The sequence below is a fragment of the Pleurodeles waltl genome, chromosome 2_2 (genome assembly GCF_031143425.1).
Source record: "Pleurodeles waltl isolate 20211129_DDA chromosome 2_2, aPleWal1.hap1.20221129, whole genome shotgun sequence".
Taxonomy (NCBI): domain Eukaryota; kingdom Metazoa; phylum Chordata; class Amphibia; order Caudata; family Salamandridae; genus Pleurodeles; species Pleurodeles waltl.
The window spans coordinates 948,714,658-948,786,746 of NC_090439.1; positions in this window are offsets into that span (position 1 = coordinate 948,714,658).

The window sequence follows — 72,089 nt, forward strand, 5'->3', positions numbered from 1 at the left end:
CGTGAGACATTTTCAAATCGTTTTCAACAAGGGGAGCATTCTGTACTTAGCATCAAATGTGCAACTGATGTTGTGTAATATGTTTCCGTACCTCCTGGGTAGTTGTTCCAATGTAAAATAATTTACATGGGCATTCAGTACAATACACAACATTTTTAGAACCACAATTACAATGGTTTTTGATAGTCCAGTTAACATCATTCATCTTGTGTATTTTCACTATTTCAGTTGTGCCACATGAATTGCAATTACCACATGGGTAATGCCTAATAACAGGTTCCAAACCCCATAATTGGTGCAGTGAAACTGGTTCAGGATCATTGTAGGCTTGGACCAGCGGATCCCTTAAATTCTTGCCTCTTTTAAAAGCAAATAAGGGTCTCTCCTGATAAATATGACCTGTACTCAAAAAGTGCAAATGTTTGAGGATAATTTGTTTGATCATATTAGACCCTGCAGCAAAGGTTGTTATACATGTGAGTTTAGACTGAACCTGTTTCTCCTTCACTTGTAATAGGGCCTCACAGTCATAATACCATACTCTTTTCAATAATCTTTTGACCAATCGGTTGGGATACCCTCTATTAACCAATTTAGAACACAATACTTTTGTGTCATTGAAATACTCATCTTTTTTGGTACAGGTGTGTCTAATACGTAAAAACTGCCCAAATGGGAGATTATCTCTCAAATTACAAGGGTGATGGCTAGTGTATTTGAGAAGAGTATGTTGTCTGGTAGCAAAGTATGTTATGCTTGTTTTAAAGAAACCAGACCATAGTTTTGCAATTTAATGTTTTTTTAGCCACTATCAAATTATTGTTTTCTGTTTTTATGTATGTGCTAAAGATAACTGTTTTACATGTTTCGCTGTTATCATTATGTATGTTGTGAGTGTTTGTTTTTGTAGGATTAATCTCTCTTGACCTAATATATTTTACTGCCACTTTGACTAGCTTAAGAATAGATCTATTTCTCTGGATACAGCCTTCTTTTCCTTCTTTGTGCTACATGCTAACCATTTAACTTTAGCCAGTAAGCTGGTGTGTAATCAATGGGAGGTACTCACACTGGTGTGAGAGAACAGGGGTTACTTATAAACAATAATAATATTTCTTTGTGGCTCAGTCTCTTTTCAGAGAGGTGTTTTATTTAACTGACCACCTTATTTGCCTCGCCTGGCGGTTGAGAAGGATGCAGTAGATAAGCGGGTCACTCCAAACTGCGCTTGATTGAGGACGACTTTCTGATGTCACTAATCAGGCTTGGTATAATGTATCAAATAGGATGAACTATACACACATCCTACCCTTACTTGATATCCTCTTGCTCCCACTGCAAATACCATTCTGAATCAGCCTACAGCATTTAGTTGTGAATGCTCCACAAATGCCCAGTTCAGCACAATGCTGTGCGATCAGCTTGTAACTACCATAAATTAAATCGAGGCTCTGTTTGAGAAATGGCTCATAGTGGGTAATACTCTGATTTTGTGGATAAGCGCTAAATGCAGAGAAGCCAATGGCAAATACCTTTCCACCACATTATACCTATGGCTTGACTCAGGGTTGATTAACAATGACAAACTCTTTGATTACTGAAAAAGATGCAAATTACCATTTGGAGGATTATATGCCAGTGAAGACTCTGTCCTCAGCATCGACCAGAAGTACCTTTGCTATAAAAATAGTTTTCCTGTCAACAAGAGGATTATCCAGAGAGAATCCAGAAAAAACGGAGTTATCACTTCCAGTAAAAATTGGAAACATTTTCTTATGACCTAATTTTAAATCAGGCTACAGTGTTATTTCAATGTTACTTTTCTGCATCGGAGTTTGTACAACACTGAAAGATGTAACTTTTTTGTGCATTTTGCTGCTCTTACAACAGGTCAATTTGCAAGGCCATGAGTTGTGCGGTACCCCCTTCTCTCTAATTGTTTGTTGACCTCTCTGCGGGAAATCGCTTGGAAGCATCTTGCTGTTGCTCCAAATTATTTTCATTCACCTTGTGAAATGAAGCTGCTTATTTCCTGTGTTCTTCTACTTCTGGAAGAAGGCACTAATGATTTCTAAACACGTTCATGATTGATCACTTACCTAACTTTATTAGTTTCAGAAATCTTGTAAGTGCAGTAAATTAGAACCAGTTGGAAGCAAATAGCTAGAATTAGTTTTAGGCAAAAGTGAGACGTGTCTTTCCCTTATTTCATAAGATGAGAAAGAGGGGTTGAATGGTAGTGAAATAAATAGTTTGCCTCTTCTGATTCTGTTCCCACGTGTAACGAGTTTGCTATGTCAACGGAAGAGTATTGTACTATAAGGGATAAGGAAACAAACATTGTAAGGACAAGCATCTCTCCCTCAACAGACATCAATATGTCGAGTCCTTACTATGCCTTATTGGCGATGGACTCTGGTCATTATTGGCAGCATTAATGCCTATTTATTGGATGGAATCTATCTTGTTTTGTGTTTTGTGTTTTTTACCTCCCCGTGTTGTGCGTCAGAATAACCCAGAGCCTTCTGGAATTGTTCCATTATAATAAAATATTTGCTCATTCAAAGTATTTAAAATTCAAACAAAAAAATGTGAATTTAAGGATTTTTTTTTAAAAAATGTATTGATTAAGATCTCTACTAAGGTCAACAATTAATGTATAAAATTGTACAAAATGCGTCAGTATTAGTAACTACATCAGTGCAACCGCAAATAAATTAAAGAATTGTAGCAAACAAACTTTTGGAGGAAAATAATTAAATAATTAAAACATCCAAAGTAGATACATTAAATTAAAAATACAGAGGAAAAATGACATGATACGAGGTTAAAGAATTGAAGGACAGATACTTAGATCTTGGATCCCACCTTTACACAGATCACAGAGACTGATAGCATCTTTCGAAGAAGACCAGTGTCATTGATAAGCAGTCAAAGGCAGAATACGTAACCTGAGTGCTAAAATAACTCACCTGGGGCCATGATGAAAAGAAAACGAAAGGTACTTTTGTGGTGACATACACTCTATTTTATTTATTAAGGATAAATATGTCCTTATCTTAATAATTGCTATGCTTTATGAAACTGAATTTTTGGAATTTTTTAGAAGTGCTTAGGTTGCCCAGGAGTCTGAATGAGTAAATAATCCAATTTACTGTTTCGTTTTTCCAGGACAAACCTACGATTCGAAGTAAAAGTAAGATTCTGATCAAAATTAATAAAATACTACTGTTTGAACAGCTCTCTAACTGTATCTTCCGGTGGATGTAACAAACTGTAGGCCCACTGTATAATGCAACCAATAGCAAAAGCAACAGAACTAATTAATTGAAGCTCTAGATGCAATGCCTGAACTGGAATTGCCTGGCAAACTGTTACAATTTTTCAAAGGTCTTTCCCTTCATGTTGGTGAAGTAAGGATCATTTCTCCTTACTTCCCCTGTATGGATTTGAGGGATATACACTACATTAGGACAAATTCATATTTACATTTGTGATAAATTCCAAAGTTCCAAAATTTAGGGGAACCTGGTTTGATAGGGGAAAAAAGATGGCAGCAGGCTGAGGTTGCCTCGCTATGCACTTTGCCTTCTCTCCTCCACTTAATGCTTAGCAGTTTAAAACAAATGTGAAAACCGAATGAATAAATAAACAGAGTGTACACATGTTAGAAATTGGGTCTCTATTTGGTAGAGGTATGCACCGTGTTCAAGTAGGGGCCACAATCCTAATCAGGGTAAGTCAGATAAACAACCTAAATTAACCTCTGCTAACCCTCTGGTAGCTTGGCACAGAGCAGTCAGGCTTAACTTAGAGGTAATGGGTAAAGTATTTGTGCAACACTTAAATTACAGTAACACCATGAAAAACAACACAACAAAAAGACTCCACACCAGTTTAGAATAATAATGAATATATTTATGATTAAAACAAGACCAAAACAACAAAAATCCAATAAGTAGAGCTCAAGATATACGTTTTTAAAGAATAAACTCCAATATAGTGCTTAGAAGTCAATAACGTTAAAAGGTTACTTGAGCTCACGCTAGACCGCAGTAAATCCAAAGTTTGGGCTGGCCATGATGGAGGGCAAGCTGTCTACAGGACCCACACAGGGCCCCCTAAAAAGTACCTTGGTTGGAGGGTTGTGATGCGAAGGCCGTGCATTGGTTCTTATCTTCACAGTCTGGGGGATGCATCATTATTGAGCCACGCAGTCAACAATTCAAGATTCTTCAGGTACGGCATCAAACTCTTTTGATGAAGGTGATACCTTACCATCAAGCCACGTAGCCAGTGATGCAAAGGCAATGCGCCGGGGCTGGTGGTGAAGCGCCAATCCTGAGTGGTCAGTGATGCAAATTCCTCAAACTCAGTGGCAAGAGACGATGCATAAGGGTTGAGGATGGATGAGGCTGTTACAAAAGGCGCTATGGCATCGATGCATTGATTTTTGCAGGAAAACAGCTTCAGAGTCTCATTTCAAGTCCCAGGACTGGATTGGTAACTTTTGGCAGGACCAGACAAACAGTCCAGCAGCTTGATCAGGGATGTAGGAAGTATTTGATGGCCCTGAGACCTCAGAACAGAATGCAAGCCAGCAACACCTTGGAGTCAATTAAGTTCTTTAGAGGAGGTAGAGAGGAAAGTCCAGTCCTTCTCATTTCCCAGAAAGAAGCAGCAGGCAGGAGGACAACAATGCCAAGCAGTCTAGCAGAATGGCAGTACTTCCTGGCAGCACAGTAGCAGTCCTTCTACTTGGCAAAATGCCCTCAGATCCAGAAGTCCACTGATTTCATGGGGGTTTCAGTCCAGAACTTATACCCAGTTAAGCCTTTGAGTTGGGGGAGACTTTAAAGAGAGGCCTTTTAAGTGCACAAATGCCCTTCTTTCCTTGGCTCCAGACACTCAATAAGGGGTTATGCAGCTCTTTGTGTGGACGCACAGCCCTATTCAGATGTAAGTTACAGCTCCTCCCTTTCATCTAGCGCAGTAAGGCCCATCAACCTGATGATGGGCCATCAGGATGGAAATGTCACACTTCAGTTCCCTTAGTGTGTGACTGTCTTTAGTCACACACATGCATACAGACATGTATTTGAAGGGCACAGAATGGTTAAAGTAAAAAAATGCCAACTTTTTAAAAGCGGCATTTTCAGACTTACAATTTAAAATCTAACTTCACCATAAGCTGTGATTTTAAATCCGGAGTCCAGAGTCAAATTCCAAATTTCTATCTTTTCCCAGTTGGAAATGTACTCAAAAGATGTTTTCAAGATTATCCCAATGTTAGCGTATGAGAGAGAAAGGCTTTGCAGAAGTGAAAAATGTATTTATTAGTTGTTCAGTTCCAGGATATGTTTAACTTAAAAATGCATATTCAACTTTTTAAATACACTGCACACTGTGCTTGGGGCTAGCTAGGGCCTACATTAAGAGTGACTTACATGTAATAAAAAGGAAGGTTTGGGCCTGGCAAGTGGGTTTAAAACTGTATACACAGGCTCTGGAGTGGCAGGCCTGAGACAGGTTAAGGGGCTATTGTGGTGGGTGACACAATCAGTGTTGCAGACCCACTCATAGCATTCAATTTACAGGCCCTGGGCACATATAGTGCACTTTACTGGGAGCTTACAAGTAAATTAAATATGTCAATTATACTTAAGCCAATATTGCTCTGTTTATAGTACAGAGTACCTGCACTTTAACACTGGTTAACAGTGGCAAAGTGCACAGAATCCTAAAGCCTGCAAAACTGGAGGTCAGAAGGCAAAAAGTCAGTAGAAACAACACCAAGGATGGCAGGTCTACCAGCAGATATGTGTAGTACTAGCTGGCTTGCCAAATGCTGCCATCTAACAAAATGTATTTTGTCCAGAAACTTCTGTTGGCTAAAACACTGCTCACCTGGTCTGCATGAGCAGTTGGAATGGCTCTTGCTAGGGATGTTGCCACTTGTGGCAGTCGCCTATGGACCATCCTTGTTGGGTGTTGTAGCACAACTGGAGGGAGTGGTAACAGTGCCCCTGGAGTGCTGCAGCTCCATACTGGACATTCTGCTCTAACTATCAGGTTCTCAGTTGGCACTGTGGCTGCTTCGTAAGGCAATTCCGCTGCCAATGCAGTGGCTTCACCTTCAACTTTCTCTATCTCTGTAAAGGTCATGACCACCATCAGTGATGATAAAATTGGCAGACTTTCTTTGCTGCTCCTGCGCTCTCTGCCTGAGCTGTGGTCTCTCCCTGGGAAGACACTGTTATAGTTGCAAGGTACAGGTTCAGATAACAATGTTACCATAGTGAGAAGGAATGTATAGGATGATGCAGCTTCTGCCTCAGAGGTAAAATCTGCGTTGAATGACTCAGCCCATTGCCTGATAATGAAAGACAATTGCTCGGGCGATGGCTGGACAGTTATTACTGAGGCTCTAGTGACTAAGGGGGTCATTATGACCCTGGCGGTCTCCTGACCGCCAGGGCAAAGGTGGTGGTTTTCACTGGCAACAGGCTGGTGGTGAAGACTGCCACATTATGAGTGTGGCGGGTTGGTCTCTGCCTACCAGCCACATCTCCACTCATACCGCCATGGTGGTCAGAGCTGCTGGGCCGGAGATGTGCATCTCCGACCTGGCAGTCCACAGAAGACTGCCAGCGGTACTAGGAGCTGCCTTTCTACCAGGGTTTCCACGGCGATAGCACCGCCATGAAAACCCTGACGGAAAGGCTACTGGTGACAGAGAATTTCTTCCCTGTAACCAGTAGACGACTCCCCCCAGCAAGCACTAAATCCCCCACCCCATCCAGACACAGTGCCCCCACCCACCTCTAGACACTGTGCCCCCCTCCCCGCATACATGCACACGCACACAGACACCCACACGCACACACTCATTCACCTAAACTTACATACATGCATTCACTCACATGCATCCATACTCGAATTCACCTCAGCACTCATACATGCATTCAGCCATGCATACTCACACCCATCGAAACACACATACTCACATGCATACAAACATGCATTCACCACAAAACTCATACTGGCATACACACACATACACACTTACATGCATACACACACTCACTATTACATTCAGACACATAGAACGACACATACAAACATTCATGCACACACGCAGACAACACACACTCACACACACACACACACACAACACCCCTCCCCCTCCCCCCTATTGGACGATCAACTTACCTGGATCGGGGAGGTGGTTGTCTGGCAGGAAACGGGCGCTTCCACCTCCGGCAGCGCCCTGCCAAATGGACACCGCCCACTGTATTATGTGCAATAATATGGCCTGGCGGTGTCCTTCTGGCGGGGTGCTGCCAGAGGTGGAAGCACCCATACGCCTACACCTGCCAGCATGACTACTGCTGGATTTCTGCCAAAAGTGTGGCACAAATACAGCAGTACCTGTGATATGGTGGGCGGAAGACCGCCAGTACTGGCGGTCTTGAGGCAACCGGGGCTTTGGCAGTCTTCAAGGAAGACTGCCAAAGTCATAATGACCACCAACATTCTCACCATTTCTGCCTCGTCTTTCTGGTTTAGATGGCTCTGGGGTAGGGATGAAGATCACACCTTCAGCTAAGGGAGTTATAAGGCTTTGGCAATCCAGCAAGTGGGTGCTGCTTCAGCCTCACAGTGTCCAAATCCAATGGAGATTAGAGACTCAAATGAATCAGATGATACCTTGAAGACAGCCACACAGCAGCAAAGGGTGGTTAAAATCCGTAGGAAGCAGAAGTTGGCCTCTGTTAATAGAGCTACTCAAAAGGATGCTCACAAATCCTTTTGAGTAGCTCAATCCCTGAGTGCACTCGGGATCGAAGGGATAGTCTGCATCGAAGGAAAGATGTAGTTTCTATTCTGAGTGAGACTGCTTTGTAAAGGCTGGGCAGCAAGAGTCTGGGTTAATGGGGTGTAATCCAGTTTCTTTGTACTGCCTTAGGGCACCAGACAAAGATGCCTATTCTCACCATTATTGTTTGCCATAGCCTTGGAATGGATAGCAGCTTGGGTCCGCATGAATGCACAGATAAGGGGTCTTGGATGGAAGACATCATCTCCTTATATGCAGACAACGTCTTTTTATATCATGCAGACCTGCCAAACCTTTTGTCTCATATCAGGACTCTGAATCAATTGGCACAAGTCAGTGGTGTTCCCTATGGGTAGAAATGGCCCACACCAAAAGTGTGACTACTTGCTTTGATGGGCAACTGAGGGATTTCAGTACCTGGGTATTTTTGTAACTCCAGATCATGACCTGTTTATTGAAAATATTCTGCCATGGGCCCTTGAGGCCTACTGCCATGATGTAGAGCTGTGGAGGAAACTCTCCCTGTCGCTGATGAACTGAGTGGCCCTTTATAAAATGATTAATCTACCTGCATTTTCATATGTGTTGCAGAACACTCCCTTCCTGATCTCAGATCATTCTTTCAGGTGGTAGCCAGAAACCTAAGAGTGCTGCTGTAGGATGATAGGGTCATCAGAATCACCTTGCCACTACTGACTAGACACCAAAAAGACAGAGGCAATTTTTTTCTGAGTCTCCGCCTTTATTACTGGGCCACCCACCTACTGGGCCTTTTCAACCCAGCAGGGGTCATCTTTCCAGCAGACAGGATAGCCATGGCCCCTGAGCACTACCTGTGGAAAGTCTATGGTGGGAGGAGGATGCCTATGCTGCCCTACCCAACAGAAACCATGGTGACTTTGTGAAAGTGAGCTACACGGAAGTTGAGGTGGTGGGGGAGGTTAATGCTGGAAACCCTCCTGTGGGACTCAAAGCTCATGACTGGTCAGCGGACAGTTGAGGTCAACTGGAAGCAGGACTTACTGAGTATCTCTAAGCTAGGAGATATCTGGAAAGGTTCCATTCGCGGAATTGCAGAGAGAATACAAACTGATGGGCAGCTAGATCCTATGGTATTAACAGATGACTCACATCCTGGAGAAGGGTGGGGCCCTGTAAGCCATCATCTAGGAGGAATCCCCACTGGAGTACTGTGTCCCCTGATAAGTCACATGGTATCCCAAATTGATTTGACCCTACTAAGCAATAGTCTTCCATCACTGGATCCCCGCTGGGAAAAATAAAACAGGGACCTGGGAAGGCTTGAGGATGATGATTTGAGTCAGGCATTGAGGTACCCAAGAGAGGTAGCAACTAGAGCAGGGTTCTGACTGATCAAGCTAAAAATCAATCAATCAACAAATCAGGTATTTGTAAAGCGCACTACTCACCCGTGAGGGTCTCAAGGCACAAGATCATGGACAGGGCATACTAAATACAGAAATTACTGTTCCAATTGGGATGGGTGACCCGCGATCTCTGTTTGTGATACTTGTGGACAACGAGCACCCTGATCCACACAGTATAGGAATGTCCAGAGTTTCAGGCGTACCAAGAGCAGATCAGTAAGCCATTGTCAGAGACACTGTGCTACAGGGTGCAGCTCACTCCCCAGCTGATTTCCCTGGGCATTTCGGGGAATAGTCTTTGGATCAACACACTGAGATCTCATTAAACATTGGGGTACAAGGACGTTGCTGATTAGCTGTGAGTGGGAGGAAGGTATAGACTGGTGCATGAGAGCAGAACAGCTGCTTTCCTGGAAAAAATGGGGCCAGACTCATAAACCAGATATGGGCACCTATGTTTTGATGTACTGGGGGTGCTGGGGGTGAAATATGAATTGAGAATTATGTAATATGTTATATGAAATATGAAATGTGATACATGTCAGATGAAGAATGGAATGTCGGCTTGAATTGAAAAACAAAATGCTTTATTAAAAAGCAATCACAGACACGTTTGTCTACTGACCGCAGCAAGCCACGCTTCCTATGGTTGTCTTTCCTAAAAGGTCACAAATTGCAATCTACTTCATTCAAATTCATGAAGTAGGTTGATTTGCAATCTACTAGAAATCACTAAGTTAAAAATAAAATGTTCATACATAAGCATTTGGAAAAAATTGCTATTTGGCCCAAAGTTCTGTGGGCTTATTTTTTACACCAGTGTGCTTTTCGACAAGGACTGTTCAAAATATGCTGCATTGAAACCAATTTTTTTTTACATGATGCTTGAGTCTCTAAAATTTGTGTGTACCGAGTAGAAGTAAGGTCTTCAAAAGCGGCACTTGCTGAATGTAATTGACTCACCTGGAAGAGATTTTAAAGCTATGTGTCATGAGCATGAAATTCTGTTGACTTCATTTGACCAAGCACACTTTGCTGTAAGGATAGTTGTGCCTCTAACTGAATGAGCCACCATCTACCATGATTAGAAAATAAATTGAGAGAAATGTAAGCTTCTCCCAAGAGCTTACAAATTCTTCGGTGGAGAAATAGTACAGTATTTCTTTAAATGGGTTACAAAGGAGGTGTTCAAAATATGCTGCATTGAAAGCAATCTTGCTTGCAGCACTGATTTTTCTAATTTTTTACATGATGCTTGAGTCTCCAAAATTTGTGTGTACTGAGTAAATGTAAGATCTTCAAAAGCTACACTTGCTAAAAGTAAGTGACTCATCTGGAAGAGATTTAAAGCCATGCGTCATGAGCATGATATTCCGTTGACTACATTCGACCAAGCAAACTTTGTTGTAAGGATATATATGCTTCTAACTGAACATGCCTCCATCTTTCCCTACTGTAAAATAAATTGAGAGAAATGTAAGCTTTTTCCCAAAAGCTTACACCTTCAGTGGAGAAATAGTAGAGAATCTCTTTAAATGGGTTACAAAGGAGGTCGGATTTTTGGGTATATTCAAAACATAATAGACCTGATTTCCAAACTGTGCCAGAAATTATGCCAATAATTAGATAATTGAATAAAATACTGACCTTCTAAATCTATTACCACATGACTCCAGAATATTTCCCCACTGGATCTCTGAAAAAAGTATAGTTTATTAAATGTTACCATTTTTTTTATTCAATTGAAATTATTTTTGAGTTTGCATGCCTTGTGGTTAGTGCCGAAAATAAGGGTATGAGCCCTTTTGATTCTTCTAATTTGAATAGATATAACATTGGTGGAGAACTCTGAGGACCTTTTCTTGATATTTTTTCAAATCTGAGAGAAATATTATAACTGAATATACTCTCAATTTCTCCACTGTGCATAGATTACAGTTCTGCATTGTGGATAGATGCCTTGATTCCAAACCAGTGACCTTTTCTGTAGATGTCTCCAAAATGGTGTATCCTTATTTTCCCACACCCTTCCATTTGAAATGTTGCCTATTGCCAAAAGATATATTGTTAATTTAGTTGAAGATTACTTTTACCAAAAAAATCTGATTAAGTTAAAATACAGATAATCTAATCTAAGCCCCTGTTTGTAATGACACCCTTAGGAAGCAGTTCTCCAGAGAAATACTTGTTAAGTTTAAGCAACCAAGTTATTTGGTTCAATGAAAAAATATTGTGAAACACAAAATCAACTGAACAAAATATTATAAAAATAACATTGGATACAAACATATTGCCATCTGCCACCCCATATTTAACCAAGACGAATAAACATGTTGATTGCAAAAGTATTGCTGTCAAAAATCTCCAAATGTAACAATATCAAACACACACATATCAAAACATTGAATATAGTCTACATGTTATAAATATATACACAATAGCAAAACAAATTGAAACGCAAAATTAACCATAAGAGTATCATAAAAAATTGGAAAAAATAATATATGAAATCATAAGCTTCTTTTTTATATTTTAAAATATAAAAAACAATAAATAAAACCAATACACAATAATAATGATAATATGTTAAAACACCACACACACGCAGTGATTCAGCTATATAGCTGTGCCTATTCACCATACATGTACAATTAAAAACAAACACATTTAAAAACACTAACATTATTGCAAGAAAACAAATTTTACAACACACATATAATATATGTAGACAACAATAAATAATATGTGTCAATGAACACACTAGGAGACAATATAGATTTAATGTTAGATCTATTAGTTGTGAGAAACTACCCCGCACAGCTGGGATCACAGCAGCTGACCAAATGGGATCACAGGAGGAGTGACGGTTCAATGGTCCTTCACAGAATCCTGCCTTCACACCAGCATTTCACAAGGAATGTTGTGAGGTAAGCATAGTCCAGAACACTACATTAGTTCTTCTCTTCAAACAAAACCATACAACAGATGACAGCTATGTAACAAGGAAAAATGAAGAACATCATATAACACTACAGTATATCAATATAAAATAGATAAATCCCCCCTTATGTCTTTGCACAAATAAAAGCTTAACCCAAATGTTAGAAATGGGGTCTTTGGTTGACAGTCAGGTTACCCCCTGTTCAGCAAGGATCATCACTCTAGTCAGGGTAAAAGAGAATCACCCTCAGCTAACCCCTGCTTACCCCCTTGGTAGCTTGGCAGAGCAGTAGGCTTAACTTCAGAGTGCTAGGTGTAAAGTATTTGTACCAACGCAGACAGTAACTTAATGAAAGACACTACAAAATGACACAACAGCAGTTTAGAACAATGGGAAATATTTATCTAAACAAAACAAGACCAAAACGACAAAAATCCGATATACACAACTCAAGTTATGAATTTTTAAAGATTAAACTCAAAAATAGCGTTTAGAAACAAAAATGCTTCGATGAGATATTAACACGGCGTCGTGATGGAGTCGTTCCCAACAAGCCGACACCAGCGGCACCGGACACGGAGTCGTGTAGACCCCCAAGTACAGTACCTTTGGTGAAGAGTGAAAACAAGCCGATGCCCGAAGTTGGGGATCGCGGCGTCTGTGCGAAACGTTGAATCCGCGCACTTCGAGCGGCGTCGGTCACGATGTGGTGCGGCGACTTCCACGGAGTCGCGGACTTCAGCAGGGCTGCAGCGGCGTCGGGCCTACGAAGAGCGTCGCGTTCCAGCGAAGGTTACGGCGTCGGGTGCAGGCGGCGTCACCGGATTCAGCAGCGGCGTCGGTCCGGAGTCGTCCGAAGTCAATTTCCTTGGATTTACACCAGCTTTCCTTTCAAGGGCCCAGGGACTAGATAGGACACCACTTGTCAGAGCAGGAGTCTCTCCAGAGACTCCGGGTGCTGACAGAGAGAAGTCTTTGCTGTCCCTGAGACTTCAAACAACAGGAGGCAAGCTCTAACTCAAGCCCTTGGAGATTTCTTCACAAGATGGAAGGCACACAAAGTCCAGTCTTTGCCCTCTTACTCTGGCAGAAGCAGCACTGCAGGAAAGCTCCACAAAGCACAGTCACAGGCAGGGCAGCACTTCTTCCTCAGCTATCAGCTCTTCTCCAGGCAGAGGTTCCTCTTGGTTCCAGAAGTGTTTCTCAAGTCTGTAGATTTGGGTGCCCTTCTTATACCCATTTTAGTCTTTGAAGTCACCTTTCTTCAAAGGGAACTCACACCTACTTGTGAAATCCTGCCTTGCCCAGGCAAGGCCTCAGACACACACCAGGGGGTTGGAGTCTGCATTGTCAGAGGCAGGCACAGTCCTTTCAGATGAGAGTGACCACTCCACCCCTCCCTCCTAGCAGAGATGGCTAATCAGGAAATGCAGGTTACACCCCAGCTCCCTTTGTGTCACTGTCTAGTGTGAGGTGAAAAACAACCCAACTGTCAAACTGACCCAGACAGGGAATCCACAAACAAGGCAGAGTCACAGAATGGTTTAAGCAAGAAAATGCTCACTTTCTAAAAGTGGCATTTTCAAACGCACAATCTCAAAATCAACTTTACTAAAAGATGTATTTTTAAATTGTGAGTTCAGGTACCCCAAACTCCACATGTCCATCTACTCTCTAGGGGAATCTACGCTTTAATCATATTTAAAAGTAGCCCCCATATTATCCTATGAGAGAGACAGGCCTTGCAACAGTGAATAACGAACTTGGCAGTATTTCACTGTCAGGACATATAAACCACATTACTATATGTCCTACCTTATCCATACACTGCACCCTGCCCTTGGGGCTACCTAGGGCCTACCTTAGGGGTGCCTTACATGTAAGAAAAGGGAAGGTTTAGGCCTGGCAAGTGGGTACACTTGCCAAGTCGAATTTACAGTGTAAAAATACACACACAGACGCTGCAGTGGCAGGTCTGGGACATGATTACAGAGCTACTTATGTGGGTGGCACAACCAGTGCTGCAGGCCCACTAGTAGCATTTGATTTACAGGCCCTGGCACCCCCAGTGCACCTAACTAGGGACTTACTAGTAAATCAAATATGCCAATCATGGATAAACCAATCACATACAATTTTACACAGAGAGCATATGCACTTTAGCACTGGTTAGCAGTGGTAAAGTGCTCAGAGTTCAAAAGCCAACAGCGACAGGTCAGAAAAAATAGGAGGCAGGAGGCAAAAAGATTCGGGATGACCCTGCATAAGCAAAAGTCCAACACAACCCCCTACCAGCCTAAAGCCAGGGGAGAACAATCAATACCTTGATGTACTTCCCTGATTGGGGCGATAGAACAAGGACCCAGGCCCACAACAGCAGGGGCATGTTCCAGTTCTACGCCTTCCTGACTCCAGTTGGATCCCTCTGTCCATACTCTCAGGGCCCACTAAGCTAACCCATGGGTAACCCTTCTCCACATCTGCAGACACCATCTGTGCAGCACCTAACTTTACTTTGCTCACAGATGTATCCCAATGGCCAGATAGCACCACCAGGGCCAACACAGTGGTGTTGCCCACTCCACCCCCAGGGTGTGACTCTCGTCCCCCCCCCAGGGGCAACTCTGTCCACCAGGACAGCAAGCCACAGTGGCCCCAGACAACTGTCAGGGATGAGAGCCTGACCTCAGGCCTCTCCAAGCACTGTGACTGTGGAGAGTGGGGGGCAGTAGCCCCAGGTGCCTGGCACCCCTTGACCACTCTCTCTTCCACCAGGTCAGGGATGACAACCTGACCCTGGTCCTCCCCTCTGGGGCTCTGTACCCTCCCTGCAGAAGCGCCACCCCAAGAGTCAAAAACTGTCAGGGTGCTTGTAGAAGCAGTCCTGCACAATTCTTCCACTAGTGCAGGGATGTTAACCTGCAACTGGTCCTCCAACCTGGGGTCTGTACCTTCAGGTTGGACTAGGGCCAGGGGTGAGGCTTCCCTCCCCCTGCCCTCCCTTCTGGGGTCCTGCACCCCCAACTAGTAGTGGCCCCCTCAGAAGACAACATGGGATGGGCACTGTTAGCAGTAGCCCCTTCCTCCAGGTCAGGGGGGACACCCTGAACCTGGTCTTCCAGTCCAGGGTCTGTACCCTCAGACTGGACCACTGCCTGGCAACCCAGGACTTTCGGGGGGGCATACCTACCCCCCACCAGGTCAGAGTTTACCCTCTGAACCTGGTCATCCAACCCAGAGTCACCACCCTGCAGTTGAACCATTGCCTGGCACACCAGGAGTTCTAGGGGGGCACACTTACCCCCCTTAAGGGCCACACCATCCCCAAGGGCCACACAAGAGTCTGTCTGGCGCAGGTCTCCTGACCTCTGCCCATCTGACAGAGTCTGGATTCCCCCCAACCCAGAAATGGTCTCACAAAGGTCATTCATGGGGGGCTCTGCTCTCAGAGCTGACCCCTGACCCTCCAGGTTCTCCACTGGGGTCCGCAACCCCCTTTCAACCCTCTGTCTGGACTTCTGCACCCCCTCACTAGAAGTGGTACTGCCAGACACCTGAACTGGTGGTACGCTGGCTACAGCCACCCCCCCCAAGTTCTCCTGACACTGTGGGGTCTCCCTCAACAGATGGCCCCATGTTACAGGATAGGCTCCCCTCCTGGTGTTCCCTCATGGAACCCTCCAGGACCTGGGACCGGATCTCGGGCACCTTGGGCCTCAACCCATCCTCATTCCCTCTCCTCTGAGACTGGACATGGGGTCCCTCACCCATCCCACTACACTGGGACCTACCTGGGACACTACAATCCTTCCCTACCTCACCTGGTTGGGAACTACCTAGACCACTCCTCTCAGGAGCACCCCCAAATGCCTCTTCAGACTCTCTGGTACTCACCCAGAAGTCTGCCTCCATTGTAAGCTCCCTGGGGTCAGAGAACTCACACTCCACCTGGTGTTGGCGTAGCTCTGGAAAATAAGGACTAGAGATATGCTCTCCAGCAATTACATCACTCAGCCCCTTACATGAATTAACAAAAGTACCCTTCACCCAACCATCCAGTGACTCTGCTTTGAAAAAGCACCCCACATCACCCTCCTGAGACTGGTGAGACAGTACCTGACTGTCCCTGACACTCAACCCACACTCTTCTGGGATGTCTTCACACTCCATAACCAGGACTTCTACCTGGGGGGAACCCCTCTCCCTGTCACTCTCACCTAGAGTCAGTAGAGTGTCCCTCCCACCAGTAGGAAGATGACTCCCCATGCCAGTTTCCCAATCCACCTCAGGGACCCTGTGCATCACTTGAACTACCTCATACCCCTGAACCTCCTGGCGTGTGTTAACTCCCTCCTTCAATTAGGGCACCACATCTCTGGGCATGTGCACTTCTTCAGCAGCACTGGATATACAATTGTTGCATGCCACCATTCCAGCTGGACTCAGCCCTTATGACTTCCAGCTCCTTCATTTTGAGCTCATAAGCCCAAATCCTCTTTTTGATCTCTAAGTCCCTCCTCCTTTCTTCCAACTCCTTCTCCCTTTGCATCCTCAACTCCTTGAACTTCAACCGGCGAGCCCTCTCTGCCTGTCTGTCCTGTAACTCTTCAGGAGTCAGACACTTGGGTGGCACCCTGCTACCCCTCCTGGGGACCCTCCCCCCAGGCGTAACAGGTACCTCCACTACACCACTGTGTATCCTCTGCACTTCCCCACCCACATTCTCCTCCTCTGTGTGTCCTCCAGCCTCCTTGATTGTCACCCAGGCCCTCTGTGCCTTTTGCAACTCCCCCTCCCTGGTGGAGCTCTCAGTGGGACAGTCAAGATCTTTAAGGAACTGTTTCAATTGAGCAACTGAGTACTCCTTCAACTGAGTACTATTTCAAACACAGCTCCAGCTGTTGCATCTCCAGATTGAGACATGATGGTCACAAGTGCAAAGTTCCAAAGGCAGAAAATAAGTTCCCAATAAAGTAAAAAGAATCCGTCAAGGGATCAGCAAAATCATGGAAGTAGAACAAAAAGGTGTCCTTAAGAGAAAAAGCAACAGATCACCAAACAAGTAGTATGTGGTCACGTAGTGGTCTGAACTCAAACAGTAGTGTACACTTAAACATTGTCTGTCAAGTACAAATACAAGTCCAAATCCCAACCGCTGATCACCAATGTTAGAAATGGGGTCTTTGGTTGACAGTCAGGTTACCCCCTGTTCAAGCAAGGACCCTCACTCTAGTCAGGGTAAAAGAGAATCACCCTCAGCTAACCCCTGCTTACCCCCTTGGTAGCTTGGCAGAGCAGTAGGCTTAACTTCAGAGTGCTAGTTGTAAAGTATTTGTACCAACGCACACAGTAACTTAATGAAAGACACTACAAAATTACACAAAACCAGTTTAGAAAAATAGGAAATATTTATCTAAACAAAACAAGACCAAAATGACAAAAATCCGACATACACAAGTCAAGTTATTAATTTTTAAAGATTAAACTAAAAAATAGCGTTTAGAAACAAAAATGCTTCGATGAGATGTTAACACAGCGTCGTGACGGAGTCGTTCCCAACAAGCCGACACCAGCGGCGCCGGACACGGAGTCGTGTAGACCCCCAAGTACAGTACCTTTTGTGAAGAGTGAAAACAAGCCGATGTGCGAAGTTGGGGATCGCGGTGTCTGTGCGAAACGTTGAATCCGCGCACTTCGAGCGGCGTCGGTCACGACGTGGTGCGGCGACTTCCACGGAGTCGCGGACTTCAGCAGGGCTGCAGCGGTGTCAGGCCTGCGAAGAGCGTCGCGTTCCAGCGAAGGTTACGGCGTCGGGTGCAGGCGGCGTCACCGGATTCAGCAGCGCCGTCGGTCCGCAGTCGTCCGAAGTCAATTTCCTTGGATTTCCACCAGCTTTCCTTTCAAGGGCCCAGGGACTGGATAGGGCACCACTTATCAGAGCAGGAGTCTCTCCAGAGACTCCAGGTGCTGGCAGAGAGAAGTCTTTGCTGTCCCTGAGACTTCAAACAACAGGAGGCAAGCTCTAACTCAAGCCCTTGGAGATTTCTTCACAAGATGGAAGGCACACAAAGTCCAGTCTTTGCCCTCTTACTCTGGCAGAAGCAGCACTGCAGGAAAGCTCCACAAAGCACAGTCACAGGCAGGGCAGCACTTCTTCCTCAGCTATCAGCTCTTCTCCAGGCAGAGAATCCTCTTGGTTCCAGAAGTGTTTCTCAAGTCTGTAGATTTGGGTGCCCTTCTTATACCCATTTTAGTCTTTGAAGTCACCTTTCTTCAAAGGGGACTCACACCTACTTGTGAAATCCTGCCTTGCCCAGGCAAGGCCTCAGACACACACCAGGGGGTTGGAGTCTGCATTGTCAGAGGCAGGCACAGTCCTTTCAGATGAGAGTGACCACTCCACCCCTCCCTCCTAGCAGAGATGGCTAACTAGGAAATGCAGGTTACACCCCAGCTCCCTTTGTGTCACTGTCTAGTGTGAGGTGAAAAACAACCCAACTGTCAAACTGACCCAGACAGGGAATCCACAAACAAGGCAGAGTCACAGAATGGTTTAAGCAAGAAAATGCTCACTTTCTAAAAGTGGCATTTTCAAACGTACAATCTCAAAATCAACTTTACTAAAAGATGTATTTTTAAATTGTGAGTTCAGGTACCCCAAACTCCACATGTCCATCTACTCTCTGGGGGAATCTACGCTTTAATCATATTTAAAGGTAGCCCCCATATTATCCTATGAGAGAGACAGGCCTTCCAACAGTGAAAAACGAACTTGGCAGTATTTCACTGTCAGGACATATAAACCACATTACTATATGTCCTACCTTATCCATACACAGCACCCTGCCCTTGGGGCTACCGAGGGCCTACCTTAGGGGTGCCTTACATGTAAGAAAAGGGAAGATTTAGGCCTGGCAAGTGGGTACTGACTTTTAGCCATGGTCCTGCAGAGAGTTCAATAGTGACCAATGGTGGCATGATTGTTTTCAATACTTTATCACCGGTAAAACACACAACACACTCTTTGACTAAAATGTAAATTTCTTCATAGAACTGTAGCCACCGGATTGTGGACTGCACCTTACACTTCTAAACCCTGAATGCCCTGCATTCTCTTGTTTCAGAATTAAAGGTCTAATACAGATTGGGGGAACAAGTTTGTGTAATCGCACTTTGTTCAAGTATCTTCTCTTTAGGCCAACCTACCATGCTAAACTTGGACACTTCGCTCAACATTGGATCATCACATGCAGCAGATTTCTATTCAAGTTCATAAGAGGGGCCCACCATACCAAATTCAACAGAGGCTGCCAAACACCTTTTACCCTCTATGTCATATGTGCTTGTTTCAATGGGAAAGTGAAAAATGTAATCTGCTCGTCCATTCCTCCCTCCTGGGGTGTTTTCAATATCAAATTGGAACTGTAGCAAACAAGCTGAAAATCTAGCAATTCTAGATGTGTTGTTTCTGACATTGTTTCCACTAAGAATGAATAGTGGCTTGTGTCTGATGTACACAAGTAGGTGCAAATTGTTTCTACAGCCCACCAGTATGTCAGCAGTTCTTTTTTGGTCACAGAATAGTGGTGTTCAGGATCACGAAGAACCCTGAAGGCAAAGCCAATGGTATTTTCTACTGAACCTGTTCTTTGAGTTAGAACAGCCCCAAGGCCAACATTACTAGCATCGACTGTCAACACACACTTAAGTGTAGGATCAAATGGTATGAGCATTTTAACTTTCATTAATTGAGACTTGATCCATTCAAAAGCAGACACACACTCTTCACTCCAACAAAACTCTGTGTCTTTCCTTTGGGGATTTGAAATGGGGCTGGCTATGGAATTAAAATCCTTGATAAATTGTGCATAATACTCAAACAACCCTAAAAAATGGGAAATATTCTTTACTACGCCATAGGAACCCTGCTGTTCCTTAACAACGCAGTCTTGACAGCGAGTGCGTCTTTACCACCCATTCCTGAACCATGCAGTTCTTTACAATGACTTGTTTTAGGGAATGCGTTGTTGCGCTGGTATTTTATTTTAAGTCCAACACCTTTCCCACTGTTGCGCAGACTGGAGTTGGAATAGTACATTATACTATTCCGTAGTCCAGCGCTCCTTAAAGCAAGTCATTGTAAAGATCTGCATGGTTCAGGAAGGTGTGGTAAAGACGCATTCATTATTTATTTAAACTAAGTTGTAAAAGCATGCATTAAAAAGGCCTTCGTGGTTCAGTCCGACAACCCAAAAAAACCTCTAAGACCACTTTTGTCTATGGGTAGTGGAGCTTGTACTATAGCGTTGACCAGCCCTGGTTTAGGGCTGATGTTAGAGCTAGAAATCATATGGCCTAAGTACTCAACACTCTCTTTCACAAACTCACATTTCTCCCTTTTTAACACTACTATCTGTTGTTAGATGACTGAAACTTGTTTTAGTGTGTTATTATGTGAGTGGTGATCCTGGGCATATATCAACATGTCCTCCTGAAATATGGCAACATTCTTGATATCTTTGAGAAGTTTCACCATGACTCTCTGGAATACCAAAGGTGCCTATGCCAAGCCAAATGGCAACCGTCAGTATTGATAGGTGCCCCATGGTAACACAAATGCAGTGTTATGGTGGGATTCTGGCTCTAGATCTATCTGGGGTATGCTGAAGGTAAGTCTAGTTTGGTGAAAAACCTAGCATCAGCAACCAAAGCCAACAACTTGTTGATCTTTGGAAGAGGATGAGAGTCAATCCAAATCTATTTGTTTAGAGCACAAAGGTCAACACATACACTCAACTCTCCATTCCTCTTCCTTATAACTATAAAGGGAGAAACCCAGATTAAAGACTTGACCTGTTCAATAATGTCCTACTTTTTTAACATTTTCAACCCCTTTCTAGATCGTCACATACACTAAAAGGCACACCTCTCAGCTTATATTTTATGGATAGAGTACCCTCCGTATATGTTTATCCTGTTTTTAAACATTTTGATCAATCCCAGTTCACCTAACAAAACTCTGGGGTACAGAAAATACAAATCCTGAACTATATTAGAGTCTCTTATGACCATAACTTGTTCTCGAGTTCCTGGTCTTAACACCATACCAAACAAACTTGGTGAAACCATCCGAGGATGTTTAAGCCCTTGGCAGCTACATGAACTTGGCCCTGTATGCATAGCCCTTTTAAACTCATAATATCCTCAAACAATCCCACTTGAACAATTTTTCATCCCACATAGGACACAGGCTGGTGTTCAGGAGGTAATAGAGATTTGTTTCCCCAGGTACCATGGAACACTTTTTTAGCGATCATAGTAATATACTGTATGTGCTTAAATCAACAAGCAAATGTAATACTATTTCTCCTACGATAGTATCAACATAGTAGTCTCCACAGTCTGAAGGATCCCCACTTTTTACTTCATCTTGACCAATAGATAACCCCATATCCTGCATTAAAACTACAAGATCTTCATGCAAATCTTACTATTCACCAGACACTGCTATTACTTTGACGTTTGCACAAGTGGAGCTTTGACATACCTTGGCAAATGCCCAATTATGTTGCACAATTTACAGGTACATTTGTTGCAGGACAAGGTCTCCTCCCTCTTTTGTGACTTGTGTTCCCACATCTAAAACATACATTGAGCTGATTAAACAATGAATTAGATTGACTATTTCCCATCAATGGTGCCCCTTTCCTTGGGAAAGACTTATCTTACTTATACCTTACTGGGTTAACTTGTTCATTAGACTGATCTTTAAGTTCTTTCTCTGACTTAAAAGTAGTCTTTATACTTTTAGCAATTCTAATGCTTTCAATAAGTGATGGATTAACTAAGGACAACACATCCTGGCATATGGTTTTATCTCTACACTGACATACGATCTGATCCCTGATAAGTTGATCACTGAAATCTTCAAATTCACATTCAGACATCAGTTTTCTCACAGCACAAATTTATTTGTCTACGGCTTCAATGGCTTTCTGTGTCTTTTTGAAAAATGTGTGTCTTGAAACCACCAAACTAGAAGGAACATCAAATCTGTTCACTAATTTATTGACAACATTTTGAAACTCATCTAGTTCTTCATCTTCTTAGACTGTGAACTCAGTTAGATGGTTAAATGTGGATCTACCTTCAAAACCTTAAGAATGAAGTAGTAAGCATTGCTTCCTCTCAGGTCTGAATCTGGTTGCACCAATGCCACCTAAATGAGTTCCAAAGGCATCAAGGTATTGTTTCCATTAAATTGGTGGTTCCTAAGGAGTATCTAAAAATGGTGGTGGTAGAGACACAGATTGCATGTTTGGTCACTAATGAATTGCCATATGAAGAATAACATACAGGATAAGGCATAATGATAATGTGGACCACCTGAAAAATTCAGAGAGGAACATCAATCTACTAAAACATCCCGTAGAGCTTATAGGCAATAAGAAACATTCATTCTCCTAAGTTCCCTAATAATAGGGTGTGCACGTCACCATGTGCCAATGGTGTGCATTAACCTGTTCAAATGCACTTCAAACATGTGAAAGCGGCAAGGTGTGCCATCGTGTAGGAATAGTGTGCACATTACCATGTATCAAAACTGTGCACTAACTGGTGGAAAAGAAAAACTATTGAATATGACTGGTAGCAGTACAGTGCACTTCCAAACCCGTGGCTGGGGCGGCGTTCTATGTGAGAGCATTGGGTCCCCAGGGTTGCGGCCTGCCCTCCCGACTGGAACTGAGGAGCGATCTGCAACTGTCAGAGGCCCGGGCAGAAACGGAGCGGAAGCAGCTCCCGGATCGGTGGCGCAGCACACGGGGCGGGAAGGGGGACCGCCGTGCCCTCCTGGAAACGTGTAGACTGAAGCCTCTGGAGGGGCACCCCGACGGCCGGCGCTCCGGTGGGAGAGGTAACGTCCCCCGGGGACACTTGGGCACGAGCAGGGGGAGCCCAGGAAGACGGAGAGAGCGTTGGATGCGACACCGGGGAGGATTAGCGTCAGCCTGGGTCCAGAGCTGATCAACATACGGCTGTAGCGGGCGTAGCGAAGTGATCGAAGAAGTAGGTGGCCCCTAAGTAGGGTGAAGAACTGATTGGGGCCTAGCCGGAGATCATAGAATTTAGGTTGGAATCCCCAACCTTTAGAACAAGTCGGAAGACGCAAAAGGACACCAAAGAGCTGGGGAAAAAGAACACTAAAATTGCCAATAACAAATAACAAGGCGAAGCTGGAACGGAGGAGTGCCCTCTGAGGTGGGCAGAGAAGCTCGTAACCCTGGCAGCCTACAACAACAAAGGGGTGGTGTCCCCCCTCTGGTGAGTGGTGCCTGGACCCCGAGTAGCTGATCTGCTGAATGGGGGGGCCCACGGCATAGACAGAAGAGCGCTGGGTGGAACGGATGGACTGCCTTGGGGGGCCAAATAGCAGAAAGTAGCAGAGCAATGACCCAGGAGCCCAACATGAGGGCCTGGAGGAGGAATCTATAGACACGGAATGAACAAGTAAGGGGGCCAGTAGGCGCCCGAGGACAGAGGACGCCCGTGTCTTAATAACATAGAGCCTTCCGCCCCTGAGGAACCCACAGCGGGCCAGCTGTGATCAGAGGCCTAAGGGAAAGAACGCCGAATGAGTGAGGGGAGTCCATAGGAGCATTGTTGTGATCATAACGGGCCTAATAGGGGTATAGCCTCCGTTACAACAAGCTGAGCCCTACATTATCTTCAGCGGTGGGGCTCCTAGTGCATCCAATGTCCCCCAAGAATCGACACAAGGCCAGAACTATGGACAGCTCAATAACCACCGAGCGTAGAGAGGGGGACTTACGGGACACCCCGCAATCTAATTTACAGGACACTCTGGACAAAATATTAGTGGCCATCGAGGACACTAAGACAACACTACAGCACAACTTCAATTAGGTCGCAGTCGAATTTGGGCTCTTGAGAGCGGACCATCATAAATTGGCGGGCAGAGTCAAAGAGACGGAGACCACGAAAGCCGAAATAGCACCAAAGCAAAAAGACCTACAGGCCGAGGTGGCATGCCTCACGGGCAGAGTAGCACGCCTAGAGCAAAGGACAGAGGATGCAGAAGGGAGAAACCGGAGGAATAACGTCCGAGTGGTGGGCCTCCCGGAGGAAGCAGAAGGAACAAACATGGTGGACTTCTTGAGAATTGGCTGAGTACGGTAGTGGCACCGGGTCGCCTAACCCCTTTCTATACATTGGAACGAGCCCACCGAGTCCCATCGAGGCCTTTTGCTCCGGGACGACCTCCCCGAGTGGTGATTGCTAGATTGCTACACTATAGAGACAGAGATATACTTCTGCAAAGAGCAAGAGAAGCGGGCCTGTTCAAGGTAGCGAACGGTGAGGTGACATTGTTCCCGACTTCACGCTGGAGGTTCAAAACAAACGTGCCTCATATATGGCAGTCAAGAGGGCCCTAAGAGAGGAAGGGATTCAGTACTCCATGCTTTACCCGGCCAGACTGAAAGTGATACTGGACGGCAAAACCACATTCTTCCAGTCTCCTGAAGAAGCATGGGAGTGGTTGGAGACCCATGGGACTCGAACAGAGCAAAGAGCGAACGGAGGAACAACTGAAAGCGGGTCGCACCAGGGCCCTGGAAGGCGACGAGCGTGGGGGCGCGCCCGTCTAGCGCCATCCCAGAAACAAAAGGAGAAGGGAAGGAAGGCAGCGCTGGAGGCTGCAGCCCGTGTTGCCGGAGAGATGTCCCCCCTGGAGTGCTCTGGAGGTGAAACGGAAGACACAGTGATGTCCTCGGCCGGGGGCTCGACCTGCTCGGAGGTGGCTCCCAGGGTGACCCAACGGACAGCAGATGAACTATAATAACCAAACTACGAAAGAGTCCTGAGGCAAGGTGTAACGGACGAGCATGAGGCCCCTCTGAATATGGCCTACCCCCAAACTGGAATCTCGCTTGTTCATTCAGAATGGCGAGAATTGCTGGTAAAAGTTTGATCATGAAGCACTGTTGCTCAATTTTATGGGCTACCTACTGTTTGAAAGGCACCCTGGGGAGGGGGAGTTGGGGAAAGCAATTTTTGGTTGAGTTGGCACTGTTGGGAACATGGTTTAAGCATCTTAGAGGTTTGATAGAACGCAAGATGGGGTCGTCGACTGAGGTAATCTCGGGGAGTTACCATTGGAATAATATACTAACATGGCAGAATACAACTTACTGACGTGGAACATCAGGGGGATGGGCACGCCGGCCAAAAGGCATAGAATATTATCATACCTAAAGAGGAGAGGCATACAAATTGCAATGCTTCAAGAAACTCACTTAGCAACTGGAGAAGCGGGAAAACTAAGACGTAGATGGAGATGGCAGGTGTTCGCCACAGAATATTCCGCATACGCAAGGGGAGCAATGATTTGGGTACGAGCTGGGGTCCCCCTTGAAGTAGACTCATCCAATATAGACCGCGAGGGAAGGTTTGTAATCTTGGAAGGGAAGTTACACGGTACCCCAATAACTCTGAGCTGTATATATGCTCCCAACCAGGATCAGGTCCCATTTATGACACGATTATCGAGTCATATTACCCGTCAAGAGAGGGGAGAGCTTCTGGTTGGAGGTGATTTCAATAGCATATTGGATGTAGAATTGGATAGATCCACACCTCCATTGCAGGGAGCAGTGAGAAGGAAGATAGCTAGGAAAATTAGTGAGTGGTTGGATTCTTGGGGTCTAGTAGATGTATGGCGAGAACAACATATAAATGACAAAGTATACTTGTTTTACTCCGATCTCCATCGGGTTCACACTAGAATTGATAGAGTGGTTTGCACTGCAGCACTAGCGAGTGGAATGGTTCACTCGCAATATTTAGGACGCACTCTGTCCGATCAAAACCCCCTATTACTGACATGGAGGGCGACTGAGGATAGACCCCCTATCCCATCTTGGAGACTGGCCCCTACAGCACTGGAGGACCAAGAATACAGAGAAGATCTGAGACAGCACCTAAAAGACCATATTAGCTCCAACAAGGGATCTGCCTCTTCTCGGGCTATGAAATGGGAAACACTTAAGGTGGTGACAAGGGGCTACTGCTTGGGTCAATCGATCGGGGTGAGATGTACACTTGAAAGGGAACTGATTAACCTAGAAAAGAAAATACATGAGGGGGAATTGAGACAGAAAGGAGACACAAAACAGGACGAGGAATACACTCAGGCAAAAAGAGATCATTCCCAAACCGAGGAACGACTCAAATGCCACAACCTGCAAAAATACCTAGCCTCGTTGCAGTCAGAGGAGGGCAGATCAGGGAAAATGCTAGCTTGGCTGGTGAGACCTGGGGGGGGGGCGGAGAGCCCATAACGAATGTACTAGATAGGGAAGGAGAACGCAGAATCAGGCCAGGCCCTATAAACGACGCATTTAAGGGATATTATCCCCAATTGTATGGGAAGCCTGTAGAAATCAGGGCAGAGGAATTTGACGGCTATCTACAGAAGATCCCATTGAAGACATTAGCGACCGAAGAAAAAGAAAGCCTGGGGGGACCAGTGACCCTAGAAGAGGTCAGGGAGGCAATAGCACAACTAGCCACTGGGAAGACTCCGGGAATGGACGGCCTCCCTATGGATTTCTATAAAAAATATGAGACACAGATTGCCCCCCTACTGGTGGACATGTACACGGAAGCAATACAGTGTGGGATGCTTCCGAGCTCCCTAAGAGAAGCCTTGGTGATCCCACTCCCCAAAACAAAATCTAAAGAGGCATCAGTGACTGACTTCCACCCACTGTCTATGCTAAATGGTGACTTTAAGATACTCAGTAAGATTCTAGCCAACCGCTTGTTCGCCAACATACCCACTCTCATACACGAAGACCAAAACGGTTTTGTCCCGAATCGTAGTACCTCTCTAAACTTGAGACAACTCTTTACTATTCTACACATGACCAAGGAAATGAGGCCCACAACTGGAGTGTTGTTAGCGGTGGACTTTGAAAAGGCTTTCGACTCAGTTAGATGGGACTATTTGAGGGCAGTGATGCTGCGAATGGGAATGGGTGAGAGTTGGGTAAAGTGCGTAGATCTATTGTATGCATCGCCATTGGCGAGGGTAAAGACAGGCAAGACAATATCCGATACCTACCCGGTATATATAGGGGAACCAGAGAGGGATGCCCCCTGTCCCCACTATTATTTGCATTAGCCCTTGAACCACTGGTGTCCCAGATGCGGAAGGATGGCGTGGGTTTGGGAGTGGACTGGGGTCACACAGAGCATATCATATCGCTATACGCAGATGATGTACTTATTTACCTTAGAGACAGGGAAATTGGCGTCCCGTGGGCTCTCAGGACTCTGGAAGATTTTGGGGAGTTCTCTGGTCTCCATCTCAATCGAGGCAAAACGTATATGTTCCCTGTAACTCCGGAATACGAACGCCCAGCGGCTTGCCCGGAGGATGTGAACTGGGGCCCAAGAACCTTCAAATATCTGGGTGTTCGGGTGTTCCACGACATGGTGGACCTCCGGGAGGGAAATCTCAGTGGAGCACTCCGCTCATTGCGAGCTTCTGTGGGGTTTTGCCGATCCCTGAAACTTCCGATTATGGCCAGAACAGCGTTGTCGAAAATGATCATGCTCCCCGCCTCCTTTACTTCTTCATTAATTTGCCCCTGCAGATCCCTGCAGCGTGGTTTCCCGTGCTGAATGCCCTACTTAGGGAACTGATATGGGACGAAGGTCGGAGACACACATTGCTATCAACGTTATGCAGACCACCCCAAATGGGTGGTCTGGGTGCCCCAGACTTCGAAGCCTATTATTTGGCATCCCAATTACAATGGGCTGCTGCTTGGATCGCTGGTAAGGGGCAGTTGGACAGGTGCACCGCTCACGAAGCAATAGACACTAGCTGGATCATTGCACGTATGATAAACAGGAAACGCTCCCCTCAGTCAGACAGTTTGATGACAAGAGTAGCGATGTCGTGCTGGAAGAGATGTGCAAAGAAGGTCGGAGTTGGTTCACTGTACTCTCCGGCAGTGCCATTATCGGTCCTTAAGCTCGAGTCTAGGGGATGTAATCCGGGGAGCTCAGGACTGGGTGCATGGAGGAGGGCGGGGGTGGAGACAATCGGAGACCTGTTCCAAGAGGGGGTGCTGAGATCCTTTACTGACCTTGTGAATGGAGGAGTTCCTCGGGTACAGTTCCTACTATTCAGTAATCTGGAACATACCCTGAAAAAACATTGGGACACGATCAACGCAGAGCCCACTACCCATAAGATGCTACATCTCCTGGTAACAGCTGGCGAGGAGGCACACTTAATTACTTAACTATGTCGGATCCAAATTGAGGACGGTCTGGACCTGCTGCGCCAGCTGAGAGAGAGATGGGAAAGGACGTTAGATAGGGAACTCACGGACACAGAGTGGAGTAATGCACTAGCCTATCCTCAGAGGGTCTCCCGCAGCACACGACTGCGATACATCCAACATAATTACTTACATAGGACGTACCTCACACCACACCGGCTGACGCTAATGTATGGCGGAAACCCGAGGACATGCCTGAGGTGTGAAGTGCCGGACGCTGACTATGACCATATGGTATGGGACTGTTTGGAGATACAGTCAGGCTGGGGGGCGGTAATGGATGATCTATCAAGGTTGTTTGAGCATGCACTGCCCCCGACCCCAGCAAGATGTCTACTGGGCACTGGGAGAGGACCACTAAAGGGGAAAGTGGGAGGACGTTTTCTGGACCTAGCCCTAGTCCTCTATAGGAGATTGATCTCCAAAAGGTGGAAGGCCTCTGGATCTCCCCCCCCTGTCTGAACGGAGACGAGATGTGGCAAAATGGTCCAGGGTTGAGTTGCAGGTTCTGAGAGGCGAAGAGGCGAAAGGTTTGCGTCAAAACCCAATAGCATCAGAATGGAAGGACATTCTATCGAACTGGGAAGACATGATGAGGGGACCGGGAACATCCACGGAAGAATCAGCTGGAATAGAGGTCTAAATTGACAAAAGGGAGGGAGGAATATATCATACCAACAGAGAGTTGCTGCATGAGAACCTGCAGGACTGAGGGCGAAATCAGTTTAGCAACGACAACCGGTCTCAACTAAGAGCATCTGGGATTAGACAATCTGGATGTGGAAGGCTGCCCTTTAAAAGTGAAATGAAGGTAGTAAGAGTATAGTGTGGTCACACTTACCGGGAGGACCCTAGTACGATGCACCACAGCAAATATAGTCACTTAACCTATACAGTGCCAACAAAGTTAAAGTTTTGTATTTAATTCTTGTACAGCACATGTTAAGACTGTTGAGTGGTCATAAAACTAAATAGTAGTAGAACACCCACATAATGGAGTAAAAAATGACAAATGGAAATGGTTCAATTACCCTGAAGCAGCTCGAGCTAGAATCACGTACCAAATGAATAACGAGTAATTAAAGCTTAAAACTGAGAAATCAATTATGCTACTAACATTGATAAAAGAAGGTCAAGTATGTACTAAACTATGTCATAACTTGTTTTGTATTTGTAAAACAGCAATTGGTCAATAAAAATATATATTAAAAAAAACAAAAACTATGCCAATAAACATGCGCATGCTGTAATAGTACTTGTGGCTGCTACCCGCAAGCACTCAGAGTATAGGCCTCCTCCTCACATTTAGCTGAAAAGGCAGTGGCACAACAACAAGACAAATAGTTTATCTGGTCCGGGAAAGACATGTGCGTTCCTGCCTCAAGGCCTGTCCACATTGAACAATATCTCCACCCCTCTCATCTGCTATGAGCATGTCCTCACCTTATGTGCATTTCACCTTTATCTGCTCCGTAGATGCTTGTTATTCAGTGGCGCTTATGAGATGGATGTTCAGCTCTTCACCGGCAGTGATCGACTGCACCACAGGATTACAGCTGGCAACCGTAGTGAAAAACAACTAGGAACCATAGGTTCTGTGGGGTAGGTTTTGTAAACACTTGTCACCACAAATGATCTTGTAACAAACACGTTGGGAGAAAACACAGATTTCATGTTAGATTTATTAGTTGTGAGAAGCAACCTCTGGCAGTTGGGAACACATCAGCTGACCCAAAAGGGATCACCGGCTGAGTGACAGTTTTGGCACCCTTCGCAGAATCCTAACTCCAAAACAGTGTTCCACAAGGAACATCGTGAGGTAAGCGTGGCATCATTAGCTAGTGTGGACTCTAGAACACTACATAATAATAATATCACATAATAAATGCACATATTTAAAGGTATTCAAAAACACTATCTAAAGTCCACCAATAACAGCCGGAAGAAAAGCCAGAAGCAATACTTCAAGAAAATAACAAGGCACCTTCACAAGTAAATTTAAAAAGTAGATGAAATACAATGTAATCAGAAATAATGCTAAAATGCATATCTAAAATTTAAATACAAATATCTTCTTTATTGTGTTTAAATATATCTAATCGGTAGATACTAAAGAAGAACCTTCTGAAAAAATGAAGCACTGCAAAATAAATGCCTGACAAAAGGCACAATCAAAGTAAGTAAAATCAACACAGCTATAACAATAAAATAACCCATATACATTAAACTCAAAAATAAAAGCCCACAATGCCCCTCCCCGTGTAAACTAATCAAACCTGTATTGTTAACAAACATTTTATCAACAACAGAAAAAGAATGCTGGCCTAAACCAAATCACAACAACACTAAAGAGAAAACAAAGAAAATAGAGTTCAGATTAAAGCAGCAGCACGTATGTAAGTATAAAATGTAAAATGTTTTAAAGCATATTCAGTTATGTTGGCAAACAAAATACACATTTTTAACATAGTAAATCATTTTAAAATAATGCTACTTTCAGACAAATTGGCAAAAATGTCCCCAGATATCGATCAAATAAAGGCAAATAATTGCTTTTGCACATAGGATTCACAAACAGCCAGGAGAGCACTCAGAACATCAATTGGAAATGTACTAAACATTATGTAAATGCTGCTTTTTGGAGGGGCTACAACAAAAAACAATATTGCAATTAAGATCAGAGAATTCACTTACCCCCACATGTAACAGATAATAAAGTAAGACACATACTAAAAGAGGCAGCCCTCGTTCCAAGAGCTATCCACTAAATGTTTCAACAGAGGTCAATTATATATGCTCTAAAAAATACCTGAGCATGTTTCAGCTACTAACAATTCCTACTTTAAAACAGCTAATATCACATACTCAAAGATGCCTCTAGAAGACATCAAGACATACATTTTTCAACCTACATGCCAACTGTTAGAAATTGGGACAACCACAATATCAACTGAAGAAAGATCATAATTGTACCTGAAAATAACTTCTGACTAAGACAATGTGAAATGTGTATGAAGGACAGAAGTTTTTTAATTGTGCCCTCTACCATTCACACACACATACCCCATACATGGTGAATATCATAAAATTAACATGGCCCACATTTATGCATGCTGCCTTGTGAGTGAAATGTAGTATGAAGTTTTAAACCACATCAAAGTAAAAACAATGAACTACTCTCCACACAAAATTATAATAGATTTTGTACAGGCAGTGATAAAACAGTACTTTAACTGTAACCCCATACAAGGCTGCTATTACCACTTTAACCAACACATTTGGAAACATCTACAAAAATCTGCACTAAGTGTAGAATATGCAACAAACAGACAGTTTGACTTTGAAAAATGTAATAGTTTTGGCATATATACCTATACATTGCTAACCACTAAAAAATGCTAATAGAATTCTAATTTTACCAAAGAAATTACCAGAAACCAAAGTCCACCAATGGACTATTTCAAAGACATGTTGGATGACTGCACCACTGTGGACACAGATCACAAACCAAAAACCATGGTGGAATGATACCACCATGACTCAACAAGCAAAAGCCAACAATGCAATAGAAGGATGGCACAACAGCTTTGGCTCCACAGTAGAATAAACCCAGCCTACACTCTAAAATTCATAGAAGTCCTCCAAAAACTCAGCTACCACCAACTAATAAAAGGACAGTCAGTAAACTAAATAAAACTTAAAATAACTAAACAAACCAGGGAAATGTACGAAATGATACTACCTAGAAATGCTAGCTAAATCAATATTATAAACCACCTATCTAACCATATACTCACAACTAAAATAGAACAAACCTTATTATAACAAAATAATTTTAAATAAACTTTAGAGAAAATATTTTTATAAATCATAACTGATAAATACAAAACTGAAATAATTATAATGTAATAATAATGAAGTACAAAGTAAGGCTGATAAATAAAAATTATTTGTTTTTTATATTTATTTGAAAATTCTTAGAGGAATAACAAACGGATGCAATATAATTTTTTTTATACATTAGCACAAAATTAAAATACACACACACACAAAGAAAAATGTTTCCATTGCAGTAAAATCAAAATACACACAGCATATCAAAACATAACATGCCCCACCCAAAAAAAACTACAATTATCATACTTACAGTGGAATAGCTGAAGTTCCTAATCCACCTCCCAAAAATCCAATCCAACAAGTAAAGAAAGTTTTAAAAGAACAAGATAATGCAAAAGATGAAATGTCCAAGTTAAATCCATTGAAGGAATCCATGGCCAATGGAAACCATAAAATAACTTAAACAATTGAAAGTAAAAACACTCTAGTAAATCTAGAGGAAAATGAGAATAAATAATAATGTTTTTTAAATTAAAGTAGATGTTCCTTTTATTAAAAACACAATTTAAAAAGTCACAAGCATTGCACTCTGACTTCCTAACCTGTAACAAAACATCACATGCCCACTTTTGGTAAGAGTTTCTGGAAACAGTTAACCAGTTCTTCTGTTCAGCGTACACCCTTCCTCGTCACAAGTGAATTCACCCAGCTTGTCAGACGTTGGGTTTTAGGCAATGTGTCACAGTCCTCAGGATTTTAAAGACCGATACTTCTGTTACTCTGATTCATACAGTTAGCAAGTTTCTTGAGGCTGCATGGTATATACAAATGCATTTTTTAAAAACTGCTGTAGGTTTATTTTAGGTATGCTCTGGGTAAAGCGCTTATAGATTTTATTGGTTTTTATTGTTAATAATGAATTATGTTTTTATTGGTAATTATTTTTTATGGATTTTACTGTACATGTATTTATATGAATTATGTGTTTTTTCTTTGCCTTGATGGTTTACGACCGAATAAAGCTTGTGTTAAAATAAAAAAATTAAAAATAACATGCCCACCCTCACGCTACATACATGCCAAATACAAAACAAACATAACATTATAACTCTGCAAATATGGTACAACTCATAAATATATACACAATAGCATACTACTGCATCAAAGTACTGTTAGGCCCACCACATTATGCTACATAACTACTCAACACAAACTACCATTAACCAACCTTATGAACTCAAACAAATTCATAACAAACACTAACCGTACCTACTTATATCCTCCACCCTAGAAACCCTAAATGAAAACTTTAAAAAGGTTTTACCTTACCTGACATTCATATTTACTCACCTTGGACCTTGTTGGCTGAACTAGGGAAACATTTTGTGAGCATCCTGATACTGACAGATGTCTGACATTGATAAAAATAAGTGTTCTTGGGAATCCATTTCTGCTTTTGGCTATATACTAAATGCTGTTTCAAGAATTGTTGTTTAACAATTGTAGACTTGTATTTTTGCACAATGTTTTATATTACATGAGGAACAGAGAGGATCCTCATCCCATAAAGGGTTTTGATACATATTCTTTTGATATCTGTAGTATGTCAGGTTTGTGACATAGGTTGGGAAAGTGTTTGTTGCTTGGTGTCCGGTGACCTTAATAATTCTAATGTGTATTACTATATTGCAATTTATGAAACCATACACATTGAAAATATTTTGAAACAGAGCACTTGTTCCCATAAAACAGAAGGTAGCCGTCTATGGATAGATGAACATAATAGCACAGCAGACTATAGATATCCTTTTCAATAATAATATTTGGGTTTCTGCCCTAGGAAAAGCCAAAGCTTCTCCAAAGTAAGAGAATCAGAAAGACAGATATTTTGAAGGTATATCTTGCATATTCCTCACAATCCATAATGAGACATAGCAAGTAAATTCATATACAAAATTTAAGGGAACTAAGGTAAAACATGATCAGGTAGCAGAGAGAGTTATATAGTTTGAAACTTAAAGTGCTGTGTGCCACAGTACTTTTCACAGAGCAAACCTCCTTTCTCACTGCAGTAAGTGACTTTACTAAGTGCACAAACGAATAACGTGCTTAAGCCTTACAGTACTGAAAATTTAGAACCAATACTAATGCATTATTCAGTACTCAAAAGTATTTATTTAAGGTGCCCAAAATGTTTGTCACAGTCGAAGAGTACAAATACATACATACTTCACAATATTGACCCATTAAATCAGGACCAATTCTTTATCACCCATACACCTGATTTAACATGATAAGCTATAGAACCATGACTGGGTAGTGAAGAAAGCTATACACATTAATACTTGAAGTGCTGTGTGCTTCAATACTTTTCACAAAATAAACCTAATTTCTTACAGCAGTAAAGTTGAAGAGAAGATAAATGCCTAAAGTGATTGTGCCTAATAGTACTAAAATTTTAGAACCAAAAATAACTCTTTGTAGAGTACGAAAAAGTAATAAAAGTGCGAATGGCCAAAACCTGCAGCAAGCTTTAAGGTACATTGATACAGGGAGGTGCTTATATGCTTTACAATAATGGCCTACTTAACCAAGACCAATCCTTAATGCCCCGTATGCCTAATTTTGGATGATGCGCTATGTACACATTATTGGTTAGAGGAAAATGCAATAGTGTTTGATACTTAAAGTGCTATATTCTTTCAGTACTTTGCCCTGTATTGGGGTGATTTAATCGACTGCAGCGATGTCGTGTTCAAACTATTCATCGAAAGCCTGGGTTTTTCAGACCTCACAAAACCAATAAATTATCATAATAATTATCACACTAGTGCTTACATACTCATCGTATCTAATGGAACCCAAATGCTCTGATATTTCTTCAGGCAGCCCGTTCTCTCAGCATATGCTTCTTCAAATAGTCCTACCTGCTTTGACTTTGCCAACCACTCTTGAGGAGTAGGCACTGTAGTAGCACACCAACATTGTAGAATCAATGACCTTGCAACAGCTAAAGGTGCTGCAATTAAGCTCTGAATGTATTTACCCAAGCTAGATGTTTAACCTGACGCCCCAAACAGTACCAACTTCAGTTCCACTTACAGAGTCACCTGGAATCCTTGGTTCAGTTACCTGAATACACCACCCCAGAATTGCACTAACTTGTGATACTCAAAAAAATATGTACCCAGTCCCCTTTTTCCTTTTGGAAACACCTGACACATGCGTTGGTGACAGAATAATACATTCTGTGGATAGTTTTAGGGGTGTAGTATGGAAACCAAAGCAATAAAAAAACACATTCTTTTAAACGTAGCAACCCAGAGTGATTTATAGCCTAAAATCAAAATACATTCCCAATCACTAATTGTCAGACTATATCCTGTCTCCTGCTCTATCTTGTTTAGATGCCTTTCTATCAATGATGAATCAGAGTATGTCTGTAAAGACCTATACCATTTTCCTATTTGGAATAACTGACTTTTGTTCCATAATTTGATGATAGATTCTGAAAAATAGTATATCTCTTGAAGAATGCTCTTCATCAGACTTTCAAGCTGGGTGAAGCTGTACCAAAGTTTGGGCCCCTCAACCCCAACTTGAAGTATTATCTCTGCCCAATTAGCCAGCCATGTGCCCAGAAAAAAGTCATCCAATGTCCATTACCTTCTAAAATTCCAGAACTACAAATGGTTTCTGGAATGGACAGGTCAAACCTCTGATAATTCTGCAACCTTATTAATCGATGACAGGGTGGGATTTGTCTTGACTTAAAAACATTTGTATAAACCATCACATACTACAGAGCACTTTATTCCTTGTTTTTTTGGCAGTTTTGCCATTTTGAGGAATATGGGCAAACTACCTCCACTCTCCTGTACCATATTTGTTATAAAAAAAATCAAAATCCCCACCTGAGCCCCTATCCACCAAACCAATTTTAACCATTGTATCCAGCCATGCAGCCTGGTAATAGGGAGAAAAATCAGCAAAGCCAGACCTCCCTGCTCTTTATCTAACTGCAAAATGGAAGACGTCAATCTAGGATGTTTTCTATTCCATTAAAAATGTATAATAAGGGAATGCTAAATGTTTAAAAAAAGCCATGGTTAACCTTTATAGGCAGCTTGTGAAGTGAAATAAAAACAATGGTATCACTGATATTTTAATTAATGAGACTTTGCATTTTAATGTGAGTGGGAGCATGGACCATTTTTCAAGCAGACTTTTGACTTTAAGCAACATTTTTCAATAGTTAAGTTTAAATAGATACAAATAAATATGTGTCACCATAATCCCAAGATATCTAATTGGACAATTATAACGAAAACTCTGGGTTAGCGCTAGAGGCAACACTGATGGACAGGCATTGAAAAGCAATGTCTCTGTTTTATCCTGATTGATCTTATACCCACCCAGATTCGTATAGTCTTGAATAACATCAAATGCCCTCAAAATATTGTGTTGATCATTCTTCAAATAAAGTCCTAGGTCACCCGCAAATAACTTTAATTTGGACATCCCTTGTAAAGGAGGGATAATACAGCCTGTGCTGTGTATGTGTTCTGCCAAATTCTAAATTAACAATATAAAAAGTATAGGGGACATTGGACACCCCTGCTGCATGCTGTGTTGTATATTGACTTTGCCAACTCACCTTGTATTAATTAAAATACCTGCTTCTGCCCCTTGATATAATCTTTTGAGCATTGAGATTATTAGATCTGGAAATCCAAATTTCTCTAATGCAAAAAAAAGGCATCCAGTGTCACCAGATCAAACACCTTCTCAGCGTCAGCCATTGCAATTACGGCCCCATATTATCCACTGGAGAAGCAGTTGATAGCCTGAACCAGATATTCCATCTTGGCAGCTAATGTGTGCTTTAGCAGAAATCCACACTGATCTTTATGGACAAAAGACTCTCCAACCTCAATTATGCCAGATACCCAGATCTTAACTAGTAATTTATGAATCTCTCTTCTTTAAAAACCACTTCAATATCAATACTGTCACTCATTTGATTAAATAAGCGTACTAAGGCCCATATTTATACCTTTTAATGCAAAACTGTGCTGGCGCAGTTTTGCGTCCAAAAATTTACCGCCGGCTAACGCCATTTCGTTGCGCCGTGCGGGCGTCATATTTATACTTTGACGCACGGCGGCGCAATCAACAGGTGGGAGTCATTATTTTTGACGCACACCGCAGCGTCAAGTCGTAAAGGAAAACGACGTTAACACGGCGGAAATGACTGTGGGTCGATTTACGACACCGCAACCGGGGTATGCGCCGTTTTTTGACGCAATAGCGTAAAAAAAAAACGCGAACACTGCAAGTGCACCAGAGGAGAGCCAAAATGGATCCCAGATGCCACTACAGACCCCAGTAAGATGACAGCAGACCAGGAATCAGCCAGGACGATCCATACAAGAGCCAGGACACTTATAGAAAGAAAAGAAAGTGTCGCTTCAGAGCAGAGGAGCAGGAAATCCTGGTTAGAGAGGTGACGGAACACCAGCACCAACTGTTTATCACCTCAAAGTTGCCAATCAGTAGGAGAGAGGCCATATGGCAACAAATTGTTGACAAGATTAACAGTGTGGCTGAAGTACGCAGAACAGTCACCGATTGTAAGAAATGCTGGCATGACTGCAAACGCAGGACCAAGGAAAAGATGGCCAGGAACAGGAAGGCAGCACTGCAGACTGGAGGGGGGAGTCCAGCACACCAGGAGGCCCTGGACCACATGGAGGAGATGGTCGCAGCCATCATCCCTGAGGAGATCGTCACAGGGATTCAAGGACAGGACAGCGCAGACTACCACGAGACAACGCACATGCAGGGTAAGTCGCATGGGGAATTATAATGCAATAATGTTGACTGTAAGCAGGGGGGAAATACCTACTACACATTGCATGTAAGTCATCATATACATGGAGTGGCATGGGTAAAGGGGCACTGCAGGGGGGCATGGCCTGCACAAACATAAGCTGGGGCACAACATTACACTACACCAACAACAGTCCCATGGGGGCATGCTGTCATGCTAACGATGGAGCAAAGGGAAAGCCTCGACAGGAGGGAAGGCCACTATGTCAAACTTACATCCTGGCACTTGTCAGCCAACATATCTCCTACATTAACTAGGGCCCTATTAGCAATCCTCTAGCCAAACCGACAACTGCAATGTAACTGCAACAACAGTTGCCACTACCACCTCTGATCTGTGTGCAGCTCAAGTAGCCAATGGCAGTAACCTCCCCATGGAACATAGGGCCAGATGTAGCAAAGGGTTTGCGCCTCGCAAACGGCGATAATCGCCATTTGCGAGGCGCAAAAGCCTCTTTGCTATTCAGAAATGCATATTGCGAGTCGGGACCGACTCGCAATATGCATTTCAGAATCGCAAATAGGAAGGGGTGTTCCCTTCCTATTTGCGATTCGGAGTGGAGTGCAATTCCATTTGCGACCGCATATGCGGTCGCAAATGGAGTCACAGTTACCATCCACTTGAAGTGGATGGTAACCCACTCGCAAATTGGAAGGGGTCCCATTTGTGAATGGACCCACAAATATTTTTTCAGGGCAGGGAGTGGTCCAAGGGACCACTCCCTGCCCTGAAAAAATACTGAAACTAAAGGTTTCGGTTTTTTTTTTAAGTGCAGCTCATTTTCCTTTAAGGAAAACGGGCTATACTTTAAAAAAAAAAAACTGCTTTATTTAAAGCAGTCACGAACATGGAGGTCTGCTGACGACAACAGGCCTCCATGTTTGCGAGTGCCTAGACTCGCTATGGGGCCGCAATTAGCGACCCACCTCATGAATATTAATGAGGTGGGTCATTGCGACCCCATAGCGAGTCGCAGCCGGTGTCTGAGACACCGTACTGCATACCAATTTGCGAGTTGCAAATTGCGAGTCGCAGGGACTCGCAATTTGCAAGTCGCAAATTCGCGTTTTGCTACATCTGGCCCCATACATACCTAAATTAGGGGGTGAGGATGACATCTGCAACAATCTCCTGAAACAAGACAAAGGCCCCAGTACACTCATATGTCAATGCCCATAGGTGTCACAAACATCAGCCAATGTAAACAACAATAGGAGTGACACAGCACTAAGGACACACCCATGCTGCATATGTCAGGGTCCATCCTGTGCCTGGCAAACAAGGCAACATCACAAATGTCATACTGCTCAGACAACAGCATTGAGGAGGGGACACATGGAACTGGTCACTGAAATACACTTGCACAGCCAGAGGACGAAATAGGACACTGATACGACTATCAGGGCAATCCAATGTAACACACATTACCCAACATCAGCAGGACACATTAACAATGTCAACATCCATATCACATCATAACATTGCCATTCATAGGATATGCTACATGTCAAGTATAATTAAGTCGATGTGAACGATCAGGGATTGGGGCAGGTCCTGATAGTTAAGTGTGCTGCCAGGGCCATCAGAACACCGACAGCCAGTGAAAGGTCTCACCATGAAAATGGATATACACGGAGGGTCGAGTAGGACAAGAAGGTCGCAATTCTCTATTTGGCATAAATCAACACCTAGAGGCGATGAGGCTGACAAGTCGGATAACTCAATAACATACATGTGACACACAGGTGGGCCATAGGCCTGAAACAATGCCCATCTGAAGGACTGCAGATATTAATACAAAACAAGATCACAAAGTGAATTCATCAAAAGGCAGGCACGTCACGTCAAAAATGTCACAACACAGACACACTAATTGTACCCTGTTTCATTGCAGAGCAAGATGGATCTCCTGCCAATATGCCTGTCCCAGATTTCCCTGTTGACATGGATGACAAGCCCATAAACATTCCCCAGGAGACCATCCAAAAGGTCCTTGAAACCCTACAGACCCCACCTTCAGTCACAAGGAGGAGCACAGAACAAGCAGCCATCGCAGAGGATCCACCCACCACCCCAATTGCAAGACCTGCCAGCTCCAATACAGCTGAGGACTCAGACGACACTGGCACCAGCTTTGAGAGAACTGTAGTTGGAGTACAGCGGGAGCTGGCCAAGGAGGTGCGGGTGGGCATGCAAACTATGGCAGCCAGCCTTGAGGGGGTGCGTTCGTGCATGATGTCATCTGCAGATCAGGCAGCAGCTATGCAAGCCCTAACATCCATACTGCAAGGACTACAAGAAACTGTCAAGGAATTCACCACTGCAGTAAGGGAGTTGCCACAACACCTCGCACCCCAAACATTCCACTGCATGCACGAATGCAATCATGACTCCCTCAGGGCCGACCTAGCTGCCTACCATCGTGATGTGGCTGCTATTCTCAAAAACCAGCAGACCCTCCTTGCTGCAGTACTGCCCTTAAGACATTCACAGGGAGCAGCGACCGGGATGTCTGACTCCACGTCTTCAAACACTGAGGTGTGTGTTGCCCCTTCACAACCAACAACAACAAGGACGAAGCAGGCAACACACACATCAGAAGAAGAAGACATGGAACAGATCACATTCACACGGAAGAGTACCCGGAAGCACTAGTTCCTGCACCATGGCCTACTTTGACCAAGGTCCAACGTTTTGTCAAATACCAGTCTTACAACAACTATACTCAATGACTGTTCTGCTAACCACTGTATAACTTGTCAGCATGCCCAGTTAATGTCTCTCTCTTACTAATCGGCAAATCCTGTCCCTCTGCACTGTCTGTAACATCACCCCAGCATGTCAGTAGCATTACCTACACCCCTTCTGTAGGATCACTGTGTAAGATTTCACTAGAACAGACTCAGCAAACATGGACAATGTACATATTGCACTACAGCACCTATCAATAAATAGCACTTGCACAACAAATATTTCTCTGTAATTTGACACATCAACTGTGCAGTAGATAACACAAATGTGCCTGTGTGACAATCATGTAGCTTGTCAATACAACTTTCCTGACATCATGTAGTCAGAACCATCTGCACAGTGGCCAGGATTGCATCATAGCCTGCCCATCCTGAGGAGAATAACTGATGAAGTGAGAAACCACACACCATCATGCTGTGTTGGACAGAATAATGCTTCCTCAAGAGATATCAAAGTCAACTAATAGTGGCTGATAAATGTTGTCACCATGCAATACTAACACATTGAACTGTGCAGTCTAATCTAAACAAACACTACAAAACAGCATGAATCAATCTTTCTGAGTTAACATCCAAATAGGTAATCATGCTGAATATTGACACAAATGATCTATGTCAGTTATGAATACAAGAAGACAAGAGTGTTAACAAGACCTCATCTTCGAAGGTGTCCCTGAACATCACACTGTAGTCAGACCTAAAACTGTCCCCACAATACCAAGTCTGGAAGCACACTTTGTGACGTAGAAAACATACTCATCGACAAAAATCCTTTGTGATCCATGTCAACTCCGATTGGTGTTTCTAACAAATGGTGGATTCTTACCAAGGTAGCACTGGGGTAGCTGCCATTTTACACCTCAGTTTGTATTTGTTTGACGCATAGGACACAAATGTCATAGAACAACAATCATCTACACTGATGCCAAGGCCATGATCAAGTAGCAGTTAACACATAATGTAAAGGGTTATCTATATATTCATTCAAAACTAATCACACCAGAGGCAACTAAGGGAAAAGTCATACCTACCCTAATCTAACCTGACTACTCATTACCCACAACTGTCCTAACTAACCTAAGCTAAACTTACTCTTCACATATAACAAATCCTTCTAAACATCAACCCCCCACCAACCATTATGAGACAGGACACATGGAGGACAACACATACTAACCTACACACATACTATACTATCCTAAACAATCATATATTTTTTAATATTTTTTATATATATATATATTTTTTTTTCAAACACACAGGAACCCCAACATTGACCCCCACCCACCCACCCACACACTTAATAAGGAAAAGTAGAAAGAATCAGGACCCCCCACCCACCTCCCTAACACTAACTAAACTAACAACCTATACTAACCTAACACTAATACCCCACGCCCACTAATCATGATAACAAGGAAAGAGGAGGGAGGGGAGGGAATTATGTCCATAGAAAAAAGTTATTCCTAGAGGTTGGCCCTCCGGAGGGTCCGCCTGATCGATTTGATCCGCTTCTTGATGTAGCTGACATCCTGGCTAAGATTGTTCACCTTCCTTAGAACTCTCTCCATCTTACGTTCCAAAGCCAGGAATGCCGCAGGGTCGATTGTTGGTGCTGGTGCCGTCTGTATCCCGGCCGAGGTGCTCTGTGGTCGTGTGGAGCCTAGCCCACTGGACTGTCCTGCAGCTGTCACACTGCTGGGGCCTGGGTGTGCTGCAGATGTAGGGACAACTGTCCCCGCTGTGGCTGGGGCCACCTGGGGAGAACCGGTGGTTGTGGTGGTGGTGGCTGTAGTGGGCAACCTTGGGCCACCCTGTGGTGAAGCCCACCATGCTCCGGAGGCCCGATCACACTGGTATGTACGGGCCATCCTTCGGAACCCCGACTGCACCTGCAGGATGTGTCTGTACCTCATGGCCCGCCTCTCAAATTCATGCTTCTGGGCGGGTGTCATGTTTGCAGCTGTGAAGACAAAGGGCAACTATTTACCATAGGAACTGCATTGTGTGGAATAGCACAAGTGGTCAATCTGACAATACATCTACTGTACTTGTAACAGCTCATATCACCATACAGATCATTGAAAGTCTCAGAGGAAGTACATGGAAAGCCTGCCTACAAAGGTCATCTCACACATAGCACATACAAAATCTACATGATGGGTAACAACTGGCAATAACTTGTCATCAAAGTACTGACAGTTGCAGCTAACAATCATGCCGCACCTCCTCCGCCTATTGCCTGGAATACATATGTCAGTGTATGTGGTGATAATCACAAACTTCAAGGTCTGCGATTTGTAATGGGATTTGCTAGTATAGTACTCATGTGCCATACCTGAGTGTGTACACTAGGTTCAAAACAATGTTTCAAATAGTCACAAGTATGTGTAACATACTGGTTGCTTCAGTCCTAGGTACCCTATTCACAAACCCATGCCTGTGTTTGAGGGGGGGGGGAGAACAACAAACAATTCCAAAATACATGCACACCTAGGAGTTTATAGAAAGCTCAACATGTTTTTGGCTCTACACACACACACCACCAGTAAGGGCTATCAACAAATTGGAGTCAGCTAAACCTTGTCCTATCCAAGGCCCACACATGTCAGAATGTACTGACCTAGATCAACATAACATACTTCCAGTGAGGCATAATTTTCAACAGACACAGTGGAGCAAGAACACCCATGATCATGAATAGCATGCACACCTAGGCCTTTGCACTCTAGTTCCACACACTTGTAGTACAACTTGTGGAAGTACATGCTCCCAGAAGGTCCATCCTACAGTGTACTCAGTACATCGGTTAATAGGGAAGCAGCAGTCTTCAGAAAAGCCATTTGCAGAAGCTATCTGGGAGAATGTCAGTCTGACATGCAGACTCAGTCTGAGACGAGTCCCAGTGCAACTCTTATTGTAACTAGTGTATTCCACATGACTCACCCCAGTTCTCATAGCGGGCCCTACAGGAATGGCCTACAAACCCAAGATCAGACAAATGGATAAGCATTGGTCAACTCAAAATATTCTAATAACTGAAATCCCACTAATGGAACAAGACTAATGATTGGGCAGCGCATCACACCTTGCAATGTGTTAAACACACAGGAGTCCATCACACATCACCAGCAAACACAAAACATAACACACATGTCAACACTCACTGTAGGTGTTGGGGTCCTCAAAACGAGCCACCTCTCCCACTGTGTACGGTGCAGGTCCACCTGCAAAGCATGGAAGGAAGAATATGCTCAGAATCAGTGCAGTGACAAACAATTTCAAATTAAAATACAATGTGTAAGCTGACATGGGTAATGAAACACTTTCAGACATGCTCATACTGCATGGAATAATTAATGGCCAACATTTACATAGGATGGGTCTCCTGCTACAGTTACACACACTTCTACATACATGCAGTGGCCCTGACTGTCATGTGGTGGCAAACATGCACCTCCATTAGTGAGCAGCAACAATATTGGTGTGTATTCGTCTCATCATGTGCATCCAAGAGAGACATCCAAAGGCTGGTTACTTGAGGACTGCATGACCTGTCAAACAGCCTATGTGGTCATGACACATTTGTGACAGATAGGTACATAGTACAGAGGGGCAGGGACTTTGGCAATACCTCATGTTGTAAAGGTTTCATAAATTGATGTGTCCCAACAATGGTGATTGGCACCAAACATAGATGTTTGTACCCTAGTCCATACCTTTGGACTGCCGTCCCTAATCGGATTTTGGCACAAGAAACAAAAAATACCTGTCAAAGATGTTAGCTGAGGGCACCTGACTCCTTTCCAAATATGGTTCATGTTCAGATCTGGCATGTATCAATAAAATATGAAGGAGCACATTAATCCCGAACAGGCATAGCACTTCCGTGAACACTTTCCTTACACACTCACCAGACACACATGAGACATATGTCTGGGCCACATTTATATCATCAATTGACGTGAAGGCAGCACTCATTTTCTGCATCATGTAGGGTTTCCAATGTCAGTCTAGCTATAGCGTCAACATATGTAGGTATGATGTTAGTACATCCATACTTCACTGGCAATTGTGACCTGTAGAGTCCTAATTGCCTCATTAATGTTTCGCTTGTCTGACACAAAGGCGGCACTAAATTACATTCAGCAACAAGCAACCTGTAAGTGTGCAAAACATGAGCTGCCTGACTGCTAGCATTTTTCATCCTTCACATAGTGCATCAATTACCCTGTATGTTTCCTCAGCATTACACACAGTCAGCTACTTATCTGGCAGATTGTGTACCAATCATCTCATGTCACTACACAGCTTTTAATTGTACACATTTACATGATCTGTACTCACCAACATGGCCACCAATCATGATTCCCAGGAGGTCCAGCAGATCTTGCTCCCTGGAGATCAGGTCAGCCCAGCTGTGCTTCAGTTGATGCTCATTGCGTTGGCTCCCATACAGACGCACCAAGTGATGGCGCAACTTCCCCCACCGGACTTTTTGGGCCTCAGTGTGATACCCCTGTATCACCCTACCCCCAGCCTCCAGCATCAATGGGAGGAAATGGCACACCAGCCATATGAACCCCCCCAATTCCTCCTCACCCATCCTGGAAAGACGTGGCCTACCAGACATTTATGCACAGAAAAGGGGAAAATGTAGTGGTAAAAAAAGAAGAAAGGGGAAAATGGGGAAAGTTGGAGTGGGGAAATACAAAGTAAACTTAACAAATAGAAGAGCCCAACTATCCCCTATATAACAGTACCCACAACAGACTCCCACAGACAATAAATACAACACTGGACTGGACAAATGTAAACAACACACTCAGACAGTATTCTACAACAATATATTAATGACAAAACAACAAGTAAGATGGCACTTTGGACACAAAAGCACAAATTCACAGGACAACACTTTGCACACAGCCAAACAGTCTAGAAAAATCAGAGACTGCAAAGTGAAAGTGAAAGTACACCCACTGTAAAGAATCTGTAAACAGGATATCCTATTACATCACATCCTGCATACCATGGCCGCCGTTTTTTTCCATTATGCGTCATATTTTCACGCATACAACTTGTGCATCATATTTTTTGATGCACAGGAGTGCAAATAATGCTGAATCCAAATATTTTTAATAATTGGTAAATAATATTTGTTTGCGGCATAATTTACACTTCCAGAGGTGAAAATGAAGCTGCATCCAAATATTATTTACCAATTATTAAAAATATTTTGATTCAGCATTATTTGCACTCCTGTGCGTCAAAAACTATGACGCACAAGCTGTATGCGTGAAAATATGACACATAATGACAAATATGTATTTTATATGTCCAAATGAGTCATGAAATTTTCCTTTACCAAACGATGCTAAATGATAAATACTGGGGTTAGCGAAAGCAAATGTGCCTTACAGGATGTATGGAAGGTATTCACAGTGCTATAGTTATGATTGTCCAAAATGGAGATTACTCATAATTGCGTACACATGTAGGTAATTGCTGATTGCGACTTTCCAAATATGAAAGAGCTAACAGGATGTCTTTATTAGCTAATTTGTGAGCACATGTATCAAGCTATTCCAAATTGCAAAATGGCCATTTGGGTAATGCAATTGACGCCTACACAATTTTTGGGGGTAACCATGTGCTAATTACGAGTTAATGTAGCAAAAATATGTTTCACTATAGACATGTAGCGCACACATGCCCCTTATGCATGTGTGTGCTTCACGTGTCCGTAAAAAGTGTTTAATTGGGGTGCAGCAGAGGGGGACTTAGGCCCCCAGCACCCTGGGATTTGCTGTTCCTGACTTGCGAATTAATCAACGGTTTTCCCAATTTCAGTAATGCTAAACCATTGGCAGCAGGCCCATAGATGCAAATTGAGTATGATTCTCTTTTTGCAAATCTGTAATACCATTTGCCCATTTGAAGTTTGCCCTATTTCTTCTTTAGAGAATTCTGACATACCATTTAGCATTAATTTAATATCAAATTCTCAAAGTTCCTTATGTCATAATTGCAAATAGGTTTTTGATGTATGTGGCCCTTTATGCATTACCTGGTTTAGTGGCATGTTTCAATCTTCATGCTAGGATACAATTGGGACACTACTGTGATAGGCTGCTTGCAACCACTTTGTTGATTGGATGGTACATGTACATGTGTGTGGTCCAAAGTTGATCCTGTATCTACTGTTAAGGTGTATGTTGTCACTGTTACGTCCAGGTCTCATCATGAGTTTGTGGCAGCTAATCGTGTATCTAATGAGTATCCTTTGGAGATAAATGTGAGTAAAGTCATTGAGGATATGGTAACCTACACGTGGATGGACCCACCCTGTCACTGAAGACGTGTAATGAGACTTTCAACTGGGCAACCTTGGTGTGCTGAGTGAGAGAATGTCTCAGGTGTCAGGATCCGGCATGTGTCATAGCAACATTTGTACTCAAGTTGGCCTCTGTGGATGGAAATGCATCTGGGAACATCATAGCCTCTGTGCAGAATAATATGGCTGGTATTCACCACACACGAGCCATCTCTATTATTTGGACAATGTTACTCAGTGTGTGAACTGTCAGGGTCCTCAAATGTGTCGACTTTTCATGGACATTATCTGAGGTTGCTGGTTCTGCTGGAGGCCACATACACCATCAAAGGCTATGGCCCAGGTACACTGTCACACTTTGTAGTTTAGGCATTAATGAGGCACACACAACGGATGGGCCATGATTTAGCTATTCAAGGGCACTGTAACAAATATGATACAAATAAAAGTCAGATGATGCAACACAATGTATTTGAGTATACATTGATGAGGCAAATGACAAATTAGCCTCTGAGGAAATAGAGGTTTTGAACAGCAAGTGTGGTTCAAATGTGGCCACCGGGTATCTTTAGGGTGACCCACGGACAGGTGCCAGTCAGGCTGACAGGATGCAGGGTCAATCAGGATCCAGCTCTTTCACAATTGACATGATCAGTGGTCTGACTAAGACTGGTCAGAGGGAGCAGTAGACAGTTAACATGTTAAACTTTGTATGTCCTGTGTTGTTCTGAAGGTGACACATGAACAGTGTTACTCGGCAACATTAGTAGCAATGCTTAACGGTGTAATTGTCAAAATGACTACATCTATGCTGTAGGAGGCATCAGCAGGGACAGTGCATGTAAATTTGGGTGGTGTGCATGGAGGTGATCACTGGTGTGGCCTCCATCAGTGTCTCACAAGTCCTGTCGGATGAGAATTGCTTTCAAATGGCCTACAGTACCTTTCACACAGGAAGCAATCTACAGGTGATACCAGGCCTTAAAAACTCCAAGCCAGTGTATTATTTGAGCTGACTTCCATGCAGTCAGATAGTACTATGACAATGGTATACCATAGGAAAGGGTGTGGCACACTGGATGACTCTTGTTAGTGTGTGTGTGTACATGAGGGAATATCAGGGTACACATATTTGTATTCCATGGACCTCTTCAGACAGGTGGTGTGTGACCAGGCGCTTGGGTGTGTCATGTTTTTAGAAAAGGGCTGACATGTAGATGGGATGTGATGTGCTGGATGCTTGTCATATGTGTGGCACTCGTGCTGTGTATGTTCTGCTTATGTGTAACTCTAGTGACAGATAGGGGGTCATTCTGACCTCGGCGGTAAAAGGCCCTTACAGCCGGTCAGAAGTCCGCCATTCTACCGCCGCGGCCGCGGTAAACCGCCACGGTCATTGTGACCCACAACGGCGGAACCGCCAAAATCCCGACATCCAAGGAAGGCCGCCACATCAGCGGGCCGCGGAAAACTGTAGATGACCAAACCTCCACCGTCACGCCAACACAAACACGCCCATGCCATTCTGACCCACGAATCCACGCGGTGGTCTTTCAACCGCGGTATTCCATTGGCGGGACACACCGCCGCGGTCAAAATACACACACAGCTCCAAAACACAGCCACATTGGACAATTTGAAATACACACACCTGACACACATACAAACAACACTCCCACACATACAAACAACTATAAAACACACACCCACATCACCCACAAACCCCTACGACCGAAGATCATAGACGAAGGAGAGAGAGACACATCTCAGAATAGAGAGCTACATCACACAGAGGCACACTAGACCATCACACACACCACATAGAAGCACAAAGCACCACACACCAACACACTCTTCACCATATACACCACCCCACACCTCATCCACACCACCCCATGGCACCCCAAAGGCACCCACGCTTTTCGGACCAAGAACTCCGGGTCATGGTGGAGGAGATCATAAGAGTCGAACCCCAGCTCTTTGGCTCACAGGTGCAGCACACCACTATAGCCAGGAAGGCAGAGCTATGGCAGCGGATCGTGGACAGGGTAAACGCGGTGGGACAGCATCCCAGAAATCGAGAGGACATCCGCAAATGTTGGAACGACTTACGGGGAAAGGTGCGCTCGATGGTCTCGCGACACAACATCGCAGTGCAGAAGACTGGCGGGGGAGCCCCACCCACACCACCCGAATTCACAGCATGGGAGCAAGAGGTACTAAACATCCTGCATCCTGATGGCCTCGCTGGAGTACACGGAGGAATGGACTCTGGTAAGTACAATCTCAACTACTTCACCCCCCCCCAGCATGCCAACCCCCACCACCACCCTCACCCCCAACCCCCATCACACATCCTCCCTGAGAATGTCTCCCCAGCGCAACCCACCCAACACCAAACCCTGCATGCCACCACAAACTATGGACACCCATCACCTAAGCATCACCACTGCACATACCCCCCCCCAACACCCCCACAACACCTCCCCCAAGGGAATGACAGCACTGGGGGACAAGGGCACCCATAAATCGCACACAATAGCACACACAGAAACAATAACCATACTCTCTTACCTCATGCAGGACCCGAACGCCAACACACCGGCCAGGAGGGTCCAGAAATGTCCATCCCCCCCCCAGAAGAGGAACCCAGTGATGACAGCAGCTCTGTCGACCTGGAACCTGACGACCAGCCCGGACCATCGGGGACCTCTGGACAGTCGGTTCCCCACACACAGGCCACAGCAGACCCAACCCCCTCTGGGAACAACAGCACAGCTCCCACCCAGCGGGCCCATGGCTCTGTCTCTAGGACAGGTCAATCAGCGGTGTGTCTGCCACTACAGGGCCCCCAGGCTAACCCACCACCCCAACAACAGGGACCTGGGGGCAGTGGTAGTGGGCACACCGTCCAGGGGACAGAGTCCGGGGGAAACAGGGCAACTCAGAGGGCTGCTGTGCGACAGGGGGGGGAGGAGAGGCCCAGGGAACCGACTCTCCAAGAGGCCCTCACCACCATCATGGCAGCCTACCACCGCTCACAAGAGACGATGGCGACGGTACTGGCCAGGTTCCAGGAGATCCAGGCACAGCAGGAGGAACGCTACATGGGGTTCAACAATCATCTCACCAACATCTCTACCGCCATGGGGAGCCTAGTCCAGGCCCTCCACCGGATAGAAGACACGTTGCGGGACCATGTGGCACCACACAGGGCCCCTGTCACTAGCCCGGACCAGGAACAGCCTACCACCTCCGCCGGCGCTAGTGGACAGGAGGCCCCACCACAACGACAGGCCACCAGAACCCCACCTCCTGCTGAAGAACAACCACCCCGCAAGAGGAGCCTGAGATCAAAAAAATCGACAGAGTAGGATGTCAAGACCCCCGCCAGCATCAGATACCCCCTGAAGTCATCCCACTGTCCCACATTGCCACCCTGTCCAACCTTGAACTGCCCCTGCTCCATCCTTCCACAGGCATATGGACAATGCACCTGTGAGACTGAGAACTGGACTCTGCCATGGCCATTACTCCACCCCCACCCATCACCGTGTTTATATCATGTACCATTATCTAGCACCAAAAATAAATCACTCAATGCACTGAAATCATGCTGGAGTCAGGCTGTATTATTTACAAATGTAAAACACATTACCGATCAATTATGTTCTGTAAACTTTGTGCTGAACACATACCGAGATCAATAAGCATTAGTCCATGGGCTAACCAAGCAGAAGTCACGCAGTGGGTCATACAGCACTGAAAAGGGAAGGGAGAATCAAACATCAGTTTCAAATAACTGGGGGGTCATAGACAAAGTTGAGAAAAACGAGGCAGTCAGGAAAATTGAAATGGCGTGTGTGATTCTTACCTGTGTGCTACTGAAAATACTGTTGGATAACTCTGTCCCTGTTGTCTGGGTCGTCCTCTGAGTCTTCCTCCTCTTCACTCTCCACAGGCTCTACAGCTGCTTCAACACCACCATCTGGACCATCCTCCTGCAGGAAAGGCACCTGACGTCGCAATGCCAGATTGTGAAGCATACAGCAGGCAACGATGATCTGGCACACCTTCTTTGGTGAGTACATCAGGGATCCCCCTGTCATATGCAGACACCTAAACCTGGCCTTCAGGAGGCCAAAGGTTCTTTCAATGACCCTCCTAGTTCGCCCATGGGCCTCATTGTACCGTTCCTCAGCCCTGGTCCGGGGATTCCTCACTGGGGTCAATAGCCAAGGCAGGTTGGGGTAACCAGAGTCACCTATTAGCCACACACGTTGTCTCTGTAGCTGTTCCATCACAAAAGGGATGCTGCTATTACGCATCACATACGCGTCAAGCACTGACCCAGGGAACTTGGCATTCACATGGGAGATGTACTGGTCAGCCAAACAGACCACCTGGACGTTCATCGAATGGTAACTCTTCCTGTTTCTGTACACCTGCTCATCGTCTTTTGGGGGGACTAAGGCTACATGGGTCCCATCAATGGCACCAATTATGTTGGGAATATGTCCAAGGGCATAAAAATCACCCTTCACAGTGGGCAAATCAACCTCCTCTGGGAATATAATGTAACTCCGCATGTGTTTCGTCAGGGCAGACAACACTCTAGACAACACCTTAGAAAACATTGGCTGAGACATTCCAGATGACATGGCCACTGTTGTCTGGAATGAGCCATTTGCAAGAAAATGGAGGACTGACAGCACCTGCACCAGAGGGGGAATTCCAGTGGGTTGGCGGATGGGGGACATCAGGGCTGGCTCCAGCTGGGCACACAGTTCATGGATGGTGGCACGGTCAAGTCGGTATCGTAGTATGGCGTTCTTCCATTGTCGACAGGTCCACCAGCGGTCGGTACACGCGAGGATTCATCCTTCTCCTCGCAAATCCCAGCGGAAGGTGCCTAGGAAGGACAACATGGAGCACAGAGTCAAGATAATCACTGGTACGTTCACCACTGCTTGCATGGCACACGGTTATCTAGGTATTGAAAGGCGTGTATGTGTGGCAATGCCAGGCCTAGGCCTGTGTGTCGCAGTAGAGATTATGCCATGTGGGCCCTTGAAATGGCGGCTGCCTGACCTGTGAAGTGGGACAATGGGATGTGAGGTCACTGCGCTGGCGGAGCACACCGTGGCGGTAGGCGGTCGAAGACCGCTATACGGAGCCGCATTGGATAACATTGAAGCCTATGGGTTTCAGGAGCCAATGACGATGTGCGCCGGCGGTCGCGGTACGCACCGCCGCGGTACGCACCGCCGCGGGCGTGACCACCATTTTCTATCTGCTTAATCACTCGAGACCTGATCATCCACAGGAGAGGACCTATACTGCAAGTGCTGCTGTGAACTCGGTCTGGAAGTGACAATGGCTGCTGCGACTGGGGAAAGGGCACCTGCCTTCACGTCTGAAGAGTTGGAGAAGCTCGTGGATGGGGTCCTCCCCCAGTATGCGCTACTCTACGGTCCTCCAGACCAACAGGTGAGTACACCGGGTGCACATGGAATGGGCGATGCCTGTGTGGAGTGGGGTGGATGTAAGTTGGTGGGGTGGGGGGCGAATGAGGAGTGCAACGCACGACAGATGAGAGCATGTGCTATATTGCAAGGTTGGGGAGGGGGGGCCAATCACATCTAACATGCAGTAAGTTGATGATTGTTTCCTTCCCACCCTGTACATGTCACATAGGTCAGCGCCCATCAGAAAGTCGGGATTTGGCGTGCCATCGCCAAGGAAGTCTGGGCCCTGGGGGTCCACGTCAGACGGGGCACCCACTGCCGCAAGAGGTGGGAGGACATCCGCCGTGGAACCAGGAAGACCGCCGAGTCACTGCTGGGGATGGCCTCCCAACCTAGGAGGGGTGCAAATCGTACCCTGACCCCCCTGATGTCCCGGATCCTGGCGGTGGCCTACCCGGAGTTGGATGGGCACTTGAGAGCATCACAGCAGACACAAGGGGGTGAGTATCAGCACATTCAGCTATCTTTCTGCGCAGTGGAGGCGTCTGGGTGGGGGAGGAGGGTTGGGGGTGACATTAGGCCAGGGCGCTTTCTGTAGTGTAGTCCTCTCCCTTAGGCATGGCCCTGTGCTCCCGGCCCCCACCTCCGTAGGGTGACAAGTCCAGCTATTGATGGTCCAGCCTCACACATGTGCGCGCTTGTCGTCTCATGACCTGTTGTCCGAGTCAGAAGTACTGAGTAGTGTGCCCCGAATGCGCGGCTTAGTGAATGCGGCTCCTGTGTCTGTCCTCTCCGCCAACGGTGTTGACATTGCATGCACTCAACCAGGTCTTCTCTTTCTCCCCCCACCCTTCTTCTTCATCTTCTTGTGCATGTGTGCATTAGCATCATCAGGCGGAGGAGATTTGGCATCGGAGCACGAGGGAGCTGCAAGCCACAAGGCCCCGGTGGGCACAGGAACACACACCGAGGGCCCAAGTGAGCCGGAGGGCGAGGGGAGCACCACGACGGGGACCGCTGGTGAGAGCAGCGACAGCGACACGTCCTCGGATGGGAGCTCCCTAGCGGTGGCGGCAACATCCGGGCCTCCCGCCTCTACAGGTACAGCCGCCACCCAGCGCACCAGCCCCGCCCTCCCAGCAGCCCCTCAGCCTACGCTCCGTGCCCGCTCACCCAGGAAGGCGGGCGTCTCCTTCGCCCCAGGCACCTCAGCCCCTGCCCCTGTTACCCCTGCTGCCCTCAGTGAGGAGGTCATTGATCTCCTCAGGACACTCATTGTTGGGCAGACTACCCTTTTGAATGCCATCCAGGGGGTAGAAAGGGAGGTGCATCGGAGCAATGCCTACCTGGACGGCATTCATTCGGGTCAAGCTGCCCATCAACGATCGTTCAATGCTCTGGCCTCAGCACTGACGGCAGCCATTGTCCCTGTTTCCAGCCTCCCTCTTCTGACTGCCTCCACCCTGTCTCTGTCTCCTGTTCCTCAGCCTATCCCATCCACACCATCTGTCCAGCCTGCACACACCTCAACACCCAAGGGCAGCTCATCCAGACACAAGCACCACAGATCCCACAAACACTCACCCAAGCAACACACAGATGCAGACATCCCAACAGTCACTACCACCCCTGTGTCCCCCTCCTCCTCGTCTCCCTCCTCCCTCCCTGTGACGTCTCCACTCACACCTGCATGCACACCAACATCAGCCAGTGCTTCCATCACCACCACACCCTCCTGTACAGTCCGCACGCGTGCAGTCACCACCCCCACTGCCATTTACACGTCCCCTGTGTCCTCTCCCACTGTGTCTGTCACCACCCCTTCCAAGACACACAAACGCAGGCAGACACCCACCCAACAGACATCCACCTCACAACAGCCTACAGCACCTGCACCTTCACCCAATGACAGCACACCTGACTCTCCTACAACCACATCCTCTTCCTCCACTTCCATCTCCACTTCTCCTACCTTTTACCTTGGCCCTAAAAATCTTTTCCTGGCTAATCTTGACCTCTTCCCCTCCGATGACCTACCCCCTCCATCTGCAAAGAGTCCCAAGAGCAACACAGCCACCACCAGCCCAACTTCGGGTGTCACTGTTGTGCATGGGTTCTGGAGCCCACCCTTTGCCAGCAGTGACACCTCCATCAGCAGCAAGGACACATCCAGCCCCCCCCGGCAAGAGGACCAGGAAACACAAGGGCCGCCGTGCGAAGACTGACACGGCTGCCCCCAAGGAGCAGAGTTCGCCCACTTCACCAGCCACAACGTCTAGGGGAGGCAAGGGCCCGAGAGCCCCATCTAAGGAGCGTAAGGGCAGCAGGGCGGAGACGTCAGCCAGCAGGAGCGCGGAGCAGGTGGGCCCCACATGCCACATCCCAGCTGTAAAGGAGGACACCAAAGGGCCCAGGACTCCGTCACTGAAGGGCCCAGGAACATCACGGCCAGAGGGCGTCTGAGCACGGAGTCCAGGCCAGGTCTGGCTCCCTTGAACCTACTGGATGTGCACCGCTGAACAGGGCCCGCCGTAGAGAAGAGCACCGCTGAACAGGGCCCGCCGTGGAGAAGAGCACCGCTGAACAGGGCCCGCCGTGGAGAAGAGCACCGCTGAACAGGGCCCGCCGTGCAGAAGAGCACCGCTGAACAGGGGCCCGCCGTGCAGAAGAGCACCGCTGAACAGGGCCCGCCGTGGAGAAGAGCACCGCTGAACAGGGCCCGCCGTGGAGAAGAGCACCGATGAACAGGGGCCCGCCGTGCAGAAGAGCACCGCTGAACAGGGCCCGCCGTGGAGAAGAGCACCGCTGGACAGGGCCCGCCGTGCAGAAGAGCACCGCTGAACAGGGCCCGCCGTGAAGATAGGCACCGCTGAACAGGGGCCCGCCGTGCAGAAGAGCACCGCTGAACAGGGCCCGCCGTGAAGATAGGCACCGCTGAACAGGGCCCGCCGTGAAGATAGGCACCGCTGAACAGGGCCCGCCGTGCAGAAGAGCACCGCTGAACAGGGCCCGCCGTGAAGATAGGCACCGCTGAACAGGGCCCGCCATGAAGATAGGCACCGCTGAACAGGGGCCCGCCGTGCAGAAGAGCACCGCTGAACAGGGCCCGCCGTGAAGATAGGCACCGCTGAACAGGGCCCGCCGTGAAGATAGGCACCGCTGAACAGGGCCCGCCGTGCAGAAGAGCACCGCTGAACAGGGCCCGTCGTGCAGAAGAGCACCGCTGAACAGGGCCCGCCGTGAAGATAGGCACCGCTGAACAGGGCCTGCCGTGAAGATAGGCACCGCTGAACAGGGCCCGCCGTGCAGAAGAGCACCGCTGAACAGGGCCCGCCGTGCAGAAGAACACCGCTCCGCTGGGCCCCTTCATCTCAAGCACCGCTCCGCTGGGCCCCGCCGTCTCAAGCACCGCTCCGCTGGGCCCCTTCATCTCAAGCACCGCTCCGATTGGCCCCTTCTTCTCAAGCACCGCTCTGCTGGGCCCCTTCGTCTGAAGCACCGCTCCGCTGGGCCCCTTCTTCTCAAGCACCGCTCCGCTGGGCCACGCCGTCTCAAGCACCGCTCTGCTGGGCCCCTTCTTCTCAAGCACCGCTCCGCTGGGCCCCTTCATCTCAAGCACCGCTCCGCTGGGCCCCTTCTTCTCAAGCACCGCTCCGCTGGGCCCCTTCATCTCAAGCACCGCTCCGCTGGGCCCCTTCTTCTCAAGCACCGCTCCGCTGGGCCCCTTCATCTCAAGCACCACTCCGCTGGGCCCCTTCTTCTCAAGCACCGCTCCGCTGGGCCCCGCCGTCTCAAGCACCGCTCCGCTGGGCCCCTTCATCTCAAGCACCGCTCCGCTGGGCCCCTTCTTCTCAAGCACCGCTCCGCTGGGCCCCTACATCTCAAACACCGCTCCGCTGGGCCCCTTCTTCTCAAGCACCGCTCCGCTGGGCCCCGCCGTCTCAAGCACCGCTCCGCTGGGCCCCTTCATCTCAAGCACCGCTCCGCTGGGCCCCGCCGTCTCAAGCACCGCTCCGCTGGGCCCATTCATCTCAAGCACCGCTCCGCTGTGCCGATTCTTCTCAAGCACCGCTCCGCTGGGCCCCTTCATCTCAAGCACTGCTCCGCTGGGCCCCTTCTTCTCAAGCACCGCTCCGCTGGGCCCCGCCGTCTCAAGCACCGCTCCGCTGGGCCCCGCCGTCTCAAGCACCGCTCCGCTGGGCCCCTTCGTCTCAAGCACCGCTCCGCTGGGCCCCTTCATCTCAAGCACCGCTCCGCTGGGCCCCTTCTTCTCAAGCACCGCTCCGCTGGGCCCCTTCATCTCAAGCACCGCTCCGCTGGGCCCCTTCTTCTCAAGCACCGCTCCGCTGGGCCCCGCCGTCTCAAGCACCGCTCCGCTGGGCCCCTTCATCTCAAGCACCGCTCCGCTGGGCCCCGCCGTCTCAAGCACCGGTCCGCTGGGCCCCTTCATCTCAAGCACCGCTCCGCTGGGCCCCTTCATCTCAAGCACCGCTCCGCTGGGCCCCTTCTTCTCAAGCACCGCTCCGCTGGGCCCTTTCTTCTCAAGCACCGCTCCGCTGGGCCCCGCCGTCTCAAGCACCGCTCCGCTGGGCCCCTTCATCCCAAGCACCGCTCCGCTGGGCCCCGCCGTCTCAAGCACCGCTCTGCTGGGCCCCTTCATCTCAAGCACCGCTCCGCTGGGCCCCTTCTTCTCAAGCACCGCTCCGCTGGGCCCCTTCATCTCAAGCAACGCTCCGCTGGGCCCCTTCTTCTCAAGCACCGCTCCGCTGGGCCCCGCCGTCTCAAGCACCGCTCCGCTGGGCCCCTTCATCTCAAGCACCGCTCCGCTGGGCCCCTTCTTCTCAAGCACCGCTCCGCTGGGCCCCTTCATCTCAAGCACCGCTCCGCTGGGCCCCTTCATCTCAAGCACTGCTCCGCTGGGCCCCTTCTTCTCAAGCACCGCTCCGCTGGGCCCCGCCGTCTCAAGCACCGCTCCGCTGGGCCCCTTCATCTCAAGCACCGCTCCGCTGGGCTCCGCCGTCTCAAGCACCGCTCCGCTGGGCCCCTTCATCTCAAGCACCGCTCCGCTGGGCCCCGCCGTCTCAAGCACCGCTCCGCTGGGCCCCGCCGTCTCAAGCACCGCTCCGCTGGGCCCCTTCATCTCAAGCACCGCTCCACTGGGCCCCTTCATCTCAAGCACTGTTTATGGTTCACTGTGCCCACCATGCCTCCTCCTTGACCAGTGGAGACTGTTATCCACTTGAGAGACTGTGGCTTTGCACTCCCCAGGATGGCAGAGTGGGCAACCCACCCACTGTAGAGACTTGAGAGACTGTGGCTTTGCACTCCCCAGGATGGCAGAGTGGGCAACCCACCCACTGTAGAGACTTGAGAGACTGTGGCTTTGCACTCCCCAGGATGGCAGAGTGGGCAACCCACCCACTGTAGAGACTTGAGAGACTGTGGCATTGCACTCCCCAGGATGGCAGAGTGGGCAACCCACCCACTGTAGAGACTTGAGAGACTGTGGCATTGCACTCCCCAGGATGGCAGAGTGGGCAACCCACCCACTGTAGAGACTTGAGAGACTGTGGCTTTGCACTCCCCAGGATGGCAGAGTGGGCAAGCCACCCACTGTAGAGACTTGAGAGACTGTGGCTTTGCACTCCCCAGGATGGTACAGTGGGCAAGCCACCCACTGTAGAGACTTGAGAGACTGTGGCTTTGCACTCCCCAGGATGGTACAGTGGGCAAGCCACCCACTGTAGAGACTTGAGAGACTGTGGCTTTGCACTCCCCAGGATGGCACAGTGGGCATGGTGGCCCCTTCGTGGATCTTGCGTCGTGGACTCATGTGGCTGTGGTGCCCCCCCCTTCCCTTCCCCCTGAGGTACCTGTTGTATTTTCATCAGATACCCCTGCAGTGTTCTCTCCAAAGGACTCAGGTCTCCTGTGTGGGCTTTGCACTTGTGTCGCTACACTGTAGCCCACGGACTGTTCCATTTGACTTGGATTTAGCTAACTAATTGCCTCGGTTCGCCATGGCAGTGTGTATAGTATTATTTTGTTATGGATATTTTGCATAGTTGCCGATATGTCTCAGAGTCTATTTTTTATATAAAAATTTGGTTCACAATTTAATTATGTCTTTGCATTTTTCAGGGGGGTTTGGGTGGTGTCACTGTGCATTGTTGCTCTGCATTGGTGTGTACATAGTTTGGGGGGTGGGGGTCGCATATGTGTGTGCCCGTAACCTTTCCTCCGCCCCCCTCCCGTGTGTCGTAGGTGCAGTACTCACCGTTGTCGTCTGCGCCGGAGTTCGTACTCGTGGTTGATGAGCAGGTAGACGAGTGCAGGTAGGATGTTTAATTCGGGTTCCATGCTGTCCTCCGTACTCGTGGAGTGTGTTTTGGTGAGCGTTTTCCCGTCCGTAGTCTGTTTCCGCCGTGTTTTTATCGGCGGGGCTCCCGCCCCGGAAAAGGTGGCGGATTGGTGAGTTGTGATACTGTGGGCGGTACATTGTCTGCCGCCTGCCTGTTGGCGGTGACCGCCGCGCTGTTTGTCTGTACCGCGGTGGCGGTCGGAGTGTTAATGTGGCGGGCTGTGTTGGCAGTTCCCGCCAGGGTCAGAATTCCATTTTTTGGACCGCCGGCCTGTTGGCGGGTTGGCCGCCGCTTTATCACTGACCGCCAGGGTTAGAATCACCCCCATAGTCTTTGCAAAGATTGTATGTAGTTGGAATTACTGCTGCCAAGGGTCTGGTCATACATTCGTGTTCCTGATGCTAAAGCATGTCAACTGCCTGATGTATGATGCCTGTTTTCCCCTAGTTGAGTGATGGTGTTTTAGTTGTGTGCCATATGCCGCAATGAACCATGTTTCCAACATGTATGTGTGTAATAGGTGTGGTCCTCAGCTATTGCCCTTCAAAGGTGAACTGCACAGGATGTCAGTCATTTACATTGTGTGTGTATGTGACCGTTGTATGATAGGCATCACATTTGTTGTGGTATTTTCTGTGTCCTGATTGTTATATCATCAATGCTCCATGAGGCGACACTCTTCTTCTGATATTTAGAGCTAAAGGTGTGCAGAAATGATTAGCCAGACCATGATGTGGTGTTTCTTATCAGTGTTTATTTACAATAGTTCATTAAGTGGTGATGGTGATAATATTTAAAAAAAAATGTTCACAATGTGTTGGCGCCTACGCACTCCAGCAGCCGTGTTTGGTTGTTCCCCCTCATGTTGCAGGGCAGCATCATCCTCTTCCTCGTCTTCAGGCATGTATGGGTCTGGTTCCAGGAGGGGAATGTTCCTTTTGATGCAAATGTTGTGCAGGATGGCACATGTTAGTATGATCATACAGACCATCTCGGGGGAATATAGTAGGCTACCACCAGTGATGTCGAGGCAGCGGAACCTTGACTTGAGGATGCCAAAGGTCCGCTCGACAATGCTGCGTGTCCTCTTATGGGCGTCGTTGTATGCACGCTCTGCAGCTGTACTCGGGTTGCCAAATGGTGTCATTATCCATGGCTGGATGCCATACCCCTGATCAGCTGAAAGAGAAAAAGAATGGGATCATGTTGATGTAGCTGGCACTATTGAAAAGACCTTTAATGGCAGTAGTTGTCTTGTGTTGTCTGTGACTCTTTTGTGTGTACTGATGTGACATCCTATGCTTGTAGGCTATACCATCTGCATTGTGTTGTTTCCTTGGCTGAGCAAGTGTTTGTCTGCTAACCGTTTGTCATCAGTATGTTTTGGGATTTTCCCTACCATTGTGACTTGTGATACAGGTGTCCGTGTGTCTTCACTTGGGGTGAGATGATAGTTCCATGTACAGTTAAAATTGAAAGTGTTGTTAACACGTTCATAACAAAGTACCCTGGACATCCCATACCTTTAGACTTTTGCAATGTATTAATGTAAAGGTCATTGGGACACTTACAATTTGCAAGGTGACATTTCGGCAACCACACTCATTAATGTCTTAACATTAGGCTGTAAAGTAAATTCCAATGTGTGACAGCTTCAATGGTGACTTAAGAAACATGGCTAGTGATGTCAGGACCTCAGTGTGCTCCTGTTGACATGTTGCTGTTGTGGTGTATGTGTTGTGTGTCCTAGAGGGTTGCTGTGCAGTGTGTATATATGTAGGTTTTTGTACTTACCAACAAGTAGTCCATTGCCATACCGTCCATCCTGGAAGTGTTGGTTGATGGTGCAGTGATGGAAGATGTAGGAGTCATGTACACTCCCAGGATATTTAGCCACGATGTTGGTGAACATTCCTTGGTGATCGACAATGGCCTGCACGTTGATGGAATGTGTGTGCTTCCTGTTGCGGTAGAGGTGTTCAGTTGCAGCAGGTGGCACAAGGTGTACATGTGTGCAGTCGATTGCACCAAGGACGTGTGGGAAGCCACTGATTGCGTAGAACCCCTGTTTTGTTTCCTGCTGCTTCTGCAGTGTGTTAGGGAAGCAGATGTGGCGGGGTGTCATTCCAATGATGGCATCCAGTACTTTGGGCAGAAATGCGGAGAATGATGGTTGTGATATTCCGCCTACCAGGGCACCAGTTGTTTGAAATGAGCCACTTGCCAGCATGTGAAGTACGGCAAGCAGCTTTGTTTCTGTTGGTATGGTGTGGGGTGTCACCAAAGTGGGAGCCAACTGCTGTTCGATATTTCGCAGCAGCTGCTGAATGGCCTTCCAGTTCAACCGGTACCTCTGTATGATGTCTTGTTCCCTGAGGCCCTGAAGGGTGGTTCTTGGGCGGAATATCCTCTCCTGCCTTCTGCGCTGCCTTTGGGGTCCCTGCTGGTGTTGTTGTAGCTGCTGTTGTTGCTGCTGGGCTCTGCGTCTGCGTGCACGCTGGATTAGAATTACCTCCATGGCTCCCTGTTGCTGCTCTGCTGCTCTGCTGTTTGTTCTGTGTGTTCTGATTAAATACAGGTGTGTTTGCCCATTTTTAACGCCTGCCCTGATCCAGGCGTTATTTGTTGACGCAAATCGGGCTGTGTGTCATTTTCTGGCTCCGCCTCCCGGCCGTGCGTCATTTTTGCCCGAAAGCATAAATACGACGCACGGCCGTTTAAGCCATTTTTTGGACGGGAACGCCTACCTTGCATATAATTAATGCAGGGCGGGTTGCCGCATCCAAAAAATGATGCACACAGCGGAATTCTGTCGTCCGCGGGCTCGGGCGTCAAACTTTAAATACGGGGCAACGTTTGCGCTGATTGTGCTTCAAAAAATTTTACGCACAAAATTGTGCAAACGGAGTATAAATATGCCCCTAAATGGGGCAATAACTCTTTCGGAAATATCTTGTAGACTTCAGTTGGGATACCATCTATACCAGTTGCTTTGGCATTGTGCATCTGCTGGAGCACACTGGCTGCCTCCTACAGTGTAATATCTGCTGTAATAGATTCAACCTGCACCCCTACGACTGGGAAGCTTAATTTGGCTATAACACTTTTCCAAGCTGGGTCGTGAAGCAGCCTTATTATGGCCATAAATGTTGCTATAATGGTGCAGGAAAATCTGGGCAATTTTATCATCATCTTTTTGATTCAAGTTACACCCGGGATCTTTAATTTCCCTGATGTGTAGTGCTTCTTTGTTCCCTCGCACAGACAAAGCTAACAATTAACCCACCAGCTGACTCTCTTCATACTGCTGCTGCAGAAAATATTTTGACCTGGCAATTTCTTTGCTCACATAGAATTCGCAAATCCTCTGTCTGGCCGGATCAAACTTATGCTTATGGTCAATTCTACACTCATCCACCTCCTTAATTATAGCTTTATGTGCTTGATGCAGGGCATCATGCAATCCCTTGACATGTGTTTTCCTAACCGGTCTCTGAGCTGACTTCTAAGCAATAACCTGCCCTTGGAATGCAGCATAAATGATTCCCATACTGAGAGCAGAGAAGCCGTGCCCTGAATAATCTCAAAGAACTCCTGAATAAATTTGTTTGTACTACTCACCCATTCTGGATTGACAAGGAGTGCCTTATCAAACCACAACGTGTCCTTGAAATTCGGATGTAGTCAATAGCCACGTTAACTCCAAATACCGAGTGGTCTGAAAATGAATTAGTCCAGGTCCTAGTCCCTTTCCACTTAACTGACTTGGAAATTTAAAAATAGTCCAGCCGGGAAGCTGTATTATACTGGCTCGAAAAACTTGTAAATTGTGGTTTCCCACTATGGTCGAATTGCCATGGGTCTATTAAATGTAAACTATTTTTTATTGATGCGATCACTTTAGCTCTTTCGTGTTTCAACTGTTTTTTAAATTTATTTGATGTATTTAGCTTATGATTCTGTATGAAAATAAAGATGCCTCCCCAAATTAACAGGTTTGTCACACCCACCACCAAAGAAAACATTTCCTTCAGGGAGCATCATTATCCTGGACTGGGCCATAGTAATTGAGGAGGGTAAGAAAAACTCCCTGGACCGGAACCTTTTAGAGGATCGATCGTCTGTTCTTATCTCTAACGGCTTCACTTATTTCCCAATCTAACCATCTGGACAAATAAACGTTACCCCTTGCACCACTAACCCTGTGGATGAAGGTATAAACATCTTTGATAAGCTCTCTTTCAAATGGGTCTTCTGGAGAAAAATGACTTCAGGATTAAACACGGCCAAACAATTAATTGCAGAACAATATTTTCACCTATTTAAAATGCCATTAATATTGCATGAAAGAATTGTAATTTTAGGCATGACACCTAACTTTCCTTACTCTTTCGCCCCCAACTTTATTTAAAAAACGAACTCCGCCATTTATTTTCCTCTTGTCTTTTGCTCATTACCGCCAGGGAAAAACAGAACCTCCTAGAGGTAAAGCCCTTAAAGCAAAGTTCCCTTAAACTAGATTTAAAAGGATCAGCTCTATACAAAATTACTTGCAAACATATATAGCACCACTTCTGAATATGCTAATTTTTAATTTCACATTATCTACAAGACCCCATGCTCACCCCCCACCACCAAACCTAACCCACCAAAAGTGCACATCTTGGCCCAGAGGGGAATTGCACACACTATCCCCTGCCATCCCTAACTACCACTTGGGTGCCCTAGAAAAGCACCTGACCTTCTCGGAAGTGGAACAGATACCTGCTATCCTTCCCCCCACCCCCTGCCCTAGAACATAGCCTACCCATGTTGCAACCTCAAATAGCCATGGCAATGTCCCCCTACTAATTCCCCTGTCCACTCCCTAAATTGCCTATTACTGGCTAAGTGCTGGATAAGGGACAGGGGGTCTTCTGACCATTGACAATTATGATAATCAATATGCTAACATGCTCTAGTCCCAGCATCATCCAGACCAAACCTTATCCAAAAGGCTTTGAGCATCATGCAAAGTTGTACATAAATGGAGCTGGCCCTTAAACTAAACTGTAAACTTTGATTGTTGAATAATAGAAGCCTGTGCCCATGCTGCTTTAAAGTGCATAATCATGGCAGCCAAATCTAACCCTCTTCAAGGCCGTAGCTACTGACATATCAGAAAACACCTGCACCCATGCATTCCCTGTGAGAGAGAAACATTTCTGTGGTGTTGCTTTATTAAGAATGCGTTCTTTAATCCTAAAATCAGCAAAATTGACGATGATGGTTTACATTTGTTTGCTATTAGGAAGGGACTGGTGTGCTCGCATAATTGTCAAATCGGCTGGTGAATCTTCCAAACTATAAGTCCTGATCAGATCATCCATGAACTGGAGCATGTCCCAATGCTTTCCCTGGTTTTCTGCCCCTTCTGGGGCCCCTATAAAATGGAGGTTTGACCTCCTTGCATAATTTTCCATCTCTTCCATTTAATTTTGAGATTCAGGCCCTCATTACGACCCTGGTGGTGTGTGATAAAGTGATTGTAATACTCCCAACAGGCTGGTGGTAAGTACTGCAAATTTATGACCATGGCGGTGATATCTTTGACAGACAGTCAATGTACCACACCAACCCTTCATGGCGGAAACAACAGCCACAACGGCGGTAGCCTCCTACAGCCAGGTAGAAGTCAAAGTTCTGCCCACCATATTAAGACCCTGCAAACTGCCACCTTTTCCGGGACAGTGCCAACGCCAACAAAACCCTGGCAGAAACAGAGCACAAAAGTCAAAGGACTCAACATTGGAGACACAGGGAAGAACCACGCCACCATGGAACCCGAACTGCAAGTTTTCCCGATGATCTTCTTCGTTATGTTCCACCTGGAACACCAATGCCAACCAAGACGATGGCGGTGAGTACAGCTGCCTAGCACACAAGGGAGGGTGGGGGAAAAAGAGAGTGACACACACACACACACACACACACACGCACAACACACACCATTCGCACATACACCACACACACGACCAGCTGCACTACAAAACTATTTGAACCCGAAAATCTGAAGAATAATGAAAGGACAACAGGAATTGACGAAAGGGATTGCAATCAGTTCAACATCAAAATTAATTACCCGATTTGTCCAAGAAACAGATATGTACACTTGAATAAAAAAGGACACTGCCCAGTCCTAAGTTCAAAGGGCCCACATGGACACAGCACAGTCCAAGGCCCAATTTGAATCCTGGGCACACCCGGATAGAACACTGCAGGGGCATCAGTTTGCAAATAGGCAGGCACCTTTGGGGGGGGGCACCTCAGCCGGATGCAGGAGCAAGCCCACTGGTTCTGGAGGGGGCATCATGCCCATTGCTGTGTCCTGGGGTGTGCAAGGCCACAGTCTCTCAAGTGGGTGTCTTACCCACTGGTTGTGGAGGGGGCAACATGCCCATTGCGTTGTCCTGGGGAGTGCAAGACCACAGTCTCTGGAGTGGGTGCCTTGCCCACTGGTCCTGGAGGGGGCAACATGACCATTGCTTCGTCCTGAGGAGTGCAAGGCCACAGTCTCCCAAGTGGGTGAATGCCCCACTGGTTCTTGAGGGGGCAGCCCACACAGTAGCCCCTAGAGGGTGGACTATATGGCGTCTGCTGGCAGTGATGGCTGCATGCTGGTGGTGGTTGGGGGAGGGTCCTGGGCAGCCCCTGCACTCTGTGATGGCTGCATGCTGGTGGTGGTTGGGGGAGGCTCCAGGGCAGCCCCTGCACTCTGTGATGGGTGCATGCTTGTGGTGGTTGGGGGAGGCTCCTGAGCAGCCCCTGCACTCTGTGATGGCAGCACATCCACGGCTGGCGGTTGGAGCCCTGTGACAGCTGGTAGTGGTGGTGGTATTTGCCTGAAAGCTTCCGCTGGCGTAGAGTTCCTCTTGTCCTCCTGGTCATGGGTTGGGGATCCCTCACCTTCCTGGTAGGGGTGGATGGGCTCTTCCCCTCTCTGCCTGGTGGTGCAGGCTCCATCCCCTTCCTCACAGCTCATGCAGGCGCCTTCCCCTTCTTCACAGCTGGTGCAGACTCCTTCCCCTTCTTCACAGCTGGTGCAGGCTCCTTCCCCTTCCTCATAGCTGGTGCAGGACTCTTCCCTTTCATCGCAGGTTGTGCTACCTCATTCCCCTTCAGTATTGTTGTTCTAGTATCCGTACCACAATGAGCAGGTGGTGCTACCACTGTCCCCGTGGACTGTTTGGCTGAGGCGCTGGGCTGTGTCCTTGGTACCCTCCAATAAAGTGCAGGACGGAGGGAGGGGTAGGGAAGAGGTCAATCTGGGAAAGGAAAAGCTTTTTAGGGATGTTGGGACAGGAGGAGGCAGGAGTTATGCGAGTGGAGGATGAGGGAGTGGTCATCGGAGTTACATGTCTTCTGGATTTGGGTACAGGTGCATGGGCTGTATGCTGTTGTGAGGTGGATGGCTGTTGGGTGTCTGAGTGCTTGTGTTTGTGTCCTTTAGGAGGGGGGCGGACAGACACGTTGGGAGAGGAGACAGGGGACGCGTGGATGGATGTTGTCGAGGTGTCTGCCAGTGAAATGTGTGTTCTGCTTGGTGTGCTGATGATGCTGGTAGTGGATATTGATGTAGTGCATGCAGGTTATGAGTTTGGATGTAACTGGGTGGGAGGTGGAGGAGGAGGAGGAGGGGGAGACAGTGGAGACAGTGGATGTTGTCGTGTCTGCCAATGAATGATGTTTGTGTGAGTGCCTGTGGGATGAAGTGTGGTGCTTGTGTTTGCCCGTGCCACTTTTGTGTGTTGTCTTGTGTGCATGCTCGTCTGCCTGTGTGCTTGGGATCGGTTGGGGTTGAGTAGAATGGGCTTGGGAAGTAGAAGTTGGAGGGGGGACGGTAGAAACAGGGAAAATGGCTGCCATCAAAGAGGAGGTCAGAGCCTGAATCGATCTCTGTTGGGCCACCAATCCACTGTGAATGCCACACAGGAATGTATTGCATTGCTGCATCTGGGATGCCAGCCCCTGGATGGCATTCAAAATGGTTGATTGTCCTACAGAGATGGATCTCAGGAGGTCAATAGCCTCATCACTCAGGGCAGCAGGGCTCACTGGGGCAGGGCCTGAGGTATCTGGGGCAAAGGAGATGCCCACCCTCCTGAGTGAGCGGGCACGGGCAACTCACTGAGGGGTTACTGGGAGGGCGGTGCTGGTAAAGGGGGGTGGCCGCTGTACCTGCAGCTAGGGTGGTCACAGAGGTGTCCACCACCACCAGGAAGCTCCCATCGGAGGAGGTATCAGAGTCAGTGTTGTCTCCACCGTGGTGCTCCCCTCACCCTCCGTCCCACTGGTTCCCTCAATGTCAGTGGACTCTGCCTCCAGGATCCTGTGGAATGCAGCTCTCTCTGTCACTGGTGCCTCTGCTCCTCCGCAAGGTGATGCTAATGCATATAAGGACAGGATGACAAAACAAGAAAGGGGGGGAGAGAGACAAAGGATACACTGGGTCAATGACTGCACCAACACCACCGTTGGTGTACACAGCACCCTCACACACCTGACCTGCAGAGGCAATACAGACAGGAGAACACCATTAGACAAACAGTCCAGCCTGTCACACAAATGGTCAACCATACCAGTTTGCATCACCACTGGCACACACATAGCCCAGCGCACAACATGTACAGAGCACATACACCCACCCCCATTACACAATGCCTTCACATACATCTCAATGCATTCATGCCACAAGCATCGTGCCTACAGTGTACTCACCTGTTGGTCTGGAGGCCCAGACAGCAGTCTATACCGGGGTAGGACCCCATCCACCAGTCGCTCCAACTCCTTAGAAGTGAAGGCTGGGGCCCTTTCCCCAGTCTCACGGGCCATGGTAGGTTCCAGACACAGGTCACAGCAGCACATGCAGTGTAGGTCCTCTCCAATGAAAGGTCAGGAAACAAGTAAGGAATGAGAAATAAAATGGCGGTCACGTCTGTGGCGGTGCATACCATCACCGCCTGTGTAGATCCCCATTGGCCACTGTACCCGATAGGGCCCAATATAAACCAGTGAGGAATGGCACAGTAGTTTACGACCGCCTCCCACCACGGCGCCCAACGTCGGTGGCATTACCTCACTTCCACCTGTTCCTCCACACAGGACAGGCGGTTGCCATTACAGGGGAGGTGAACAGGCCTATCGATAATGGCTGCGTTACAGGATAAATAGGCATACACTTTAAAATTACACTGTCCCAAAACATGATTGCACGATGTGGACTGCTGTTGTGGTATAGTTGTTCAAATTGTGACAGCCTACTCACTCTTGTGTCCCTTAGTACTGCGGAGTAATAGGAGATGGAGATATGCCCCCGTGTACAGACCCCAGGTGGACTTCGCTACACTGCAGGACAGGCACATTATACTCACCTATAGACTGGACAGGGCCACAATCACAGAGCTGTGTGCCCAGTTGGAACCTGACATGATCTCAGCTCTCCGTCATCTGACTGGGATCCCCCACTTGTGCAAGTTCTATCAGTGCTCCATTTCCTGGCAACTGGTTCTTTCCAAGTGACAGTGGGCTTGGCAGCAGGAATGTTCTCAATAGTCTGCCCTGATAAAACACATGTGCAGCTACACTGCTTTCCCCCACGTGCAGGATTTGGCCACTGTGAAGGCCGGATTTTATGCAATGGGACATATCCCCAATATAATTGAGGCGATTGACGGAACAAATATTGCATTCATCCCCCCCCCCCCGGGAAAATGAACAGGTGTTAAGGAATCGTAAGAGTTTCCACTCCATGAATGTGCAGATGGTGTGCCTGGTGGACCAGTACATCTCCCACCTCAATGCTAAGTATCCTGGGTCAGTGCATGATACCTTTGTCCCAAGGAATAGCAGCATCCCAAATGTGATGGCCCAACTACAGAGGCACAGGGTGTGGCTAATAGGTGAGCTTTGGTTCCCACCCAGTATATGCTGGTGTATGCCTATGCTGTTGGCCATATAGGATAGTGTCTAGCTAAATGTTGTCCCTTAATATTTGCAGGTGACTCTGGTTACCCAAACCTATCATGGCTGCTGGACCCTGTGAGGAATGCCAGGACAAGGGTAGAAGAACGTTATCATGAGGCACATGGGCGAACCAGAAGGATCATTTAGAGGACCTTTGGCCTCCTGAAGGCCAGGTTCAGGTGCCTCTGTCTGATAGGTGGATCCCTATGCTACTCACCCAAGAAGGTCTGCCAGACAGTAGTGGCATGCTGCATGTTGCACAACCTGGCCCACAAACGCCATGTTCCTTTTCTGCAGAAGGAGGAGACTATAGATGCTCCTCTGGCAGCGGAGGACCCTGAGGACAGAGAGGATGAGGAGGCAGAGGATGAGGATGTGGACAACAGAACATTGGTGATACGTCAGTGCTTTCAATGACACACAGGTGAGACAGTACTACTTCACATTTCTATAACTATTGGTTTATTCTGTGTGGCACTGGCATGCTGACATTACCCACTTGTTTCCCCTACTTACTGTTACCTATGGATATTCATTTTACAAATGTTGGTGATATGACAATATTGTCCTGATGTGATCACAACAGCCAGCAACAGGTCATTAATTCTATGCTCATACTACTTAGAGGTCATTTGCAGTGGTTGTAGCTGTTTCAATCAATACAAATTTGCAATACATGAAATACTAGTAGTCGAGTTTTATCCAAGGGTGTTTATTGTTGTGCTAAAATATAGAGGGGAAAGTGCAATGGAATGGGGTGATGATGGAGGAAAGTCCAGGGTATTGTTCCAGTCTGTTTGTAGCACAGGTCCAGTGTCCATGGAGACATAGGAAGGGGAGCAATGGCAGTTCAAGGTGGACAAGGTGACGTAGTGGGACACAAGGGGGACAATCAGGAGAGTCTCATTTTCTGCCAGTTGTCTTGGCAAGTGTCTCTGGCTTTTGTCTGGTTCACAGGGAACGTTTGCAGGGTGGTTCGACTTCTGCAGGGGGAGGGGTGCTGATGGCCTTTGGGTCCTGTGGAGGGGCATCCTGGCACTAGTGGCAGAGGAAGTGGAGGGCTGTTCAAATGACTGGCTAGTGGTAGGGGCCCACTGATGTGTTGTTGCCTCCCTCATGAAGTTGGCCATGTCTGCCAGGACCCCTCCTATGGAGATCAGGATGTTGTTAATGGCCTACAAGTTCTCTCTGATCCCCTGATACTGTCCCTCCTCTAGCCGTCTGTTCTCCTGCACGTTGTCTAGGATCTGGCCCATCGTGTCCTGGGAATGTAGGTAGGCTCCCAGGACCTCAGATAGTGCCTCCTGGAGAGTTGGCTCCCTGCTCCTGTCTTCCCCTTGGTGCACAGCTGTCCTTCCAGTGTCCCTGTTGGCCTGTGCCTCTGTCCCCTGAAAGGTGTGCCCAATGCCACTGACCCCAGGTCTCTGATTGTCTTGTGGACGAGGTGTGGCCTGGGGTCTCTGTACAGGTGGGCACACTGATGATTGACATGTCCTGGGGACAGAGGCATAGGTACACGGAGTGGGTGCTGTGGTGTTGGTTCCTGATGGGGATGACTCTGTGGTGGTCTGTGAGTGGGCTTGGGTGACCAGCTGTCCACTGTTCCCTGATGGGCCAGGTAGGTTGTCCAGATCCAGAAGTCCAGAGTTACTGTCATCACTGTGTGCCTCTTCTGTTGGTGGACTGGATAGTGGTGGCACCTCCTCTATAGGGACTTTGGCTGGGGTACCTGTGGGGATGTAAATGATGTATTATGCTTCTAGTGAATGACATTTGTACTTCAGTAGCTTCCCCTTCATGGTTGATGTTACCCTGCCAGCTTTTGCCTGTGTATGTTAGTGTATTGCCAGTACCTGCTCCTCCCATGCTGAGAGTTGTGGGGGAGGAAGTGGGGGTCCACTGCCAGTCCTCTGTATTGCGAGCTGGTGTCTTGCTGCTATGGAACATACCTTCCCCCGTAGGCCGTTCCACCTCTTCCTGATGTTTTCCCTTGTTCTTGGGTGCTGTCCCACTGCATTGACCCTGTTCACAATTCTCCATCATAGCTCCATCTTCCTTGCTATTGATATTTGCTGTACCTGTGCTCCAAAGAGCTGTGGCTTGACCCTGACAATTTTCTCCATCATGACCCTTAACTCCTCCTCAGTGAAACAGGGGTGCCTTTGTGGTGCCATGGGTGTTGTGTGATGTGTGTTGGTGAGGATGTGTTGAATAAAGTGGTGGGGTGTGTGATATGGAGTGTGTGAGGGGTGTATGGGTGTATGTGGTGTGTTTCTATTTGTCTCTGTGCTCTTCTTCTCAGTCTCCTGGTGGCAATTGTTGTACATAAGGGATTGTGGGTAATGTGGGTGGGTGTTTTATAGTGGTGTGGGTGTGTGGTTGTGGTGTGTGTATGGTTGTCAGGTGTGTGTTTTTGGTATCGTCCAATGTAGTGTTGTTTTGTATGTGGGTGTCCATTGTGAGCACAGCAGTATGTAACAGCCATTGGTTTACCTGCATTGAATGTCCGCTGTGGTGATTCATGGGTCATAATGTGATGGGCGTTGTTCTGTTGGCGTAACGGTGTGGGTTTTGGTACCTCCGCTTTATCACTGACCTTTGGTCTGGCAGACTTGTGTATGTGGCTGTATATTGGCATGTGTGTTTCATAATATGGTGAATGGATATTCGCCAGCATGGCGGTAAGTTGGCGGCCATCAGCGCGGCAGTGGGCGGGATTTACAGCCAATGTCATAATGAGGGCCTCAGTCAGCTTTTTCGGGATTTTACCAAGCCCATAGTCCCATGCCATAAAGCGATCTTCCAAATCTGATACTCTCTGTTCCATTTCTTGGAAGCATGATAAAAGCTGCCCTATTTCTTCAGCATTTTTGTCTAACCTTTCGTTAATCACGTCTG